Source organism: Lampris incognitus, chromosome 13 (assembly GCF_029633865.1).
Source record: "Lampris incognitus isolate fLamInc1 chromosome 13, fLamInc1.hap2, whole genome shotgun sequence".
Lineage (NCBI taxonomy): Eukaryota > Metazoa > Chordata > Actinopteri > Lampriformes > Lampridae > Lampris > Lampris incognitus.
Genome location: NC_079223.1, coordinates 36,008,107 through 36,080,195, shown reverse-complemented (window position 1 = coordinate 36,080,195; position 72,089 = coordinate 36,008,107). Strand labels below are relative to the sequence as shown.

Below are 72,089 nucleotides of genomic sequence, written 5' to 3'. Positions count from 1 at the left end.
TCATTTATCTGCTGGCCAGGCAATGAGACTTGTTCCTGGGCCAAATACTTGTGTCAGCCATCAATCAAGTGTGTGTGTGTGTGCGCGTGTGTGTGTGTGCGTGTGGTCTGCTGTTTCAGCACAGACTTCGAATGTCGCCCATACATCAGAGTCCTGACAGCAGCGAGGTGACACCGTGTGACATATGAGGCCACTTGATTTCCTCTCCTCACAATGAGAATGAGAGAGGAAAGGGGGGCGGGGGGGTGCAGAGTGGTTCTTAAGAGCCGTCCGTGGGAGGCTCTGGATTGATGGATGGATAGGTGAAAACTGCCTTAAATTGTTAGCGCGCCATCTGTTTATAATTTTTTTTTGCGCTGAAAATCTACTTTCCATCTTGCACAGCTGTGATTTGTTTCATTTAAAAGGTAAACCGCTGTGAGAGGGGTGTTCAAATTTTCATGGCCTATTTTTTATTACTAAGCCTGCTATGCAATCTGTGATTAAGCAACTATGAAGTGTCTAAATCTTTGCCCGAAGGGAAAGATGGCCTCGGGTCAACTGTTGAACAAACACAAGTGTTGAAAGAAAATACCGTCTGACTGACTGTCTGGAGCGGTTGGCGTACTTTATCACTCCAGATACTAATGTGATGATCTGCGCCAGACCTCTGCCCAGGGATGTCCATTATAAGTAGAAGTACTCCACTGCACATTGATTCTGTCTCTTCTTACAGAGTGTAAAGGCTTTTAGAGCACATCGCTGCCCGCCATCTGGGCTATCAGTTTCCGACAGCAATCTGATTGATCCGCATCAAAACACTCTTTGAATCTTCTTCCATTCCGTTCGACAGGATGTTTTACACAGCGAGGCAGTTTGTGAGTTCACGGGTCGGTTTCGGGCTGGGTTTAAGTCAAAGTGTGGTAGTCAGAGGAGGTAATGACAAGGTTAGTTGACAACTTGATAATGACAGGCCACTGGCTGGGCTGGTTGACCCCGATTCCACGTAGCCACGCCAGGCAGCTGAGGGGCTCATGGGGAAGATCTGGTGATAAACTGACCTTTCCTTGGCTCCATACTCCACTCCACTAGTTATCTCTGTAATCATCCACGACAGACCACACGTCTTACGCTCTCAGTCTTAACTGCCAGACTGTAGGGGATGAAATGAACATCATAGCCTCCACCCACCCTTAAAATTTGCTCAAAAAGAAAACTGCTTTCCCCCCTACAGATTTGACCTGACTTGGTAGTTTGACAGACAGGCTTCTCGTGCCTGCACATATCAATGACTTGACCTGAGTGGGCTTCATATTACAATTAAAAATCCCACCTTATGGCTATCAGCAGTTTCAGAATCATCGAAGTAAGCCCTGCTTTCATCACCTTTGTTTGGATCTTAAAAAAGCTCCTCTATGCGCTATAGTTTTTAAAATGTTTTAATTCGTCTTCTCTGTGACAGACATCATTCATTTTGAACTTGACTTTTCTGCAGAGACCTGTTCATCAATATCAGTATGCATATGAAAAATCAACAATACATCACGTAATGTGCATAACACTTTGCCAAAGTGACTGAAATGACAATCTTAGTTGACTTGCTTTCATGTCAAGTGTAGATAGGGAAGGAATGCAAACAGGTGGGAAATTCCACTTAGTCTGCCTCACAGGAAGTAGGCTGTGGGTATAAACCTGCTATTGGCCGACTATGTCAGTCGGAATGCTCCTCCCCTTCCGCCATCTGCACGTTACCATTTTCAAAGTCCCTGTCGTTATATGTGAAACAACAACCTCCGAGCTAGCAAGCTACACACTGAAAAATGGCAAGTTTTGATGAAGATTTGGGTCGTGCGGTAAGGCAGGCCTGCTTGGTGGTGAATGGTTGTAAAAATATACACGTATATATAGAGACACACACACCACACTTTGGGAAAAGCCCAGACTCCGTTTCACAAGACTCTCATGCCTGACGCTGATGTGTTTTCTGACACGGCCATCATAAGTCGGAGTTGATTTCGTACATGTCTTAACTTCAGCAGAAGAGGAAAAGAGGAAGGCCAAAGAGGAGGTTTATGGCTGTGGTGAGGGAGGACATGCAGATGGCTGGCGTGACAGAGGAAGATGCAGAGGACAGGAAGAGATGGAAACGGATGATCTGCTGTGGCGACCCCTAATGGGAACAGCCGGAAGAAGAAGAAGAATGATGCCAGGGCTCGACTCCCCATGCGCAAATGTTCCACCCAAACAAGTTCCCCGTCGTTGCATCCTGGGCTTAGTGCCGCCCAAGATGATTGTGATCGATTTTAAGAAATCGTAACAAGCCAGAGCGTTGTTTTCCCCCTATACCAGAATGATAATGGGTTCAGCCAGACCTTTCTCCAGTGCTAAAATGAAGTATGGAGATAGGTCTGGCAACGCAAGACCAAGCGCCACTGATCAGAGGCTAGCTTGATCCCTGCAGGTTCAGAGAACAGATACAAATTCGAAAACAGATCAATTAGAGTGGATTTGCAAAGGGAAGATTAGTAATGGGATAGGGTTTTCTAATGCAGTTTCCATACACTGTAATTTATAATCCATCAACTATCACATACAGAAACAAAAGTCTCATCTTGAACCATTCTTGGTGTTTTTATCACTGAAGTTGACCTGACTTAGCCCTGATCTGAAAAACAATTGCAATAATTCAACCGTTAACAAAGAAAAAAACTATGATGACATATTTAGAACACATTCTCCTCAGATTCCTTCCTTTTAGGAGGTTGATTTAAACTGCAGTTATATAACTCAAGTTATATGGACTTATATCTGCTGCCCTAGTTAGATCAGCATCGTAACGGGAAGATACTATGGCTCTCTTTATATTTACATGTAGCCATAAAACCTTAATCCCTGGAGGTCATCAAGATGCTCATTATTTGTCATGTTGATCTGTTGCCTTCACGACATTGTTTCATAGCAGACTTCACAGAGCCCGATGAATCAAATTATTACACAAACGGTCATCTCATTTCTATTGGTGCATGAAGTCAAGCAATCAGTGGGCTATCTGTATCAATTTAAATGAGATTGAAACGGTGTTATTGCAAATTCCCTTCGAGTACATTAGCAATCCACTTAAACTAAATTGATGTTCATCTCTCTTTAGAAATCTAGACAAATAAATATCTCCATGCCGCCGTGTAAGGCAGAGTCGACGCCATGATGCAGCTTAGAAGCTGTAAAAGTAAACCAGGCGTAAATCAGGAAAACTGCCCTGATGGGATAACGAAACAAGACAAACCTACTAGACTTGAAAACGGTAAGGCTTTACGGCTGATCCTTTCATAATATGGGAATTCTGTGTTTTGTTGCACCATGCCCATAAAAAAAAAAGAAAAAGAAAAGAAAAGCAAGCCAACTGAACTACACTACTGAGGGGGGTCTTCTTTCTCTTGGGTAACAGACCATTTTGTGCAGAGCATCTGAGGAATATGCCAAGGGAGCCATTTCAAGTGCAGCAGTGGACGGGGCCTACGTCGCTCCCTTTCTATCATCAATAGAAAATCCTGGAGGCATTTATTGTATTCCAAATGCTTAAGGCGTCCACCATTCATCATCGGTGGACATCAGTAGCAGATAAGAGGAGCACCATCTCTATTTTCTCTGTGGCAAATCAGTCCTCCTTTCTGCCATCCCTAGTGACAGGTGCAGTCTTTATCTTTGGCCATGACTACATCTCCAGAATGTAACATCTCTCTCTCTGTCTCTCTCTCTCTGTCTCTCTCTCTCTCATATCAAGTGGGGATATCTTGCCCCTGGTATCCCAATTTGGTGCGTTACAAAATGCTACACATTGTATGCTAGAACAGATTTGATGGCATATGCTTCTCTTTATAGCTAATGTTTAACTTCGAACAAATATATTTTTGCAGCGAATCATATATTTTCAGTATATACCATCATGTCTTTAAACAATAAAGCATGCCAATGTGAATAATCAGTAGAAATTATCCTGTAGCCATTGGAATCAAAATTCTATCTGTCATCAAGAACAATATTCATTACCATTTCACCATTATTATTTTTTTTGGGAGTTAGGTGATTCATGGAGTAATCTCACTGAGTTTCATGACAGATTGCAGAAATCTGGTGCAGTGAGGGAAATGATATATTGTCCACTTGGTTTCTTCATATGACTACAACTATTTGAGTATATCAAGACATATAAAACGTGCACCTTTTTTTTTGTTTAGTGGTGGCACACTGTTAGTTTTTGTATCATGACCCCAGGCAACCATTTTCAGAACGAACAATATCTCCAGTCAAACAGCATTAACATTAACAAAGCAGAAGTGATGTTGGAGCCACACTTCCAGTCCAAAAAGGGACTTTAACAGAAGGAAGGGAAAGGTCACTGCAGACCCAGGCAGCTACTAATTACCCCTTTTCAAATACAGGGTATAAAATGTGTGCACGTGAGAAGTGTGTGCGCACACGTGCATATAGTGCATGTTTGTGTGTGTCTATGTGCACATGCTGAGTCCACTGACAGCTCGTCTCTGTCCTGCTGAGGTCTTTGTCTTGCCTTGTTTTATGGGCCGACAACCGAAAACTCTGATGGGAATCTTAATGTACACATCCACGTTCTCACGTGCAGGACTCCAGCTAACATCACACAGGCTGACTTGTGTGTATTCACACAGTGAACCCAACAGCAACAATAACACCCCAAGGTGTCAGTCACATTAAACAAATCAGAGACTCTGTGAAAGTGACCTGACAGCTTGCGTGTCAATAAAAGCAGAGCAAAGCAACGGTATACTCAGCCCTCACGTCTTATTGGAAATCTGTAATATCAACATGGCGGTTGACATCCCAGTGTGCTCGACCAGAAATATGCAGACGGAGAAACCAGACCGACCTTTCAGCTTGTCATGAAACTCAAGACACGAAATGAATCAGAGAGGGGAGCGAAAGATGAAACCAAGAGAAAATATTTTCAAGCCACACTGATTCTCCCTTTGGTTGTCTTTCGGTGTCCTTTACAGCCTCCTGCACAAAACACCCTCCACATGTATGCACATAGACACACAAGCTGTTTCTCACAAAAGGTCAGTATTGTTTCAGAAAGCAGAACCTATACAATAATATAATTCAACACTGGACAGTGGAAGGCGCTGAGCAGTTTGTGCGTTGAGGTTCAGGGCTATATGGTTATATCACGATGCACAAGAGGGAATCACACAACCCAACCGACAGTCCTCCAAGCTTCTTTGCATTGCAACCACTTCCTGACATCATCATTGAGGTAAAATAAAATGTCTCCCCATCCTTATTTAAAAGCCAGATGCCTGGAAATGCATTTGGCAAAATGAGCACAGGTGGTGGATGGGATTACCCGCTCGATAGCAGTGAAACGTGGGTTATTCGCTTAGCTATATGTAAGCACATGTGATGTTGCATAGACGAGATGCTAATGTGTACCAATAAAGTACACAATTCTTGCTCCCCCCCCTTTTTCCTCCCCAATTGTATCTGACCAATTACTCCACTCTTCCAAAACGTCCCGGTCATTGCTCCACCCCCTCTGCTGATCCGGAGAGGGCTGCAGACTACCACATATCTCCTCTGATACATGTAGAGTCGCCAGCCGCTTCTTTTCACCTGACAGTGAGGAGTTTCGCCAGGGGGACGTAGTGTGTGGGAGGATCATGCTATTCAACCCAGCTCCCCCTCCCCCCCCGAACAGGCCCCCGACTGACCAGAGGAGGCGCTAGTGCAGCGACCAGGACACACACCCACATCCAGCTTCCCACCTGCAGAAACAGCCAGTTGTGTCGGTAGGGATGCCCGACCAAGCCGGAGGTAACATGGGGATTCGAACCGCTGATCCCCATGTTGGTAGGCAACGGAATAGACCGCTATGCTACCTGGATGCCCTTAATGTACACATTTCTAAGTTAAGGTTGAACTAATGTTTACATTTACATTGAGTTGAAAGTTCATGACGTTTCAAAGGTCTATCGTGGAAACGAAGCTTCAAATAAAGCAACTTGGGGCTCTTTTGATGCGTTACCCGTTCTCCATCCTTCAGAGCAGCGCTGCTAGATGCACATCGGCTGTGATGTTGCCATTGGCCATGTTCCAGTTTAGACTCACACATATTTACCATCATGATGCACACACACACAATAGTCCCAGTTGTCCGGGTGGTTTACTCGACCATGGAAGCCTAAGGCAAAAAAGGCTGTGTGCTGATTTCCACCGCCGTGGATTAAAGAAGTATAGTGTGCCTGCCTCATGGCTAAAAAAAAAAAATTGTTGTAGGACACTGCTCTACTACAGTCATTACTACATAATATCAAAAGCATACCGACCATGACTTTGGTCATTTTCTTCTCACTCGGCTGCTTCACACGTCCCTATCTGCGAGACACTTTAGCCTGTCTGCCGCGTGAAGCAGCCATGTGACGTAAGAATGATCTCCCAGCATCGCACCCCCCTCCCCTCCTCTCCCTCCTCCTCTTTAGCTGCTCTAGCCTGACAGCTTGGTTAACGCTACATGCAGCCCCCCCGCTCTGTATTTATTCTGCCACCACCCCACCCCCATCTGCCCCCACCTAGTCCTCACAGCTGCGCCCTCTCTCTCTCTTTCTGCACTCCCCCTCCTCCCCCTCAATGATTCACCTCCCCGGTCCGTGTCGTTGTGACAAGACGGGATGATAGAGGGTCTCCCGGTAAGGTGGTGTGATGGCGGAGTAGTAAGCTAACATTATGGTCTGGTGACGTGATGCCATAGGCCTCCTCATGACATGTTTATGAGAGCAAGTAGACACAGTATGAGAGGGTTGAATCCTGAGAATTAGCATTTATAGTGTGTGTGTGTGTGTGTGTGTGTGTGTGTGTGTGTGTGTGTGTGTGTGTATTACCTCAAACTCCTGTAGTTGTAGAAACACAAAGTCCAACCCCCAAATCTTTTGCACAGATATTGTTTATCATGGAGGACAGAGAGAGAGCGAAGGAGAGGGAGATAGCGGTGCTCTTAGGCACGCCTCTGTCCCCTCAGCGTTCATATCATTTCCTGTTAGGATTATTTATGGTCCAATCAAACCACCTGCGTTTTACAGTTCCAACTCCAAACTAACCCATATATTAAACTAGGCCTTGTAAGCATAAAACAAAGATGTCTCCTTACAGTGCCAGGGACTCTCACTCCACCACCAGCCCCCGCTCCCCATTTTCCATTATTTCCACTTCATTTTCTCTCCTCTCCTTTATCTCACAAACAGCTGGAGATACCAGGAAACTTGCAGTTACAAAGTCCTGTCAAAACATGGAAGGTGTATATCCAAGACTGAATGAGTGAGTGCGTGCGTGTGTGCGTGAGAGAGAGAGTGAGAGAGAGAGAGAGAGAGAGAGCGAGAGAGAGAGAGACTGTATGTGAATGAGTGCTGTGCTCTGTAGCCAGCGGTTTTAGAGTTCGTCCTCCCCCTCCAGCTGAGAGTGACACACACACACACACACACACACACACACACACACACACACACACACACACACACACACAATGTTCCAGACCAGAGAATCGCATCTTAAGGGGAAACAGCTGAATGATGTACAAAAAACTGACAAACTAGTGAAAACACAAGACTTCCACACCAAACCGGATGCATTTCACCAGACACGCTACGCAACCAGTTGATTTAATATAGTCGATGCAAAGTTCAAGTAATTGACCAGTTTGGGGAAGTCAATCAATAGAAAAAAATGAAACAAACGAGATGCACGCTGATGGACACGATGAATCCAGCAGAACGTGTGCAGGTTACAGAGAGCAGCTGTGAGAGAGAGCATACTGCGATAGAAACAGCTTCCAATCCCCCGCATGTTTGAGTGATTTGGCTACAGGATTCATAACGCTAAAAGCTGTGATGTAATTTGTACGATGGGAATTCAAGCCGACATTTGCATACTGTTAAAATTAAGTGTTACAGAAGAAAAAGTTAATCTGCTGCTTAGTAGAACGGACTCACTTTATTTTCCCCCAACTGTAACTTCATAAATACAGGTAAAGAAACAAGATAGATGACAAAACTCCAGAAGCGAACATGCGCCTTTGTTTTCCAGGGCTAGACCAGCGTCCAGTCCGGTCTCGTGCAGCAGCCTGTGTATAGCAGGGCATGCAAAACTACTTTTATTAGCTGCTATGCATCGTCAGACTATTCAGACTCACCTAAACACGATGTTCCTCACAAACGCAACTGCGAAGACCTCCCCGACCACCGAGACCGCGTTTGAATCCGGTCGCGTCTTCCCTCAGTGTCCAACTTTTTTTTCTCCCTTCTTCTTCATCTTCTTCTTCTTCTTCTTCTTCTTCTTCTTTCCTTCTGTCTGTCTTCGATATGCTATCTGGAGATGGACACGGCGGGCTCCCTCCGTCGCTGATGGGGACCGACTGCAGTCTGACAACTAAACCACGTCCGACCTGTCGCGTCCGGTCCTGCGCACGACCGTCACAGACCGCGGATGTGAGCCAGCTCTGTGCTTCCGTCGGGTCTCGATCTGCTGATCCAAGACGACAAGGTCCAGGACCGGGGGGGGGGGGTTCCGGCAGGGGTACCGTGACCCACGACTATGTCTCTCCACCCGCGTTGCTTGATATGAATAGGCTCTCCGCCATGATACTGCTTGCTGGCGATAACAACAGGAACATAATAATGATAATAGTGATGATGATGATGATAATAAAAGACACTTTCGTGGCTGCTCCCGGTCCCGGTAACTCCACTCCTGGTTCCTGTGTCTCCTGTCTGGTCCGGCTCTGACAACACCACCCCAGTCCTGAATCCTATCCAGTTTTTCTCCGTTACCCGTTTGCCCAAAAGCTGTTGTTGATTATTCAATTAAGTTTCTGTGTATTTAGTTTGTTTGCTGTCTGAGCACACCGTGTCATGTCGTGTGGTGTGTGTGTGTGTATAAATATTTTGTTGAAAGAAACACTCAGTGGTGAGAAAAGTGCTCAACAAATAAGGAGCAAAATAATCCAGTGATTCAAATAAATTCTTTATTCAAGAGTCAAGATTCTTTATTTGTTACGTCTCATTATAAAAGTATAAGAGAGTAAAACTCTTGAGTTTCAGCTCCTCGACACTGCAGCAGCAATAGCAATAAAATAACAAAACAGAACAAAAAGGCAGTAATAATAATAAATAGTGTGGGATGTAAGGTGCTGTGTGTGTGTGTGTGTGTGTGAGGCCCAGCCTTAATAAATGTGCATATACGTGTGTGTTTGTGTATGCCAAGCTACTTCTGTGTGTGTGTGTGTGTGTGTGTGTGTGTGTGTGTGTGTGTGTGTGTGTGTGTGTGTGTGTGTGTGTAAACTGATGATCTGTGGAAGATCATGATTATGAGACAGTACAAGCCTGTTTCATGCCATAAGGAATCATCAGCTGATAATTGCTTATGATTGCTGACGATTGCTTATATATATGTGTGTGTGTGTGTGTGTGTGTGTGTGTGTGTGTGTGTGTGTGTGTGTGTGTGTGTGTGTGTGTGTGTGTGTGTGTGTGTGTGTTCCTGTTCCTGTTCCTGATACCCTCGTGTTTCCTGCTATTAAACCGTTTGTTTCACCTGTTCTCTCATCTGAACTTGGGTCCTCAGTTCCTGCACGCCCCCCCCCCCCACCGTTACAGAAACAAAGACGTCTCTTCTTGCAGTAAAAACCATATGAAATTCACATGGAAATGCCATGTGAGCCCCGGATAAAAAAAAGAAAAGATTCACATAAGATAACGTAACTTCATGCAACAAAATGTGCAATGCATAACCATTTTCACGCCAAAGTGTACGGCTCCACGCGTGATACTGACATTAACGTGTGACGTGATGTGATGCACATGCAATCACATGGGCGTTTCACAGACTTCTGCAAGGTTCACCATTTTAGCTGTTTGACTTGATGGTGATTGCTGGCTTATAAATTGCATTGATTATTGAAACTTGAGCAAATCCGCATTCAACAAAAGCCCTTTGCCTAATTGAATAATAATTGGATTTCTTGGGGACCAAATTGTGCATTTTAACATCGAACATGAATCTAAGGAAATTACTTTTTTCTATTACGAAGAGGCCTATATATCATTTTGGAATGAAATCCTTCATGCAAAGCTGTTTCAGAGAAGTAGCTTTAAATGAATAATTTAACCAATTTACCCTCTAACCAAGCCTATTTTTCAAAATTCCTACTATGGAATAACAGGCATGGGGAGAGCCTATGGAGACAATACAGTAGGTGGGCAGCAGTTAGCCTATCTAACTTTGGCATGAAACAGAAAGTGGCATCAGCTAAAATAGCTTAACACACGTGCTGGGGCCAAAGTCCCTCATTGTTTGAACATGACTGCATGATAATAATAATGATAATGCATTTTATTTATGGGCACCTTTCCAAGCACTCAAGGACACCTTACAAAACACAGCTGAAAACAAGCAGCACTGTATGAGACATCTTAAAAACAAACAAAGCAGTGGTATACACTAAATTAAAACAACAGATAGGTATAAAATCATAATTAGTGCAAAATTCAATGTGGGTATAACCATTAAAGTCAGGGTCAGACTAATCTGCCAGTTTGGAAAGCTGCATTTTGAGACGGGATTTGAAGGTGGAAAGAGAGTCAATATTGTGAATGTCTTGTGGGGGAGAGTTCCAGAGGCGGGGAGAAGAACGACTGAAGGCGACAGACCCCATGAAACTCACTACACCATCTGGCCAGCGGGCAGATGGTGTAGTCAGCTGGATGGCAGAAGGGCATCTGACAGTACGGGAGGGTGTGTGGCTCTGAAGGAGTTCAGAAAGATATGAAGGTGCTACATTATGAAGGGCCTTAAAGGTGGGAAGCAGAATCTCAAACTCGATGCGGTATTTAACAGGGGCAGGAGTGATAAGATCCATGGAGGGAGCTCAGGTTATGATGTGGACAGCTGAATTCTGGACCAACTGAAGTTTATGAAGTCACTTGAGAGGAAGACCAAAGAGGATAGAATTGCAATAGTCAACACGGAATGTAACCAGGGTGTGAAGGAGAATGCATATGTCATGTGGGGAGATTCCCGCCCACCATATCCACATCCTGTCTGCTCAAACCTCCTGGAAACACAATCTGGGGTCTGCTCTTCTCATTAAAATGGACCATCACCTGTCTGGCCCATCCATGAAAGAAGAGCTCTATGAATGTCTGAATGACCTAATTTGTCAAAGTCAAGTTGGGATTGATGGCTATGAGAACCTAAAGGGGTAAAATATCTCTCAGTCAGACTGAGCCAAATGACTATAAAATAAATCTCGATGTACATCATGGTAACCTGTGGTTATCAGAACTGTCGACATGTGTCTATAGGAGCTGTGAAACTATAGCCCATTAAACACCAAATATATACGTATCCACCTTGGATTATTTGGACCACAGGGCACCTCCTAGCAAGCCAGACCCAGTCTTCATATCTTCAAACTGTCTTAAAGCAAACGAGAAATTCCCTAACAGGGATGAGATTACTTCATTTTTGCACGTGTGCTTTGATAGAAGTTTGTGTCAAAATCTTGACACAAAGCAGAATAAATATCCAAAGGAATTGAATCAAGTGCAACCGGACTTGGTTATATATCCGTGAAGACGTCTCGCCTCTCATCCAAGAGGCTTCATCAGTTCGTGCCTTTCTGACTAGACCAAGCTAGCCTGAATAAGGCAGAATAAAGTGTCTCACCATCAGATGACTTGTTCAGATTTTCAACTATGAAGTTGATTTGAAGGCAAACAAGTGAAATTGTGCACTCACTGATGGCTGTTTAAGATCATGATAGAGTAAAATGGTAGATTAAGTCACTTGTTAGGACACTTTTTTTTTAGCGTAGCATTACATTTGAAACTTGTACGTGACCAACACTCCTGAATATCAGAATCGGGTTTGCTTTTATTCACTAAGCACATTGGGCACACAAGGAATGCGGTTCAGTTTTAAGAAGCACCAGTCGTGAAGAAGAGAATGCTTTGTAAAGTCCAGTGAAGATTATTTCAGTTTTGTTTTTCTGAAGCAGAGGGAGACCGCCATCTTTTTACAATGTTGGACCTCATTACTGTCCTGCAGAGTCACCTTGTGCAGCAGAGGGGCTGAGGAAAAGATAGCCTTGCAATCAGCAGGCCTCATTCATCAATTATTTGTAAGTACAATTTTGTCCTTAGACATCCATGGGATTTGTTAGCCCTGAAGTTTGTCTCAGAGACCAAGGAGAACCTTGGTAACCACTGAATTTAGACACCAACTGGCTAACATTGATGTCTTTTCAAGCCTGGGTGATGTCTCATTCCAAGAGGTAGACATAGATGTTAGGGGGAAGGAATTACCAATAACCATAATCATCAGGCTTTGTTTCTGCCTGTCAGACAAACCTGAGGGCTAAAAAATATCCATGGAGGTGTAAGAACAAACTTGTACATACAAACAATTGATGAATGAGTCCCATTGAACCTAGACTCTCTCTGCAACAACCAAACACGTTTAAATCCTGCACTATTGTACAATACAGTGTTCTGCTCTTTGTCTCTTTCCCTTGTACCTATTCCTCCTCTCTCTCTTTTTTGTCCCTCTTTATCGCTGTGCACCTGATAAGTGCCTATCGGAGCCTCCCCGTGTTTACCCATCTGTTTCCCAGGTGTGTTTCAGCCCTTTCCTCTCCCATCTCCACCATGCTGAACTTTACTGAACTTCTCTCCCTCCTCCTCCTCCTCCTCCTTCTTCTTCTTCTTCTTCTTCTTCTTCTTCTTCTTCTTCTTCAATATCTTTCTCCTCTAAAGCGGCACCATCGTCCATTACAGTCTCAGGTTACCAGCGGCCTGCAGTGCTAATATGATTTCCAGCTGAAGTGAAACAGCAAATGGGCTGAGGCCCCTTCTCTTTACCAGTGGGCTCCCAGTGGATTCTGCTTCATTAGGTCAGTCAGGAGAGTAGGCGGAGATGGAGAATATATTTGCATTTGACTGTAAAAGATGAAAATCTGAGTATGCTAGAGACCCGGATAATGCTGGACAGAACAGCACTTCTTCCTCCATTTCAAAGCATTGTACCGGAAAGCTTTAGTTTATGTATAGCTATCTATCTTACACCACATATCGTAACTGCTAACACTACTGCAACTACCATTACTACTTAAAAACAAACAAACAAACAAAACATGCATAATAACAATATTAACCCATGATAATGATGATAGGACAGTTTTAATAGCTTTCTTGTCTGGGATTTTGTTTTGCCCTCGGTGGCTTGCAAGTTTTTAGATATATATTTATATATATATACAAAAGTTTGGGATCACCCAAACAATTTTGTGTTTTCCATGAAAAGTCACACTTATTCACCAACATATGTTGTGAAATGAATAGAAAATAGAGTCAAGACATTGACAAGGTTAGAAATAATGATTTGTATTTGAAATAAGATTTTTTTACATCAAACTTTGCTTTCGTCAAAGAATCCTCCATTTGCAGCAATTACAGCATTGCAGACCTTTGGCATTCTAGCTGTTCATTTGTTGAGGTTATCTGGAGAAATTGCACCCCACGCTTCCAGAAGCAGCTCCCACAAGTTGGATTGGTTGGATGGGCACTTCTTGCGTACCATATGGTCAAGCTGCTCCCACAACAGCTCAATGGGGTTCAGATCTGGTGACTGCGCTGGCCACTCCATTACCGATAGAATACCAGCTGCCTGCTTCTGCTCTAAATAGTTCTTGCACAATTTGGAGGTGTGTTTAGGGTCATTGTCCTGTTGTAGGATGAAATTGGCTCCAATCAAGCGCTGTCCACTGGGTATGGCATGGCGTTGCAAAATGGAGTGATAGCCTTCCTTATTCAGAATCCCTTTTACCCTGTACAAATCTCCCACCTTACCAGCACCAAAGCAACCCCAGACCATCACATTACCTCCACCATGCTTAACAGATGGCGTCAGGCATTCTTCCAGCATCTTTTCATTTGTTCTGCGTCTCACAAACGTTCTTCTTTGTGATCCAAACACCTCAAACTTGGATTCATCTGTCCACAACACTTTTTTCCAGTCTTCCTCTGTCCAATGTCTGTGTTCTTTTGCCCATCTTAATCTTTTTCTTTTATTGGTCAGTCTCAGATATGGCTTTTTCTTTGCCACTCTGCCCTGAAGCCCAGAATCCCGCAGCCGCCTCTTCACTGTAGATGTTGACACTGGTGTTTTGCGGGTACTATTTAATGAAGATGCCAGTTGGGGACCTGTGAGGCGTCTGTTTCTCAAACTAGAGACTCTAATGTACTTATCTTCTTGCTCAGTTGTGCAACGCGGCCTCCCACTTCTTTTTCTACTCTGGTTAGAGCCTGTTTGTGCTGTCCTCTGAAGGGAGTAGTACACACCGGTGTAGGAAATCTTCAATTTCTTAGCAATTTCTCGCATGGAATAGCCTTCATTTCTAAGAACAAGAATAGACTGTCGAGTTTCAGATGAAAGTTCTCTTTTTCTGGCCATTTTGAGCGTTTAATTGACCCCACAAATGTGATGCTCCAGAAACTCAATCTGCTCAAAGGAAGGTCAGTTTTGTAGCTTCTGTAACGAGCTAAACTGTTTTCGGATGTGTGAACATGATTGCACAAGGGTTTTCTAATCATCAATTAGCCTTCTGAGCCAATGAGCAAACACATTGTACCATTAGAACACTGGAGTGATAGTTGCTTGAAATGGGCCTCTATACACCTATGTAGATATTGCACCAAAAACCAGACATTTGCAGCTAGAATAGTCATTTACCACATTAGCAATGTATAGAGTGTATTTCTTTAAAGTTAAGACTAGTTTAAAGTTATCTTCATTGAACAGTACAGTGCTTTTCCTTCAAAAATATGGACATTTCAATGTGATCCCAAACTTTTGAACGGTAGTGTATGTATTTTCTAATCACTGGAAAAACAGTCTCCGCTCTTTGCTCTGTGCTTGGCCAACAGACATGAGTGATGTGGACACAGACAGTCAGAGTTATGGCTTGGTTCTGATACATTTAAGACAGATAATGTATCACAGTTTGACACAGAAGCAGGGAAATGTCACTAAATTGACGATGAGATTAGTGACCAAGAGGGGCGTCTGGGTGGTAGCGGTCTGTGCCGTTGCCTACCAACACGGGGATCGCCGGTTCGAATCCCTGTGTTACCTCCGTCTTGGTCGGGCGTCCCTACAGACACAGTTGGCTGTGTCTGCGGGTGGGAAGAAGGATGTGGGTATGTGTCCTGGTCGCTGCACTAGCGCCTCCTTTGGTAGATCGGGGCACCTGTTGAGGAGGAGGAGGAGGGAATAGCGTGATCCTCCCATGCGCTACGTCCCCCTGGCGAAACTCCTCACTGTCAGGTGAAAAGAAGCGGCTGGCGACAGCACATGTATCAGAGGAGGCATGTGGTCGTCTGCAGCCCTCCCCGGATCGGCAAAGAGGGTGGAGCAGCGACTGGGACGGCTCGGAAGAATGGGGTAATTGGTCGGATACAATTGGGGAGAAAAGGGGGGAACCCCCCTTCGGGAACCCCCCCTCCCAAAAAAAAGAGATTGGTGACCATACAGCAGAATTTCACCAACTGTTTAAGCATCATATGCAGGTTGGCGTGTCTTTTTCTCTTTCGTTTGATTTCCATCATATCTGGTTTTATGCTTGCTTCTCCTTGTCGGACTACAATAATACAGTATCTGTCACCCTATCTGGCCAGTGCATGCTGTTTCAGTCAGGTTCAGTCCACATGCGCCCTGGCAGCAGCTCTGGCGCCATGAGAATGTGCCCGGCAAGGGGGACTCTGAAGGACAACCGCATTGAAGCATCTCAGGGTAGTTTCCCTGCCTCATGAAGAAACACTGTTTAAAAAAAGACATGGAAGAGGCTGGTAAAGGATCCCTCATGATTGCGTGTCAGTCGGATTAACACAGTGCAGTCATTGTTTTTAAGATAATTTGGTCTCTTCGTCGCTGGGTTTCTCTGAAAACCAAAAAAGCAGGATCATATGACGCGCACATGGCCTGGCCCCTCCGGGTCTTTGTAGTATGACTGGGATGTGGAGCTAGAGACAGAAACTTGACCAGCATAATACCCTCAGCTTCAGTGGGCTTCTGAGATACCGAAGAGCACCAAAGCTTGGCTCTCCTATCGTTTCAGTCCTCGTGGCATTCATAATAAGAGCCTTCGTCCATGCACATAAAGGCATAAGAATACATATTTATTTTTATGCGTTATTCTCCAAACGGATGGCTGCTCGAAGAAGAAGGGGGGGGGGTGAAGCTCCAAAACGCATCCACAAATGAATTAGCCAAACAAACCAAAATACACGCCGCCCTGAATAATGGCATTATTCTTGCTTTGGCCCTTCATGTTCATCAGGCATTTTGACATCATTGTGATGAATCCAATTAGAGCCGCTCCATCCTGGGGCTGCATGGCCAGTGTAGCGGCCCTATGGGTGGGTGGGTGGGGGGCTTTATTTACATATTCCATAATGGTTAAATCAGAGGGGAGCAGCAAAGCGTGAAGTACACTCTCTCGCTGAGCCCAGTTTGCCAGCTCATACAATATTGAGTTCTTTTGTCCACAAACAGAATCTGTGCGGCTGGGAAACCGAGAAGTGGGGCAGAAAACAGGTCTATCTCGGTGTCCTGCCGTCTGCTCGGGGATGGAGAGCCGCTCGTCCCTTTGTTCTTAAGATCTGTCGTATAAACTAACACGACAGCTCAGTCTGCACTTTGTCATCGTGGAAATCTGGCGGAATAGTTTGGCTATTGTTGAACCCGGAGCATGCAGTTGGATGGACTGTCCTACAGGGAAGGTGATTAACCAACACGGGTGTTTCACAAGGGCTCGGTAGGAATGCGTTTCTGCAGCTAAAAAACTGCTTAGATCCTCAATTTAGTCCCCCACCATCGATGTGATCTTTCTTGATCACTCGTCATAATGGACTCTGGTGCATTTAAATACGTTTTCAAATTGATCAACCCTCTTCCATGCTTTACACCGTATGTAAGCCCACAGCTGAGACACGAGGCCTGCTGGGTGCTGTATCTACAGTACGGACAGCATTAGCAGCCGTGGACAGCGGCGGCCTCTGAGAAGAGTAACGATCCCGGGAAATCTCCGCTGCGCAGCCTACAAATCAGTACAGGCCTTTATTTTCCTCTCTGCACATTTATGTCGCTCCAGATAGGGGTTTTTAAGGTGGGGCGTTATGCAATGTGTGGTTTTTATTAGATGCTGTATATACTGTCTCAGCAAAGAAGACAATGGTCTCAAACCATCGTTCCGTGTTTTGCAGTAAGATGCACTCTCTTGTTTTCTCTCCCCCGTCACTTTCGCCGCACGTGATCTCTCCAAACTTTCTCCTGGCAAATAGAGCAGCCAATGTATGTAGGAACTGCCGCAGCCGGGACGCGAACCCATGTCTCCCGCTCCGCAAGCGACAACGTTAACCAGTCGACTAAAGGGTCCGGCCCAGCTGTGGCGACGGTTCCTGTGGTTGGCCCCCCCGAATTCGCTACAGTATCTATCTATCTATCTATCTATCTATCTATCTATCTATCTATCTATCTATCTATCTATCTATCTATCTATCTATCTATCTATCTAGTCAAGACAGTTTTATTTGTACAGCTCTTTATCACAAATTACAAATGGGTTTTGCGGCAACACAACACCCTGCCCTTAGGAAGAAACCTCAGGGAGAGCCACAGAGGAGGGATCTCTCTCCCAAGACGAACAGACGTGCAATGTGTGTACAGAATAAACCACAATTTACAGAATACAGCACTGAAAGAGGATAACAGAATTATAATGAAATTATACGTTAAATGAAGAATATGAGGAGGGGGATGCCAAGCAGTGTCCAGATACCGCCCAGGACCTGAGCCACGCCACCACCGTCACCATGTACGCCTGGCTGGAGGACAGACTACACAAGCGCACTGGGGAGACTCACATCATACCATTCACATACAAGGGACAAAAAGACGGGAAAAAACATTAGTCACACATTGGAGTGAGAGAACGATATAACATTGAAATAGGATAAAGAAAATTATATGGAGCTATAAGATATGTAAAAAAAATTAGACGAGGAGGATGCCGAGCAGTGTCCAGGTGGCGACCACCGTCACCATGGAGACCTGGGAGGAGGACATCTATCTTTCTATCTATCGATCTATCGATCGATCTATCCATCTGTTGCCATGTGGTTAAAAAGAGAAACTGTCCCCGCATCAAACCCCAACCCAGGCCTTTAAAAAGGCTGAACATTTTAACAAACATCACATTTCTAAAGCAGAATATTAATTTCAAATCAGAGAGAAACACGGGCAAATCCGCAAACACACACACACACAAAATGATTGCTGCGCTCAGGTCAGATCAGGGTTGTTGCGGTTTGGACCCACTTTCTTGTAAAAAGCATCCGGCTTTACGGTCTCCAGCACGAGTGGGAAATACCGTGTTTAACGACGGAGCCCGATTCCTGCTACGCAGGCAACATTTGCCTCCACTCATCTGCTTCCACTCTCACAAGTATTTGTTTGTTAACGTTCGTTTAGCAATCTGTATGAGACAGTATGAGCCCCCAACTGCAGCCAGCCATCCTGTAAACCCCGCCCCCCGCCCGAATCCACGAAAAGCGAGACGAAGACCCGCGTGCGGGGGCGAGAAGAAGAGGAAACTGCAGCAAACTTCCGCAAGTCTAAAATAAGTCACGTGCACCGAATGACTGTTGTGTCTGCTGATCCCTCGGCATGCTGGGACTGGGAGCTGTGCAGAGTTGCATGCCAGCCTCATAAACCACCTACCTCAGCTAGCTAACACCTTCTATATTCAGGATTCATCCTCCCCCCTCCCAATTTACTTTCCTCACCGAGCTGAAAAATGGGATGCCAGGAGCAATCCTCCCCAGATTATTCACGCAGCCGCTTCAAAGGGGAATAATTATAATCCGGCAGAAGCGGAGGGGAAACGTGATCGCAATTAGGAAGGAACCTCCTCAGACTCCCATTAAGTCGCGGTGTGTTGAGGTCGTGTTTTGAAACGGGGCAACGTCTTTTTGAAGTCCCGAGCTGAAGTCTAACAACACGCTGGAGTTTGGTTTGCCCTTCCACCAGCCCAGATGTCACGTCCCCCCCCCCCGCCAATAGAACACGTCCTGTGTGACCGAAGGTTGGTTGTGAGTTGCTTTAAGGTAACACTCAACACGCACAGCACAAATCTCCATACGCCTATGTACGTATACCCCCAGCCACACACACACACACACACACACACACACACATGCAAATGCATGAATAGAAACACAGATGTATACCTTATAAAACCAACAAAGAAATATATGTATGCACACACATACAAATGCGTTCACATAGAAATGCGCGCACACACACACACGCACACATATTACAAGAAAAAAATGCCCCATCAAATATTATAGTAAATAAAACTTGATGAGTATGCAGGAATGCATCCACAAGCTATGCAGATTTGAAGGGAGACACGTGACACGTGAAGCCGCAGGCATACACCAACTCTCTCTGTAGGGTCCTTTTTATTCAGCTACCTTCCCTACGTAATATCACCCACCGTTACTCTGATACGTCACCGGTACAGTGGTACAGGTGGTACAGGTGGTTAGGTACCAAGGTTTCCTCTCATCATCCTGTATCTTCTACATTTTTCACATGACATGTGTAACTATTAACATTATGTAGGCCATGTCCTACCAAGGCACAGTGTACCGGAAGTGTTTGTTTAAGGATCACATACATGCCGGAGACATGCTGAAAACGTTTGACTTGACTTTTCCCAACGGCGTGCTCACAAATGTCACCGGTGTCACAACGATTTACCGCCCAGCGCGCGCGCGCGCACGCACACACATATGCACACACACGACACATCTGCACACATGCACACACAGTCCACACAGATGTGCAACACTGTACATGGCTTTGGTTTAGCTCTTAGATTTTACAGTGTGTGTTCTCATGTGAAATGAAAAATGTTCTGCGCTCTTGTATCTTATATTAAGCTCATTGACCCAGATTAGTGTGTGTGTGTGTGTGTGTGTGTGTGTGTGTGTGTGTGTGTGTGTGTGTGTGTGTGTGTGTGTGTGTGTGTGATAATGAAGAAGTGGCAGTGAATCGCGCTGCACATCTATGGCAGGCAGCACAGCACAGATGGTTATATTAGCTAAGCCTCTGCTAAGGGCCACAGCACTTGTATATCACTTAAAGTAAATACGACTGGGGGACATAGATGCAGGAATGTGGGTTATCACTGAGACTGTGCAGACAAAAACAAAAGGATTGCTGCATTTTTTTATCTTATCTTTTTTTATCACTAGAGATGAAGACTGAATTTCACGTTTGGTTAAGAGGAGATTCTTGGCAATTTTCATCCTGGGTTGTTTGCAGACGTCAGCATGAAGACTTCACTTTTTCTCTCTCTCTCTCTCTCTCTCTCTCTCTCTCTCTCTCTCTCTCTCTCTCTCTCTCTCTCTCTCTCTCTCTCTCTCTCTCTCTCTCTCTCTCTCTCTCTCTTTTTTTTTCTCCCAAATTGTACTTGGCCAATTACCCCACTCTTCCGAGCCGTCCGGTCGCTGCTCCACCCCCTCTGCCGATCCGGGGAGGGCTGCAGACTACCACATGCCTCCTCCGATACACGTGGAGTCGCCAGCCGCTTTTTTTCACCTGACAGTGAGGAGTTTCGCCAGGGGGATGCAGCGCGTGGGAGGATCACGCTATCCCCCCCCCCCCCCCGAACAGCGTGTGTGGGCACGCATCCGTCTCCTTGGCAGTATGACATCTGAATCTGTTGCAAGCACGACATCATCTATGTATTGGGCTGTATGCGAACGACTGACTGTTTGGACCAGTGCAGGAAAAAAAAAGAAAAAAGATGCACCATAGTGCACTTGTAGGTATGTTAGTGATCTGGATAGGGCGAAGGTCGGTGATGGTGTGTGAGTTACTGCTGCATACGAGCAGACGACCAGCAGGTCACCAACATCGGAGGAGAGCAAGGACGCAGCTGCGCGCCAACACACCTCTTAAATCACCTCCATCGTTAAATCACGCCGCGCGGGCGTCAGACGGCCCGAATGTGCTCAACACGCGTCCTGTCTCACTCACCCTGCGCACGTGCAGCCGATTAGTGCGGTAACGCAACTTCCGTTTTCGCCACCTTTTCAATCCGCTGTCATCCCCTGCACCTCCCAGAAATCCCATTCCTGCCCCTTCATCACCCAGGGGTGATTAACAGACGTCTTCACTCCTTCCACACGGGACGTGGTCTGAGATCTCTGTCCAGAGGCGCAGATACAGGAGGAACGGGGAGGGTGTGCTCCCAATTTTGTGAACACCTAATTATTTAATTTAACTTAATTTAATTTTGTTTTATTTGATTTCATTTTAGTGTTGTTTTTTTTGGGGGGGGGGTTCCCTCATTTTTCTCCCCAGTTGGAGTCGCTGCTCCACCCCCTCCGCCGATCCGGGGAGGGCTGCAGACTACCACATGTCTCCAGCCGCTTCTTTTCACCTGACAGTGAGGAGTTTCGCCAGGGGGACGTAGCGCGTGGGAGGATCACGCTATTCTACCCAGTTCCTCCTCCCCCCGAACAGGCGCCCCGAAAGAGCAGAGGAGGCGCTAGTGCAGCGACCAGGACACACACCCACACCCGGCTTCCCACCCGCAGACACGGCCAATTGTGTCTGTAGGGACGCCCGACCAAGCCGGAAGTAACACGGGGACCCCCGTGTTGTTAGGCAACGGAATAGACCACCACGCCACCCGGACGCCCCATTTTAGATTTCTTTTTTATAGCATCCTTTTATAATGACGACAATAATGGTGATAATGATAATGATGACAATAATAACAATTATCTTTTATCTCATTGGCAGTTGACACCGTCTCAGTGAACAGAAAAGTATTTCGGTCATCAGAAAAGACCAAACAAACCCACTTATTAGGCGTCCATAATCCATTACAATATTAGCTTTCTCGCCTCCGGAGCAGCCAGTTTTCTAGAAGTGTGTGCAAACAGCCCGGGACTTGAACAGTCGGGCGATTGTGTGGAAAACAGAATGAGAGGTCTTAGTTTAAAACAGCAGCTGCGGAAATGTTATGGTTGGCTGAGACAATGTGAACAGTGTGACTGTCTGCAGACACTCAGCAGATGTGTGTGGAAACACACGGAGACATTCAGCGAGCTTACATCCAGCTTTACACCACAGCGTGTCTCCCAACTGCCGCCATAAACATGGCTGTTGCAGCCGTCCTCCACCTCTAAACAAGTCAGCATGAGTCATGCACCCTTAGCTCACTCCATGTCCCCGTCAGGACATCCGCACCGTACTATGTGTGTGTGCATCTGCATCATGTGTGTCTCTGTGTATGCATGCATGTATGTGCAGTATCCTTCCATGGCTATGAGCGGCAAGGTGGCATCATAAGTGAGGACACCTCCTGTTATATCACCATGGACCACCACAGTGTGAGCCCCTGGTGCTGGCAAACAGCTGCCTTGCCGAGGCGTCCTTGAGCAGGGTGTTGAATGCCCGCTGGCCCCAGGGGCTCTGCTCTCTATGTGACCCCAGCGCACTGAGGTGGTAAGATGCAATCATTATCACCGGAGAGAAGACTTATCAAGTCAGAATTGATGCTCAGTGTTAACGCACACACACACGCACACACACACACACGCACGCACACACACACACACACACACACACACACACACACACACACACACACACACACACACACACACACACACACACACACAAGGACAAAAGACATAGTGCATACTCAAATTGACATGATCGGAGATGAGAGAGACAGTTAAAGAGAGCGAGAAAGAGAGAGAGATTGAGAGAAAGCTAGAGAGAGAGTGTTCGATAGATAGATAGATAGATAGATAGATAGATAGATAGATAGATAGATAGATAGATAGATAGATAGATAGATAGATAGATAGATAGATAGATAGACAGATAGATAGATAGATAGATAGATAGATAGATAGATAGATAGATAGATAGATAGATAGATAGATAGATAGATAGATAGATAGATAGATAGATAGATAGATAGATAGATAGATAGATAGATAGATAGATAGATAGATAGATAGATAGATAGATAGATAGATAGATAGATAGATAGATAGATAGAGTGGGCGAGAGTATGTGAGAAAGAGTGAGAAAGAGAGAGAGAGAGAGAGAGAGAGATTGAGAGTGATAGATAGATAGATAGATAGATAGATAGATAGATAGATAGATAGATAGATAGATAGATAGATAGATAGATAGATAGATAGATAGATAGATAGATAGATAGATAGATAGATAGATAGATAGATCGATAGAGTGGGCGAGAGTGTGTGAGAAAGAGTGAGAAAGAGAGAGAGAGAGAGAGAGAGAGAGAGATTGAGAGAAAGCTAGAGAGAGTGTTAGATAGATAGATAGATAGAGTGTGTGAGAAAGAGAGAGAGTGAGACTGAGAAAGAAAGAGAGAGAGTGAGCGAGAGAGAGAGAACGAGAAGGCAGGAAGGTGGAGGGTGGATGGGTTTTTCCAGAGGTAGAGAAGGGGCCAGAGGAGAGAGAGATGACGAAGCAATGAAGAACAGAAAAGGGATGCTGCGCTAATGTGAGCAGACAGGGTCATTTGGTGGAGCATGTGTTTTAGAGTTTCTCCACCCTCCTCTTCATCCTACCTCCTCCGCCGACCCCTCCTGCTTTCCAACTCCTCCATCTCATCACTCCATCTGATCTCGCTCCCCCCCCCCCCCACTCTCTTATTTTTGTCTCTAAAGTGCACTCTGAAGACCTAATGCTTTAATGTCAGACAGCTGAGACAGGCGGCTAAGCGGCCGTGAAAGGACAGACAGCAAGACCACAGTTATTTTAGACGCCTTGGCTCGAAGCAGGGTGTCTCTATTTAATAGCCGAGTGCCATAAAATATCAGAGTTATATTAAAAGTGTAAGCCTGAGAAATAATTCAAAGGGTTTGTCCACGCATGCTGGTCTATGTGCACAAGCGTGAGCCTGTGCAGACCCTTATTACGTAAGAGATGAGCCTTCGCAGTAGACAGGGATGGGAACTACATGCAGAAAACAAGGGATGGAAAGAAATGTTGGAGGGCTTCGCTTTCCTGCCTGTTTCGCTTCAGCCCTCGCCGAGTGCTGTTCTGAGAGACACTTCTCCCGGCAGACCCCTCGGTCATTCCAGGGAGGAAGTCTGGAGATGATTTGAGGTCAATGAAACGCAGTCACAGAGAAGCCCCACCAACTGTTTATGGATCATGTTGAGACCACTTCAGTTATGGCTTGTGGCATCCTGCCACTTCAACTCTGCTCTCTTTTCAAGTTCAATTTTTCAAATTCCTCCGCGGTTCGTTTTTTACTAAGAACCTCTTCTGGCCAAGTTCCCCGTAGTTTCTCTCATGGTTCCTGGTTAGGGGGAGAAGTTTTTTGTGGCTCCGAGTGGTCTCTAAGGAGGACTACATCATTTCATTATTTGGTATTACCGCACACACATATATATGCACGCACGCACACACACACACACACACACACACACACACACACACACACACACACACACACACACACACACAAGCAGAAAAGCACATACTCATACTGCTAGCAGGGCCCTGTAGCTCTCCTGCAGCCTGTAGCTCAGCACCAAGCCACAGAACCATTTAAACTCACTTGAGACATGATTGAGAACTCAGAGAGGCTAAAGGACACGTTGTCCTTTAGGCTTTTGGGGGGGGGGAAACAGGAGGAAAGAAAACAAACTTTCCCTTCTGCTGCGTACAAGCCAGGGCTGTACAAATGTCAGTGGCAAAACCGTTTTGGGGGGCACACACTGTAAGGCCTTCTCATGCTGTCAGTCAAACTTCAGTCAGGACGGCGTCCGGGTAGTGCAGCGGTCTACTCCGTTGCCTACCAACACGGGGATCGCCGGTTCGAATCCCCGTGTTACCTCCGGCTTGGTGGGGCGTCAGACACAGTTGGCCGTGCCTGCGGTTGAGAAGCCGGCTGTGGGTGTGTGTCCTCGTCGCTGCACTAGCGCCTCCTCTGGTCGGTCGGGGCGCCAGTTCGGGGGAGGGGGAGCTGGGTTGAATAGCGTGATCCTCCGACGCGCTAGGTCCCCCTGGGGAAACTCCTCACTGTCAGGTGAAGAGAAGCAGCTGGCGACTCCACATGTATCGGAGAAGACATGTGGTAGACTGCAGCCCTCCCCGGATCGGCAGAGGGGGTGGAGCAGCGACCGGGACGGCTCGAAAGAGTGGGGTGATTGGCCGGATACAATTGGGGAGGGGAAAAAGGGGGGGTAGCTTTTAGAAAATAAAATAGAAAAGAAAGACAGACTGAGCAAACTGGAGCAGTGCTGATAAAATGCGGTTCGATGTCCTCCCTGTGCAGCAGTGTGCAATTCCAGTAGTAGCTTCGCTGTCTTGTAAATCAGATGGATCACTCGCGAAGTACGTCACGTCATGGCTTACTTGACCATGTATTGACTGGCAAACAGAGGATCATCCAACAGGAGTGCCACTGGTGCAATGCAGGTCTCTCCGGACCACGCATGACTGATTCCACACCCAACGTAACAACTGAATGCGCACACGCGCGCGCGCGCACAGACACACGCACGCACACATATATACACACAGACACACGCACGCACACACATTATCTCTGTCACTCTCGTTCACGTGCAGTCTCCAACACACGCGCGCACACACACACGCACACCCACACACGCATAAATGCGTCCACAAAGTGTCTCATGCACAGAGGCACGGGAATGCACAGAACACACATGCACATGGCTTCCCTCATTCCATTTCCTCTGTCTCTGTTCATCTCTCTCTCTCAGTCGCTCTCTCTATCGCTCTCTCTCTTTCTCTTTCTCGCGCGCACGCGCGCACTCGCGCACACAAAGCCATTAAAGGTTCCCCACTGGTTAGACACCTGGTTACTGCACATTAATCACTACAGAGTACAGAGTGCACAACTAACAGAAACACATTTCCTGAGGAAAATACACACACCCCGCAAAAGTTATGCTGCAGTACTGTCCGTTTTTTGTTTTTTGTAAGAGGTGCTAAGTCATGCATTTGCTTGGGTGGGCATATGCGTGCACATGTGTGTGTGTGAGCATGTGTATGTGTATGTATGTGGTATGTGCAATCTATGTGTGTGTGTGTGCACGTGTGTCTAACTAGGTCAAACCCCTGTGGTTCCTCTCCACTGAGAGATAAACGGGGCGAGATGAGCACTAATCCGGGATTGAAGCTGGATCCTCTAACTCAATTAAACATCTCTTTCTTACAGGACACACACACACACACACACACACACACACACACACACACACACACACACACACACACACACACACACAGACACACACACACACACACACACACACACACACAGACTCACACAGAAACCCATACATATGCATGCACACACAGACACACTTACCCACATGTCGGCATGCATGCAAAAATATGCATGTTATCTCTCACAAAAAGCACTTAGCTCTCTCTCTCTCTCTCTTTCTCTCTCTCTGTCTCTCACTCACACACGCTCGCACGCTCGCACGCACGCACGCACGCACACACACAGGCAGAGACCACCATGGCCACTTAGTATGAAACCTCATTTCCATGTCATCTGTGTCCCTCTGGCCCATATTAAGATGCATATCTCTGTGTGATGTAACACCAGTGTTTTTTTTTCTTTTTTGAAATAGTGGTTTTTGCCGTCTGGTGCATTCATTCTTGTTCTGCAGAGTAAATCACTGCCAGACTCATATATTATGGATAGAATATCTTTATGGTTGGGCCCATACAAGAATCAGCACAGCGTTATAACCTGATGGCAGTATGGGAACGTCCCTTGTGCTTGCCCTGCAGGAAGGTCAGAGTGCAAAGCACAACTCTACCGCTGCATTTTCCAGGAGTGCGATGCCCTGCTCAGTGACACTTTTGTATGGCAGACGTGTACAGACATGAGGGGGGTGATGCAGGTCCTCCGTTCGAAGGACAGGCTCAACAACTGCCTCTCCGAGACATCCAACAGAACAGAAGCAACAGGTGCCACTTGGCTAGGCGGTGCCGGTGATGGCTGGCACGACGGAACGATGAGAGGGGCAGAAAACAGTTTAAATCAGCAGAACTGAATCGCACATGTGTGCATCCGGCGCATGTACACACACATGCAAGCGCACAAACATGCAAAAACACACACAGACACGCAAGCACACGCACTCACACACGCACACATGCATGCATACGTAGACACACACAAACACCACGTCAGACTTCTCCATCCACCCTAAACATGAATGACACCGAAAAACAGACAAGTGTTTTCACTGCTGAAGCCTGAAATTGCCTTTCCTTCCTGCTGCTGATTGTGTTTCACACTCAGTGAAACAAGGAGCAGGACCCCGTGACAGATTGAATACCTGCGTGTGTGTGTGTGTGTGTGTGTGTGTGTGTGTGTGTGTGTGTTTCCTTCCTCCTCTTCCTTTGCAGTCCCTGCAGCAGTGTGAAATACATCTGACATTCCATTTGCAAGGCTGGATTTATGCAGGGCAGTCATACACCATTCAACAAGAGCACTTCCTGTCAGTTTAAACAACTACCAAAGTACCATGAAGGTGGGTGTCGAGAACAATACTCGCCCTTACTTGAACCTCAGCGAAAATAAATTCCTCAACTTCCTTTTATCCCAAGTCAGTCCGGCCAGCGGTCTTCTCTATCACATCTCTTCTTGCGGTTCATTTTCTCCAGGGCCGCATATTTGCACCGCTCGGCCCCGTGTGGCTTCTGCAGGCCTGAATCAATCAATGATTATAAATAATGCGTTTCCTCATAATTCAGCTGTGAAACTTCAATAATCTCAATGGGGGGAGGGGAGGAGGGGGATCCATTTTTTATCAATTTAATGGGAACGCATGAAGAGCTGCGAAAGAGAGAGCGGGTGAACAATACAATGAACGACACATATGGTTGAGATGGTCAGAAAACGAGTATTTGGGGATCATTCCACTTGTCTGCAATCAAGAACCTTTTTACACCACCTATGCCTGCCCATGTGCAGCGAGTGTAGGCCGTGCAGCGAGTCTAGGCCGTGCAACAGTCGAGTCAAGTTAAAACAAATGCAAAGTGATATTTACGCATACGTTTGTCCAGCGATTGAGTTACAGCCTCCTCTCAGCCCTGCATTCATAAATAAAGAGAGACAATACTCAGACAGCATCTCAGCACCGCTGCTCTGGCCCAGATGTTGAGCCAGCCTTCTCAGCGGGCTGGGGAAGGCTTTACCCATTGGCAGTCACACTATTGGATGCTGGAGACCGGGGGAGGGGGGAGGAGGGGGGATTGTCTCTGTTCGTAATATAGGTTTGACAGGCGACCTGAAACGCAATTTGATCGCTTACAATTGCACTGCTTCATCCCTGGGTATATTGCCTGCCTCCTTCAGATTATCTCCCCCAGCTGCCTGATTTCAAATTCAGTCTAAGCCTGTTGCTCGTTGGTACTGCCAACAGGGATAATGAGATACGGCCTGCAAACACGGAGGCAGGGGGAAAAATGCGTCGAATGAAATGGAGATCTGCTGTTTATATAATGGTGATAAAGCACATGATAATTTTCATTTGCCCTTTTTTTCTGGCTCGTTACGGGAGAATTTCCTATTCCTATTACATTACGGGTTTTCCCATATGTAGGCTGTCTCCGACCTCCAGTGGTGACATGACGAAACTGCAGCTCATATGAAAAGGGAATGCGACCGTGCCAGTTCAGTCCTGCAGGTGGCGCTATAAAAGTGAGACTCGACGGATAAGCGGGTATAGGTAATGGATGGATGGATGGAAACGGAGTGGAGCAGTGATCGCGCCAAAACACGAAGACCCCCACATGCTAATAGAACGTATACATGACAAACACACACACACACACACACACACACACACACACACACACACACACACACACACACACACACACACACACACCAAGCCATTAGGGAAATGACACCCGGGGGCCCAGTTGACGCTGCCGGGTTGTCTGACAGATCCACATCAGCACAGTTTCAGACATCAGGGTGACAGTGGGACCAGGCCGAGGCTGTTTACACGCTGTCAATATCTTGGGTCCAAAGGTCACTCACTGATCAGCCATTCTCCCGAAGCAGCACACATCTACACTGGAAAGCCACACCTGACGTGCGGCCCGTGGTCGTCTGAATCTTGAGAAGTTGCTGAAATGTAATAAGAGGGACCGACAAAAAAAAACAAAAAACAAAATAACACGTGGGTGTAAATCACAGATACTCTGCGTTATCACATTGTTCACTCCCACTGAAACTGTAGTAGGCTGCTGGAAACAAAAGCATCTATATCTCAGGTGTGACTCAGACAGCATGACGCACTTGTGCGTGCGAGAGGCTTTGATACCGCTTGTGCTTGGGAGGCCGATGGTCCAAGATGAGGCAGTGCTAAGGGATGATTCCCAGATGAGCGTCCTGACAATCACGCTTAAACACCAGTCTACTTCCCTCTGCTGTGTTTATTTGCCTCTCCGCTACACTGGGCAGAAAACAAGAGGACGCCTTACACCCCTTTTTATTCTTCTTGCCTCCGGTATATTGATTTTGTGGGCTCCTGTGAGGGCACATCTGACAACATAGGTACTGGGCTCTCAGCTGATATAAAAGAAGTAGACAGTGTTTTATTCAGTCTAGCGAGCATTTACTTACTAGGGGTGGCTTTTCCATTGCATATAACTGGTAAGTTTTAGATGCCAATGGCAATAATATATAACCGGACGATTAGAGAATGTGGGTTTTGACTAGTATCTCATGTAACAAGGCAACAAGTATCATTTTCATTTAAGAGAGCTTGGAATGAAGACTTGAGACATATAACAAAAGATCTTAGGTATCTATCATCGCTCTCTCCGTTGACTTGTAATGCTCCCCGGCAGGATTTCTGGTTCGTCTTGGGTGGTTTCCTACCTGCCTGCCTGCCTGCCTGTCTGTCTGCATGACAGGCATGTGTCTCGTCTGGGAAGGAAGTTGTGACAGTCCGCCAGTCAAGGCGGGGAGGAAGAGGAGATAAAGAGCGGAGTGATTGAGGAGGTGCGGTGTGTGTGATGGCGGGAAACGCGTGGCTCTCCGTGCGCCAAACCGGTCGGGGAGGAGAGAGGGAGCAAGCCGCCTGTTGGCATCAAACAGCAACAGTATCGGTTTGTTTTGACACACTTGCCCCTGTCAAGGCCGCAGAGGTATACGTTTATACGCCCCCCCGCCCCCCCCCCTGCTGCAGTAATACCCGGCGTCCACAACACCGTCTCTGGCTCCAGATGACATTATAATGGGCTTGATTGTACGGGCTGTTGTTAACGACAGAATGCCCTGAGGAAGACGCAGACGCCGCCTACGTATGAAGAGCAGCGCAACACGACCAAGTGAAGGAGGCGCGGTGGGGTTTCTCTATGGAGGGCTGGAGGACTGTGACGCAGCCCGCCGCTGAATGGCTTGTCAAGGAGGGCTAATGGATGCGGAATGGAGTTATGTGTTAATGAGAGAGAGAGCGAGAGAGAGAGAGAGAGAGAGAGAGAGAGAGAGAGAGAGAGAGAGAGAGAGAGAGAGAGAGAGAGGTGGAGAAAATACAGGTTTCACAGAGAAGAAGCCCTGCTTGTTGTGTACGTTTATTACCTGGCAGAACTCTCTAGACTGTGATCTCTTTCTTTATATGTCGTCACATCCCCTTTTAATCACACCAACTAACTCAGATTCTCTTTCTCTCTCTCTCGCTCTCTCTCTCTCCCTCTCTCTCTCTCTCTCTCTCTCCCTCTCTCCCTCTCTCTCTCTCTCTCTCTCTCTCTCTCTCTCTCTCTCTCTCTCTCTCTCTCTCTCTCTCTCTCTCTCTCTCTCTCGCTTTCTCTCTCTCTCGCTCTGGCTCTCGCTCTCTCTCTCTCTCTCTCTCTCTCTCTCTCTCTCTCTCTCTCTCTCTCTCTCTCTCTCTCTCTCTCTCGCGCTCTGGTGCACGCGCGCGCACACACGTCTCACAGTGAATCACAAGCCGGATTACACAACAAACCTTGGACGAGAGCCGCCTTTGTACTGTCTGAGAGATATCACACCGTATTCACAAGACAATGCAGGCTGTTGGAGTTGGGTTGAATATAACGGTGTGCGGTGTTTGTCTTTCTCCATATTTCTAACGTCCAACACTGTTACTCCGATCTACTGAACCCCTTCCTGTAAAAAGCTGCAAGGATGAAAAAGGGTTTTGGTGTCTGTGTGACTACCCATTAATAGCGTGTATTTGTGTGCACGCTTTGATAGATGTGTATTGTGTTGTTGTTTATCCAGACCTCTCTTAGGGAATACGGAGTTGACACATTTCCAGCCTGGAGTTTAGAATGCAGAACAATGCATACAGAGGGAGGAGAGATGAAAGATGAGAGGGAGAGAGAGAGAGAGAGAGAGAGATGAAAAGGTGACAAGAGGAGTGAGAGCAAGAAACCCCACAGGTCTGATTCCTACACATATCCATCATCATCCTCCATCTCAGGGAAGGTTACCTTGATATGCGATTGATCTGTACTTGCTATCTCCCTAGAGGCACGCTCATCTATCTGTCTGATATTCATCGAATGCCTATAGTTGGATTTACAAAGAGCGAAGGAAAAAAAAAGGTGATCAATCAGAGTCAGACATCCTCCTCAGTTCAACTCATATCTAGGACAAGCAGTAGCGTAGGAAAGCTAAACTGACATCGGTCACACCTGACAAGTCCTTACAAATGAGCACAGATGGGAGATGAGACATGGTAAATAAAGCATAACCGGATGAGGATGGGTTCTCTTGTTTATAGGTCTGGACCTAAAATTCACCCTGGCAAACTGATGAGGACGCTCGACATGGATTGCAGGCTCAATGTCAGCCCCATCACGAGGGGCTGACGCGAGGACCTTTCGTGGACATTAAACACCCAGGCCCTTGTGAAAAAGGCCCAACAACACCTGCATTTCCTGAGGAGGCCGAGGAGCGCCCGTCTACCCCCCAAAATTCTCCCCAACTTCTACCACTGCACCGTAGAGAGCATCCTGACCATCTGCATCTCAGTGTGGTACGGCAACTGCACCTCAGTAGACCAGAAAGCTCTTCAGCGGGTCGTCAAGGTGGCCCAGCATACCACCGGTACCCAGCTCCCAGCCATAAAAGACATTTATCACAAACACTGCCTTTGAAGGGGTCTCAGCATCAGCAGAGAGCCCACCCACCCCAACCATGGACTGTTCTCCCCCCTGCGCTCTGGGAGGCGCTACAGGAGCCTCCGAGCCCACACTACCAGTCTCAAAAACAGCTTCTTTCCCCAAGCTGTCGCCCACCTGAACCTGCTACCCTCTGAATGTCTGTAGATATTTTTAAATATTTTGTACTCCAGCTGTCTTTTATCTTATTTTTAGCTTTTGGTCTTCATGTGTATATACACTCACCGGCCTCTTTATTAGGCACACCTGTCCAACTGCTCGTTAACGCAAATTTCTAATCAGCCAATCACATGGCAGCAACTCAATGCATTTAGGCATGTAGACATGGTCAAGACGATCTGCTGCAGTTCAAACCGAGCATCAGAATGGGGAAGAAAGGTGATTTAAGTGACTTTGAACGTGGCATGGTTGTTGGTGCCAGACGGGCTGGTCTGAGTATTTCAGAAACTGCTGATCTACTGGGATTTTCACGCACAACCATCTCTAGGGTTTACAGAGAATGGTCCGAAAAAGAGAAAATATCCAGTGAGCGGCAGTTCTGTGGGCGAAAATGCCTTGTTGATGCCAGAGGTCAGAGGAGAATGGCCAGACTGGTTCGAGCTGATAGAAAGGCAACAGTAACTTAAATAACCACTCATTACAACCGAGGTATGCAGAAGAGCATCTCTGAACGCACAACACGTCGAACCTTGAGGCAGATGGGCTACAGCAGCAGAAGACCACACCGGGTGCCACTCCTGTCAGCTAAGAACAGGAAACTGAGGCTACAATTCGCACAGGCTCACCAAAATTGGACAATAGAAGATTGGAAAAATGTTGCCTGGTCTGATGAGTCTCGATTTCTGCTGAGACATTCGGATGGTAGGGTCAGATTTGGCGTCAACAACATGAAAGCATGGATCCATCCTGCCTTGTATCAACGGTTCAGGCTGGTGGTGGTGGTGTAATGGTGTGGGGGATATTTTCTTGGCACACTTTGGGCCCCTTAGTACCAATTGAGCATCGTGTCAACGCCACAGCCTACCTGAGTATTGTTGCTGACGATGTCCATCCTTTTATGACCACAGTGTTCCCATCTTCTGATGGCTACTTCCAGCAGGATAACGCGCCATGTCATAAAGCTCGAATCATCTCAGACTGGTTTCTTGAACATGACAATGAGTTCACTGTACTCAAATGGCCTCCACAGTCACCAGATCTCAATCCAATAGAGCGCCTTTGGGATGTGGTGGACCGGGAGATTCGCATCATGGATGTGCAGCCGACAAATCTGCAGCAACTGCGTGATGCTATCATGTCAATATGGACCAAACTCTCTGAGGAATGTTTCCAGTACCTTGTTGAATCTATGCCACGAAGGATTAAGGCAGTTCTGAAGGCAAAAGGGGGTCCAACCCGGTACTAGCAAGGTGTACCTAATAAAGTGGCCAGTGAGTGTATCTTATACTGTGTTCGCTGTGTTTGCTGTGTCTGTCTTGCACTGTTTGGTCAAGCCACAGCCCTCGTTTAATTTTTAACGTGTGCCTGCACATCGTTTTTAATGACAATAAAATTGAATTGAATTGAATCACGAGATCACTACATTTACTTTGAGTACACACACACACACACACACACACACACACACACACACACACACACATGCACGTGATGGGTTCTGACGAGCATTGTTATATTATTTCAATATAAACACTTGCATTGAAAGTGCATGAATTGAAACGGAAACCCCAAACCTCAATACATTTCCATCTGTTGCTCAAGAATTGGAACAAGCTCTTCCAGTTGGCCTTAATTAGTCAATGGCACCATTGTGTCAGTGGTGCAACATCGTGACAGCGCTTCATTCGTGAATCACTTGTCATACTATAAACACTATGGACACCCAATACATGTATTTGTCGCTGTGAACGACACGGCAGCCTTCTTTATAGGCTCGTCGTGGTGATCCTTGTAACCTATTAAGATAACCGAATTATTGTCCGAGGGCTGGGTGCCGCCTTCTAACCAAGAAACCCGTGAAAAGGTCATAGGGATCATGGAGAATCTGTAGGTATAGCAAATCAATGCCCGTGGCATTTCTAAAGATCAGGTAACGACACTGCTTGTGTATCTTGAAACCGCTGCTGTCTTTAATGAAAGCTGCTGCGATGTGTTTTCCCCTTACCAAGTCCCTCCTTATCCAATAAGCAGAACGGAGGAGATATGTGTTTAGCCTTTGCTGACAGCCCTGCCCCGAGACACCTCCCTCTGCACCTGCTGGACCCAAAGCAAGGCACTCTCTTGGACAACAGCTTGCCAGCAGTGTTTTCTGCACCACTCTGTGCTGCACTAGATTACAGACCCAGGCTCTAGAAACCATGTCAGTCTTCTCCGAGTGTCTGTAAATATTCACCGTCTGATCCTCCGGTCCAGCTGACTCTTTACAACATCCATCCATTATCCAAATCGCTTATCCTTACCCAGAGTGGCGGGGATGCTGGAGCCTATCCCAGCAGCCATTGGGCAGCAGGCGGACAGACACCCTGGACAGGCTGCCAGGCCATCACAGGGCCGACACACTCACACGCACGCGCACGCACACGCACACACACACACCTAGGGACAATTTAGTACGGCCGATTCATCTGACCTACGTGTCTTTGGACTGTGGGAGGAAACCAGAGCACTCGGAGGAAACCCACGCAGACACGGGAGAACATGCAAACTCCACACAGAGGACGACCTGGGACAACCCCCAAGGTTGCCTAGGTTGGACTACCCTGAGACTCGAACCCAGGACCTTCTTGTTGTGAGGTGACTGTGCTAACCACTGCACCACTGTGTCCCCCCCCCCCGTCTTTACAACAGACCTGCCTAAATACGATCCTGTGCACACAAGCAATAATGAACAAAGGGAAGGTTCGAAGTAAAATGTTTATTTTTTTTTCAGACACCTTGAAATTGAAATGCAAAAAGAACCCAGTTTACTGATATTCCTTGTGTTAGTTTGATAAAACTTGGTTTATTTTGCCACACACAAACAGCCATGATGTGACATGCATATAAAGAACTGAACTGAAATGACAGGAGCTGTGGATGTGGTGAATCGAGCCATGACGGCAAAGCTCAGCCAGGAAATCCTTAATTAGCAGGCTATGGTGGCTAGGTGAACTGTTTTTGCAAATCTCCTCTGTTCTCCCATGAGTATTCAGTGTAAATATTATATTCTGTGGCGCTGGTAAAATCCCTGCATGCTTTTTTTTGGCTACCATGCTTCTACGGTGTATTTTTGTGCAACACAGGCAACTTGTGATCCTCACAACTGGGTGCCTCACAAGTGACGTTTCAACAACAACACTGATAATATAGCGAACACCTCCAAAACACAAGTGTACACATTACAAAATAGATTTTTTTTTTGTTATTCCCTCTCTATGTCCTCAGAGAATTGGTTTACATTAAAACAGCACTTTTGCATTAAAACTTGGCAAACATTTGGCATTTTCCAATAACATTAAGCTTAGTCATCACAATTAGTTTAGTGTAATTAGTGGTAGATTTCTTAAAACAAAAACAGCAGTGTTGCAACATATTTCACCAAGAATGTGTGAGCAAATAAGAATAATTTTCTATTGAGTTTAGTCTTCCAATTTGTCTGTCTCCAAATATAACAGTGGTCTGAGCACCAGTTTCTGCACAGAGGAGGCTACTGTCTAAACAAATGGCAGCAAACAGTTTCCATTCCAGTTCTGGAGAGGCATTATTTTATTATATTGTCCCCCTTGTTACTCCTCTCTCTCTCTCTCTCTTTCCGCTCTTGATGCTGAACTCCATTTCACTCTTCATTAGGAGAACGTCTCCATAGTGTCTCTCCTGCCATTCTGTGCTGGCTGGTGAGATTGCATTGGAGAGGATGGAAGTGTCCAACTGACCTGTGCTCATCAGACCTGCAACGGAAAGACTGAATGTATAAATAAATAAACGAAGTCGGCAGCGGGTCTCCATCGCACCTTGCCTTTTGGGTAACGTTGTGAAGGGCAACCCAGCGACGAGATGAAAGCGCTCTCAGTGCTCAGCTTGGCACTGGATCCCGGCGCTATGGTAATGTACAGATTAGGCACTGTGATTTAAAGAGTCCTCATGGGAGGACATACAGTGAAAACCTCATAAATAATAACTGCTCTTGACTAATCACAGGCTTTGAGATGGGGTGAAAGGGCTTTAATGAAGGCTTCTGATGTTTTGTGCTATGTATGGCTACCTCCCTCTCCTTTCATGCCTTTGATCAGTGCCACTGCCAAGAAGACTTGTGGGTCTCTCTTGGCATTTTGCCTTTCTGAACCACGGCAGAAATTCTTCTATAGCCTTACATCACAGATCCGCCTCGCCCTCTCAAGAGTCAATCAATTATATTCACGTTTCTTACAGGGTGCCTCTATGTGGCCATCTTCACTGCTCACCTGTGTTTATGGATGCTGTGCATTTGCACGGGCATTGGTTTCTGTTGGTATCTCTGTACGAAAAGCAAGTTAACTCTTGAGTCCAATAGGATGAGAAAAAAAAATAATTGGCCTTTTTAGAAAGTGTGACCTCTTTAAGAGATGTAAGGGGATCTCTCTTTCCCTGTTTCCCCTTTCTTTGAAGGAATAAGATCAGACCTATCAGCGGACCAGTGTCTAATTATTACTCTGACAGAAGAAGACACAGGAAAACAACAGAGAAGCAGCAGAAGAAGACTGATTGGAGAGCTAGTTAGATAACAAGCATACTCCTGTAAAAAAAAAAAGGAACGTGCAGGGGAAGACTGAGAGAATGAAAGACATAATAGATGAAATTTAAAAAAAAAAGACAACAGACAGCAGAAGGTGCTGGAGAGATGGAATGAGAATTGGAATGAATCTGAGAATAAGTAGGTGTCATGTATCAGCAAATCATATTGGTCTTATGTCGATAAGGCATTAACACTTTTAATGCCTCCTCCACGGATGTCTTTCAATGACAAATTGCATCTCTTTCAGAAAAACAATTTGTCTGAGCTGTCTTCCCTGTGAAAGAGGAGACATAGTTCTTTTGAAATCATCTTTCTGAAACGCTGGCAAAAATCAAAACAATCTACGAGGCTTGGTCTTAAATAGGCAACGCTTGACCAAGAGCTGAATCATGAAAACACTAGTGAGCCATAAAAATAACACTGTGCTCTCATTTTCCCTCACACTGATCTGGTGGTACGTATAGCTGTTCCCTCTAATACCGGTGCAGAAATGCTGCACGCTGACTTCTTGGTCCATTCCCTTAAGTGCTTACTTGGCAATATGCCTGCCTGGGCAACCTATTGGTATGACATGAACTCTACTTACCACGGATGCTTGCGGATTATAGTTGGGCCCCAGACATTGATAATCCGTGTCAGGGTTTAGTGTAGGGTGACAATCAAAGGCAAATTTTAGCCCAGCTGGACCACAGTAAAAGCACTGTTTTCCTTTTCTTCTGTTACTGCCAACTAGTTCCTGCAGGGTCAGCTGTGCTCTCACTGTAGCTGGTTCAAGTTTCTGAATACAGAAGCATCCATTCAAAAAAAAGTGTCCCTCCATCATGTATTCTTGCAATGGCGCGGTGTTAAAAAATAAAGATTCCTTGTGTGCCTTGTTTCTTGCAGTGTTCCATAACCCATCTCTTTCTTTTAAAGTGCATTAAAATCATTAATACTGTTATATTTACTCTAAATTGTCTTGGGTTTATATTAATTTGCATTTGGTTATTGCAGTTACATGGGCAATATCAAAAATTTAAAACTTTGCAACGTAATTCACTGCCTTACCATGTCCAGTCCCCTTAATATCTGTGATGCGTAAATGGAGCCTGTTAAATATGCATAAACCATCTGTGCATTTGCAAATGCAAACCAACATTGGCTAGCTGCCCTCCGTTTTGACACAAGCCAAGTATTACTGACTCACAGCAGCTGTCTTCACATGTACTCATATTCCCATAAGCCCCCTTCGTTCTTATCCCGGTCCCGATTTCCTGGTCTGTAACAGGTCTGTAAGACTTACTGCTGGATCAAAATCTGATGAGGGGTGTTACATTGCTCCAGACTTGGTAATTTGGCTGCAGGTGGCCTACTGACCTCTGCTGAGTTGAGGTAGATAACACATTCTCTTCACATCATGCTTGTTCCTTCATTGAGTTTTCTTTTTTTTTTTTTTTTGTTTGTTTTGGTCTCACTATCATTCTTCTTTCTAATAAGTTGGGACCTAGGGTGGGACAAACTTCTCAAAGGCAAAAAAACCCCCCCAAAAAACAAGAATGTCTAAATGGGGAATTGAAACATCTTTTTTTTCTTCTTCAAGTCAAGCATTTTAGATCTGCCATTGCTTAAGTCCAAGTTATCAGCAATGACAAATAGTGTGACAAGTGCTTCAGCACTGGGGAGGACACACTTCAGTCATCCCACCACAGGGGGCGCTAGCTACCGTACAACTCTGTCTACACAGAGCTCTCATCGGGCCTAGGCAGCAGCTGCGTGTGTTTTCTCTTCTCCAGGATCTTGTTGAGCTCCTCCGTGAAGGAGTAGCAGAGAGGAGATGTACTCTCCGAGTCGCTTTGCCTCAGCAGCACGTAGCTGTTGCCGTTCATTCTCCTCAGGACGTTGGGCAGCGTAGCCGACAGCCCACTGGGGAAGTCACACTCTGGGGAGGGAAGCTGTGGGGGAGGGGGGAGAGGCGGGGCCGGAGGAGGAGGCTCTTTGTCCTGGGATGAGATTCCTTCCCCAGGGACGATCTGGAGGAAGCCTCCGTCCTGCGCATCGGCCTCGTGGCGTTTGGAGACACCATTACAGACGCCGATCCCATTGTAGTGACCTGAGATAGTCTTGAGCTCCAGGTGAGAAGAGTTTTTCTGCTGTTTCCTGTTTTTGCTGTGCCTCTTCCTTTCTGGGTATGCTGCGGCAGCGGCGCGTAGGGAGTACTTTCCCCTGCGGCCCGCCTGTAGGCAGAAACCCACATAGAGGAGGACCACAGTGAGGACCACACACAGCCCCCCCAGAATGGTGATGAGGGACAGATATATAGCCTCCATGTTGCGGGGGGATAGGAGCTCTGAGTGAGGCAGGAAAGGGGCCAGTGGTGGAAGCGGGGGCATCTCAGAGGAGGTGGGCTCACTAAATGTGGGCTGAAGGGTGGAGGAACTATAGGGTTGTTCAGTCAGCCTGACAGGTGGAAGGTTCAGGCGCACCGTGACGTTGTACGAGACGATGGCGATGCGAACGTTGTTCTCCAGGGCGTGGCAGATATACAGCCCGCTCTGGTCGAGTCGGGCCTCGATGATTAGCAAGCCATCTGTACCGGTTCGAAAGCCAGAGTTTAGGCCATACCCATGTAGCTCATTGCCATCCAAGGTCCACACAGGGGTGGCCAGGTTGGAGCTGAGTTCACACTGTAGCAGCACATCATCCCCCACCATCACAAAGCGGCTCCGCTGCGTAATGAGGTCTGAAAAAAGAGCAGCCCAGATGTATATTTATTCACAATGAAAGAGTGCTAATAAGAACATTAAGTGCACGGTAGAATTTAAAATCTGGGCCTTTGATTTGTCTCTTTGCATGCTTGAAAGAAATCAATCTTTTTAAAAGACTGACAAAAAAAAACTAGAGCAAAAAAATTCAAATGATAATTAATTTCAGTCAGCGTAGTACATTATGCAGAGGGGGCAGTGTAGTGACAGAAAATGCTGAATTTCACCAGATGAAAACTCTGAAGTCTGTGAAAGAGATCGCCTGCCTTGAATTTCAAGCAGATTTCACTCAAGAGACACCGAAAAAATGTGATTAAAGAGGCAAGAGCCGAAAGGTGTTTGCCAATAGAGTACGCATAAACAACCCTCAAAGATGGGATGACAACTATACGTCTTCCGAGTCGTGCCAAACATTTTCTATTTTTAATCTCCCTTTCATCAATTGTTGGATCAAAAGGAAACAAAAGTGTGGTGTTTTTGGAGCGGATGAGCTTCCTGCGTACCGTCTCCTGCACTGTTCTCACATCCCCTGTTGCCACTCTGGATGTCCTGGAATAAACTGGATCTGTGGAGAGAGAAAATATCCCTATGTGTAATATACAACGTATTGCTGGTACACTGACAGATCTAATTCATTTAACTGTACGATCATTCTGTGTCATTCCGCTTTGCTCTCATTTTATTCTCACTAACTTAGCCATACAGATCATGTTTAATCGTGTGAAACCCATTTCTACTGACTAAGTGAGTTCAGTGAGATGAATCAGCACATTAAAAGCACACAATTGTATGACGTGTTTACTGTCACTGTCGAAAACTGGTGTTCTGCCAGATTTGCGATTATGCAACAGTTCAGAGCTGATGCCGTGACAGGGTGCGGTGATATATGGGGTACTTGAAGTTAGGCAAATCAAACAGATACTATGAGGGCGCCAGCCGAGATGTAATCAGCTGATCCAAATCACACATGCATGGATGCACGCACGCAGTCACACAAACTCAGCCACACACACACACACACAAATACACACACACATGCAAGCACCCACCTGTCAGCGTGCGACATTATCTCCACACACTGGGCTCCGTTCCAGGCACAGTAGGGGTCCCTGGCAAAGACACAGTCGTAGCAGGAGGTGTATCTTTGGCAGGTGGAGAGAGGCAGCTGAACCACTCCTGATGGAGAGCCGACATATATACTCATCTAGAGGGAGGAGAGAGGACAGGTTAATACCGAAAGATGACTCACTCCCATTTTGGGAGCGTGTGTGCGTGCCTCCATGTCGCACACACACATAGTCATACATACATTACCTTGGTGGCAGAGATGACCAGGCTGTTGACAGGCTGGGGTTCTTCAAACAGCTGCAGCTCCTCTATGATGTGAATCTGACCCTCAACCTCCACAGCCTTGTGTATCCAGCCATCATCTGAGTATCACATGCCAAGTCAATACAGCTGTTAAAGCAGTAATAACACTTACAAAGCCTACGTCTACAGGTGTAAAGCCAGTTCTTCTGTACTTTATCTCAGAGGAGGTGAACTGTTGTCATGAATGAGGAGGCATAGGAGCGGATGTTACTTCTTACCTCCTGTATTAATTCTGCACTAAAATAATAGCTGATACATACCCAGCAAAGTTAATACTGGGTGTCCATACCTGTTCCCATGAATAACACATGATACAATTTTCCATCCAGGCCCTGGACCATGTGTACAGCCATCTGGGTGTAGTCTGTGGTCCTCCTGAACAACAGGGGGCGTCCGTCTGAGGGCCAGACAGGCTGGGACATCAGAGGGTGTCTCCTGACAAAGTTCAGCACATCATCTGGCAGGGAGGTGGAGAAGTTTATGCCCCTGGCCCGCAGAGCATCTGTTATACACTGCAGGAAAGAAGAAAGGAGAGAGGAGTGAGGGGGTGGAGGGAGACATGTTGGTGAGTAGAGGGGTTGCAGATTTCTCAGCCATTGGGTCATTTGTTATGCTGTATTTTGTGGAGATGTATGGAGAAAGGGATAGGAGTGAGATGAGGGGAAAGAATATGGGGAGGACTTAACCAAACATTCTGCTGGACACAGCAGGAAAATTAAGGGATAGAGGGGAAAATGCAATCGTGGTGAGGAATGAGTAAGGAGGAAATGTGATATTTCACTTAGACTACACTGAGCCTTTGTGAGTTCAGCAGCCAATGTGTGCTGACATCCGAGGGACTTAGCTCCCTCTTCACCTGACTAAGAGAAGAAGTTTCCCACCTCTCTTTGTCCTTTTCAAATGACTTTTCCCAACTCCTATAAGAGGCTTTCACACTCCCAAGCTAAAACGCCTGACCATTTTTCTGCTCCATTTCAAAGTGAACTGCAAAGCTGAAATCAAGCCATATATAGTGCTGAAGTGAAGCCACAGCACACCATGTCTATTCCTGCTAATGATGATATGGCCCTGGCTGCCACACTAAGCCATTGTTGCCAAGCTACAGCCTGGCGTTAATTACCATGATATATGCAGGGTTGAGGGGGTTACTTTATTATTGTATTCCCTTACAATTACAAATTACCTGTTGAAAAATGTATTCAGTAATTCACTCTAAGTATCACAATATTATAGTAATGTAATCTGGTTACTTTTGGATTACCTCAATGCCAAATATGAACATGACTTTTGCTTAAGTGTAAGACAACAAAACAATGGGGACATCAAGTTTCAGGCATCAAAACATGTTGCAAAAAGGCAAACAGGCAATGCAATAGTTTGAGGCTAATGCTAAAGCTAACATTGACCTGGCTGTCAGCGTGGTCAGTGCCGGGATTTCACTGGGAGCAGAGAACCCACTCATCTTATCAGAGCACGAGGTCAGGAGGACACTGAAGTGGATCAACACCAGGGAAGCAGGCAGTCCAGATGGCATCTCCGGGAGGGTCCTCAAGTCCTGCACTATATGTCCTGGCTCCTGTATTCACAACCATCTTCAACCTCTCTTTGGCCCAGTCTGTGGTCCCCATATGCTTCAAATGGTCAATTTTTGTCCCTGTGCCAAATATTACCTCCCCTGCCTGCTTGAATGACTACTGCCCAGTTACCCTCACCTCAGTAGCCATGAAGTGCTTTGAGAGGTTAGTAAACATTACATCTGCTCCTCTCTACCAAGCATCTTAGATCCCCTGCAATTTGCTCAACATCAAGGGAGGGGACTTTGTTAGATTGCTATTTATAGACTTTACCTCAGCATTTAACACTATTGCCCCTTCCAGGCTGGCCAGTAAACTGACTAACCTGGGTCTAAACATCTCTGTGTATACCTGGATCCTGGATGTTCTTACCACCAGGCCTCAGTTGGTCAGGGTAGGTAGACACACCTCCAACCCTCTCATCCTCAGCACTGGGGCCTCCCGTGTGTTGAGCCCTCTGCTGTACTCTTTCCACACACACAACTGCGTGGCCAAACACAGCTCCAGTACCATCATAAAGTTTGCTGACAGCATAGTCGTGGTGGGCCGGATATCTTGAACAATGAGGAGGAGGTGGCAGGCCTGTTGCAGTGGTGCCAGGCCAACCACCTCTCCCTGAATGTCGGATAAACTAAAGAGCTGATCATGAACTATGCCAGGAAGCATCAGAGGTCTTACACCCCACTGGAAATCGGCAGGATTCAAGTGGAGAGGGTGATCAGCTGAAAATACCTTGGTGTGCACATTACTGAGGACTAAACATGGACTACTATTATTGACACTATGGCAGCAAAGATAAGACAGCATCTGTATCACCTCAGACAGCTGAGAAAATGCAGGGTCTCACAGAAAGTCCTACTATCCTTCTACTCTGCTGTAGTGCAGAGCACCCTGACGAGGAGCTTAACCGCCTGGTATGGGAACAGCTTCTCTCAGGGCAGGTTGGCCCTGCAGAGGATTGCGCAACCAGCTGAGCACACTATAGGTACTGCGCTCCCTTCCTGCAGAGCCTATACAACAGGAGGAGCATAAGCAGAGCTAGGAGGATAGTAAAGGGCAACCATCATCCCAGCAATGGATTGTTTGTGCGGCTATCAGAGCCTTGAACAATGAACAATAAACTCTGAAGGAAAATATACCTATAAGTATGCAAATACCTGCTGTCACTTTATTCTCACTGTTCTTTTAACCATGTTTACTTTTTTGCATATTCTGTATATTGCTTTTGTATCTCGGGTTATCAGTGAATATTTTTATCTGGTATATTTTGCTTATAGCTTCGCTTTTTTAAAATTTAATTATTTGTACTTACATTGTGCATTGCCTGGGAGTTTGATGCAATAGCATTTCACTATACATACTTGTATGTATATTTGACAAACAAAACGCTCTTAAATTTCTTGAGGATTAACGACACCCATGCCCACCCTTTATTTTAGGCCTGTCACATGAATTAAATCAACAAATCAGGTGTCCACCTACTGAACTGTCAAAAAGAACATCATAAAAGAAATTCAGGCAGCAGGCCTATGGAGTCCAAATCAAAGTATGGGCTATGTCTATACAATGTCCCACAATGTACCACACAAACACACTATTTGTCCCACAAATGGTTTGTTGGCATCTGGTCACCCTACATGCAAGCCAGAGTAAAAGAAGGTGCCACAGAGACAAATCTGGGCAGCCCGTCAGTAATGTTAAGTGACACTTAACCCTATCCCATTTTGGCTCCCACGACCGCCTACACAGACCCACCTCAATGGAAAAAATTTGCTTTTTTTAAATAAACAATTTCCCTGATTCTCTGGATGCACGCACACAGTGTGGTATTAGTTCAGAATGTACCAGATTTGAAAGGTTCGTGTAAAGGGAAATATACAGTAGGCTAGACAGCTGCCTACATAAAGTACATAGACCTGTTAGAGTAATAGGTCTCTAGAAAACAGACGTGCAAGCAGATATAATGTTTCAGCTAAGTGCTTTACTGGCAAACAAAAGCAACACACAAAACAAATTCACTGAACACAACAATATACTATTGTACAAATCTACAGTGTAGCTTTTTATATTTCTTAACAAAATTATATTATTTGATTTAATGATAAATGTACAATTTTAGGACATAGGCCATGTGCCCCTGGTACCCCGGAGAAACCGTTGCAATGTTCAGGTGATGGAGAAGGGCGAAATACGGAGGCACATTCTGTATCAGTTCAGCAAGGAACACATAATTTCCTTCTAAAATACAGGATGAGCCTGTATTTTAAGGGACGGGTGGCAATATAAACAAGCATGAAACTGTCCAGACCCATGGCACATCCGCTAAGTGTGAAATCGATCGGTTGAACAGTTGCCAAGAAAATAGAAGGACAAACAGACAGATGGAGAGAGACTCCTTCCATTTTAGTTATATTATTATTATTATGAGGAAATTTGAAATGTATATAGTTAATTTATATTTCATTACTTTATTGATCCCCGTGGGGAAAGTCTTCCTCTGCATTTAACCCATCCTAGCTGTGTAGCTAGGAGCAGTGGGCAGCCACCGCGCAGCACCCGAGGACCAACTCCAGTTCGTCTTGCCATGCCTCCGTCAGGGGCACAGACAGGAGTACTAACCCTAACATGTATGCCTTTTTGATGGTGGGGGACACCGGAGCACCCGGAGAAAACCCACGCAGACACGGGAAGAACATGCAAACTCCACACAGAAATGACCTGGGATGACACCCCTCCCCCCGACCCCCCAAGGTTGGACAACCCCAGGGTTCGAACCTAGGACCTTCTTGCTGTGAGGCGACAGCGCTAAACACTGCGCCACCGTGCCGCCCATATTAATATATCAAAGACTAATGAGCGCACGTAAACATCCCTCTTAGGTCGTCCATGAGTGAGTGACCACAATTTGAGACATACGTATAGTCAATGCCACGCCATGGGAAAAACATTCATTTTATATTATTTTTAAAATGTAATCTTGAAAAATAATCTCCATTTTAAAAAAAATGTATTGTTAATCAGATTCTGCCTTTTTTTCTGTAACTGTATTGTAACCCATAACTATATTGGAATACAGGTACAGTTTTTTTGTATCCTGATTACGTAACACCTGTTACTGTATTCCATTACTCCCCAAGCCTGGACATAAACTGGTTGTGTTTTGAGCCTCCGCCATGAAGCTGCCACTCATCCTCCTTAATTGTCTCCCTCCATCTTTCCCCTTCCTCCCTCCCTCCCTCCCTCCCTCAAAGAATCTCTCCATATCTGGTGAGTTTCATTTGCATTTCATTGTAGTATTTTGTGGCGAAAGGTGATGGAGAGGAGAGAAAAGAGAAGTTTAAAGGTTGTTCTTTTGTGCCTCATCTCAAAAGGAACTGACACAGAGTCATATGAGAATTTGAACAGTTACTGCTTTGTGTGTATGTGTGTATGTGTGTGTGTGCGTGTGCGTGTGCGTGTTTATGTCTGTCTCTCACCATTCCCGGCCGGGGGTTGGGGATCTTCCCGGTGTATTCGTTCCATCTGGAGCCAGAGTCCTGACTTTCCATGTAGGAACCCTTGAAGGCCTCCTGGATGTCAGACAGAGCAAATCTACACACTGCAGATGCCTTCACACTCTTCCTAATAACACACACACACACACACACACACACACACACACACACACACACACACACACACACATGCACACACACACACACGCACATGCACACACACACAGTGAGATAGGCCAGAGCACCAGTTACAAACAGCGGTAAACCCATGAGGTTGCCATAGAGACAGCAGCAGAGGTGCAGTAGATCAATCAATGGTTCACCTAGTCGGAAAAAAAGGAGAAGGAACTAAAAGAAAAGAAAAGTGGGAGGAGGGGCGGGGGGTCGGATGAACACAGACATAGACAGAGGTGCGATGCTAATCAGAAGCCATACATCTCTAAGAAGTGTAGGAGTGTGGCAGAGAGAAGTACAGAGGGAATGACAAAATGGTGTAGGCAGAAAAAGAGAAAGTATGGTTGGGAGGGAGAAGCAGGAGAGGTATACACGTGAGAGAAAGAGAGCCGCGCCACAAGGGAACAGACCGCCTTGAAGATCATCTTAATTGTCTGTCATTCCTGGGGGAGTTGGAGCTAATGAAGCGCTCTCCCCACCAAGCAATTTCTCTTTCAAACAACATTATAATTTCTTATGTAATTTATGGTTTGAGATCTTTTATTCTCATATAAGTTTCTGAGCTGTCAGCCACTGACATTGCCTGTCCTGGTGCTCGACACTGATGCCATTAATTTTCCTTTTCCTTCTAGAGGTTGTGCTAATTGCAATTCTGAAATGAATGCAAAAATGAAGTTTGTTTATTATATTACCCAATTAGAGCAATCAAAATATTATTCATATTTGTGCAATGGGATCCTATTACACAGTTATTTGTTATGAGAATTCTTAATGAGGATTGCTCGTAATTGATGGCACCACAAAACGGCATCGTATACAAATTTGAAAAAGAAAAATGCCTTTGAAAGTAGCAACTGTCCCTCACGTAAGCTTTGCACTTTTTCATTTTGTACCTGTCTAAATCTTAATGTTCAATTCAAACCCACCTCCTGCTCAAGGATGAAAAAAACCTATGAAGGTATTTCAGTGGCGAAGCACCCGAGAGCTTGCACAGTGTGATTTACATTCACAGAAGACATTCACACACCTGCATCAATAAATCTGAATTCCCAGACGTTTGCAAATATGCAAGAGCCTGAATGAATGACATGCAAACTTGCAATATATTTTCTCACATTCATTTCCTTAAGCAGTTTTTTTTTCTAAAACACAACTCAGTGATTACTCTCAAATCCTTCAAATAGAGAAATGCATTCACTCCACCTTTTGCCACTATTGTGGCAGCAGAGGAGGTGCAAAAGTTATTTAGCACTTGTCCAAACAGGAAATTACATGAAACATGCATGGGGAAGAAGAGATGGGATCCTTATTTTTGTTTATTTGGCCAGTCAGAGGAGCGCGAATCTTCTCTGTGTCTAACATTTATTGACATGGTTGTGTGAATATTTTCTAAGTTTAACCCCTCATTGTACAAAGTGCCAGGTGCTTGGCACCACAGTCACTGCAGCGATGAGAGAAAAAATGAGAGCATGTGGAGTTCATGATTTTCATCCATCCATCCATCCATTATCCAAGCTGCTTATCCTGCTTTCAGGGTCGCGGGGATGCTGGAGCCTATCCCAGCAGTCATTGGGCAGCAGGCGAGGAGACACCCTGTACAGGCCGCCAATCCATCACAGGGCCGACACATTCACACGTAGGGACAATTTATTATGGCTGATTCACCTGACCTATGTGTCTTTGGACTGTGGGAGGAAACCCACGCAGACACGGGGAAAACATGCAAACTCCACACAGAGGATGACCCGGGATGATCCCAAAGGTTGGACTACCCCGGGGCTCGAACCCAGAACCTTCTTGCTGTGAGGCAACCGCCCTAACTACTGCTCCGCCGTGCCACCCGATTTCATGATTTGTAATGAATCGCAGTTACTGTGTTGGGTTTGAGGTAGATGCAATAATATTTAAGAACAAATTAAATGTGGCAAGCATTTTTTTTCAAAACAAAATAAGGTATATGAATATTTTCTGTGAATGTAAATTCTATTGAGCAGTGTTTTGCTACTAAAATACTTCCATGAAAATCATCCAATTACCATTTTTCGAAACTAGTTGACAAAAAGTGTCTGTCTCTATCTCAGATCCCTTCTCTTTCATCTCATCCCGCCACATTCTCTTTGACTATCTCTGCGTATCGATCGCTGCCTTTCATCTTTGTCTTACTCATCGAAATTTGCATCCCCGAAAAGCCCTTCTGCCAGAGATTCGACATTGCAACCTCCCACTCACCACTCAAGGCCGAAAATGCCGTAGAAGACTGTGTCATGCGGGGTGCGTCCATCAAGGACAAACACGCTGCGCAGCATGTTGAAGCGAAAGTCGTATTCGGGCAGCGAACACATCAGTCTGGCTTTGAGGAAGGACGTCCATCTCTTTTGGAGAGTCAAACGTCCCCCCCTGTCCCCCTGAGGAGGAGAAAGCAGAAACAGGGGAGGAAGGATATCAGCGACTGGAGGTAAGCAAAGTTGCTAACATGGACGATGAAGGTATATAAAATGAACTATGAGCTCAAAGTCACATGTAAGAAGCCTCTCTGACAGTGCAACAGATGGCAAGGGGAGCAATAACGCCGAGTTCAGTAGGGTTATGCTTCCTCTTGGGTAAGAGGTTCTGTTGCAATTTACAAGCTTTTGTGTGTACACACCTGTCTGTGTGTGTGTGTGTGTGTGTGTGTGTGTGTGTGTGTGTGTGTGTGTGTGTGTGTGTGTGTGTGTGTGTGTGTGCGTGCATGCGTCAGTAAGTGACTGTCAAATGTTGTTAGGGAATTTCTTTCCATGCTGAGTGCTTTCCACCATGAAGTATGGAGTATGGTGAAGCCTGCTGGGAGCCCATAAAGACAAACACACACACACATGCACACACACAACCACTGCAGAAACGTTGTGGCAAAAAACAAAAAAAAAACTCAGAAGGACAGACGTATACCAGAGGTCTCACAATGGAAATGCTTGACTCAAGGTAACGATTCATTTGAAAACCTGATGAAAACGTCGCAGCAGAGTTGATACGGTGAGCTTTTCTGTTCAAGCCCAATTCGTTGACATCAGCTTCTCCTCCGGATGTCCTTTTGATACTAGGGTTCTGTTCACCCTTCATGGCAAATACCATTTTTCATGCCATCACAAGATTGTTTTACAAAACCAGAGCAGAAAATGGGTGGCTAGTGGTGAGAAGCGGAGAATACATCTGCAATGTCTGACTGCTGTATATGTCTGCAATACAATATGATGAGGTTGTTGAACAGTAAAACCCTGCTGGACTTGATATTGTCCTTCCTAGGGCAATATTTATTTAGCTGTCATACTGCTTGGCGGAGGATGTGCTGTATCTCTTTATGAAAGTCATTTCTTCCAACTCACTCCGACCTACCCTTATTCCTGCAGCCATACATTAACTGCAGTTACCTTAACCTTTGACCCCTAGCAGGACCGTAGCCAGGACTTTAGAAATACTGAGGTCATGAGCCCCGCTAGGAACATTTTGAAGGCTACAGTATAAATCTATGCATTTTAATGCATTTCGAGAGTAACAATAATCCCTTAGCAAATAATGCCAGTGCCAACACATAACAGATGAAAACTAGACTAGAATCGAACACAAGATAAGTCACAAATATGGCCAATTTTGAAATTATTCTTTTTCTGTTCAGTTTCGTAGGGCATTGAAATCACTTTCGCTGTCAAACAAATTGAGCAGAGGAGCACAACTGCAGCATCTTTCAGGTTTTGCCCTAAATTACCTTCCAAATGTTGCAACACTCATTACTCAAGTTCATCCAAAAAGTAAGCCATAATCTAAAAGTTACACACGGCATGACAGTAAAAAATTAGTGTATAAAATACAGCAGAACAAAGGGAGGAGCTTTAGCTTAATAAAGATATATGACTGTTACAGCCAGGACCCCTGAACCCAAACACAATGTCATCACCCCTGAACCCAACCACAACATAAATATGCAAGATTAAAAAAAAAACTTTAAAAAAATGTAGAATTTATTTAGATAATAAAATGAGTGTAAGTACAGTGTGTGTGTGTGTGTGTGTGTGTGTGTGTGTGTGTGTGCGTGCGTGCGTGCGTGCGTGCGTGCATGTGTATGTGAGTGAAGGTAGGCTAATTGTTTATTCAAAGCCGCTGCCATGCAGTGTAACTTTATTATAATGTATCAGCCTATTTCTTCTCCTGGATCACCACCTTGTCATGGTGGAGAAGCTTGCATGTGCCAATGATCCAAGAGCTATGCCATCCGGAGCTTGGCTCCTGGTAGGGTCGCCCAAGGTGGATAGGTCATGGGGGAGGTTCCACATGAAGAATGATCCCACAAAGACCTCAATGGTGGAACTGGCAGAAGATGTCTCCAGGTCACAACAGCAGTGAAGGCGGATGAAGGCTGCAACAGAGGGTGGTCCCCAATCGTCTTGGTTCTCCATGTCATTGGACTCTGGCCCCCCCCTGCCAAGGACCATGTGGTGGCTGCAGGCACATCAGCCTCTCCACATATAAAACTGTCACGCACAGGCATCCTCCCATTACGTGGCTCCAGAATTGGCCTCTGTGCCCACCTGAGGACCCAGAGGGTCCCAGAGGGAGGACGGCCATATTCGACCCCGAGTGACCACCGATGGTGATGATTAGCCTATTTATTTATTTTTGCCACTGAAAATGTCAGAGCCAAAACTCCTAATTGGTTCTGAGTGCAAAAGTTTGGACGTGTCACATTTTGAAAGCATATAGGTTAATAATTTGTGAGCTCAGATCTTGAACACAGTTGCTGCTTCTGTTCCTGTGGTGCAACTCTTCACGATTTGTTTTGGGTGTGTAGGTCAAATGGAAAACAGTCTATGGAAGGCTGTAGCCAGGCCTATCATTCATAGCATTGACCAATCTTGCTTCAAGAGGTAGGCTATATAACCGGAGGGCCCCTCCTTATTATTGCCATTCTATATTGTTCTTGAATTATCCAAGAGGATTTGTATCATCTATACTACCAATACCATCTTGTAGTAAGTGTTGCATGTATGTAGGTTACAGCCCCCTCGCCCACGGAGTGAATAGAATAACAGGACCGTACTGTACGTGCACAACTCATTACATGTATGTCACATAATGTGACGAGTTCTGCAGCAACATGATGCCAACCTTTGTTCACAACACACCATACAACTAAGTAGTTTTAGTAAATCGTCACTTTAATTCAACATTTTAAGGAATATGTATATTAAGACATTAAAAAAGGAAAAAACACTGAGGACACAACCTCGGTGTCCTCATTTGTAGCTATGGGGCTGACCACTACATCCCTGTTTGCTCTCTGTATCTGTTACCGTAACCTTTCCCTACCGCTTCAGGTTTCACTCAGCCTAAACAAAAGCCACAACACTGGCTGCTCTTTACACAACAAGCATCTCTCCCTGTCTGTCTTTGCTTTCCCCTTACCTTGCAGACCCGTGCCACCCGTGCCACCCTGCTATGGCTGTAGGTTGTTGTCTGCTCTTGGCTCCTCTCTGTGAAGAAGTAGTAGATTTTGTCATCTTCTCCAGTGTTGCTTCCTTTGCTCTCCCTCACCAGGGCTGAGCCAACAAAGTCTGCCTCTGTGTTGGGGGAGGGAAGAAGTGGGGGAGGGGGTACAATCTCATTTACTCTCACATGACTTGAATGAGAGATTGTGTTGCTTTGGCATTAAAAAAATCATGTAATGACAAACATGATGCGAGATAATGTATGGGTATTCATAGGGGAACCCTCTTTTGCATGCTCTGCTCCAGGGAGGACATTGTACAAGTATGGTAATATATGTACATAATATGAATTATATATATATATATATCAACACAGATACAGGAAAAAAAATGTGTTGATATTCCGCTCCGCATTAGTTGAGCACTTATAACACCATTGACGGTTTCGGGGGGGGGGAACGCTATATGTGTATATATATATATATATATATATCAACACAGATACAGGAAAAAAAATGTGTTGATATTCCGCTCCGCATTAGTTGAGCACTTATAACACCATTGACGGTTTCGGGGGGGGGGGACGCTATATGTGTATATATATATATATATATATATATATATATATATATATATAAAATCAGCTGTCAAGATTGACAGCTGATGATTGCTTATGGCATGAAACAGGCTTTTACTGTCTGATAAAGAATTTACTTGAATCACTAGATTATTTTGCTCCTTATTTGTTGAGCACTTTCCCTACCATTGAGTGTTTCTTTTAACAGTTTTATATATATATATATATATATACATAAACCGATTTTCTTCAATCCACAAAAAAAAACAACCCCCGGAGATGGAAGGGATCCAGTGTGTGGCTCTTGGGCAAATGTTTGTCTACATGGGGTCTTGAACCCAATTTCCTTACCACGTGGCCAACCAGCAGACCAAATGGGCCTCTGGGCCACTGTCATCCCTGCAGATCCACAGACAGCCAATAAACTCACCATTCAACCAGCGGGTGGGGGCATCTTCTGTCTTCAGCATGGGAGACGGAGAGTTACGACGGATATCAGGAAAACTCCGAAACTCGTACTGAGAGGCTGTATACATCTGCTGGTCTAAGGGAAAAACGGTCTATCAATGTGTGATGGGTTATTGAGTCAAAAGAAGTGATTACTAACCCTCTGGGGGTCTTACCCACGATGAGGCCAGTATAGCCAGTTGTTGGCCCATAGGGACATTTGTCTTTGCCCTCTTCAGTTTGAGAAGACATTACGAACCTCTCCTCATCCTAGAGAAAATATATCATCAAGTCTGTGCCTGGCCCTTAGTTTGAAAATCACTGGGCAGAAGACTCAAGGAGCGAAAGTATAAGGAAGCCAGAACATGTGCTATTTTCATTGCTAGTCTTAAATGTATGAAGCTGAAACTCTTTTCAATACATGTGCAGTATTAACATATAGTCCACTTCAGTATTCTCCATGAAATCAAGCATAGTGAACTGTATTGAATGGAATGTGATCCATTATACACGGCCTTACTACATATGCGCAGAGCGGTCTGAAGGCATGAGTCCCACACATGTAGAGATGAGATGAATTGAACCTCTGGAGGAAGCGGATGTGATTAAAACACTCCGTCTGGAGGACAGAGAGAGAATATAAAATTACTGTGAGGCGCTGAATATCAATTAACGAGAGTATAAAAAGATAAAAAGAGGACACCGGGGGAACAACAACTTATCCTCTACCTTATTGTCTTTTCCCTTGTTCAGGCATTGCTGTTTTTGCTCTGGGGAGGCCTCCCACTCAATCTAATGCACACCGCACAACAGTGGGAGAAACACAAAGACAGACCGAGAGAATTATTGACTCCTGTACATTTTTTTTTGTTTTTTGGGGAAAAAAAAATCAGTAAGGAGAGCATAACAGTTTTCCTCTGTCACCATACAGTTATCAAAGCTGTGATAATGTGTAACTGTCTTTGAGTTTCATAATTATTTTTTTTTTCCGCCCTTTTTCTCCCAATTGTACTTGGCCAATTACCCCACTCTTCCGAGCCGTCCCAGTCGCCGCTCCACCCCCTCTGCCGAGCCGGAGGGGGGCTGCAGACTACCACATGCCTCCTCCGATCATACATGTGGAGTCGCAGGCCGCTTCTTTTCACCTGACAGTGAGGAGTTTCGCCGGGGGGGGGGGGGGCGTAGTGCGTGGGAGGACCACGCTATTCCCCCCAGTTCTCCCTCACCCCCCCCCAAAAAAAAGAATAAATAGACAGTTGATACTGAGATGAAGTTATTAATATTGCAGTATCTGCTATATCTGCAAGTTAGTAGCACCAAGTTTGCTTCTTCACACTTGCGACCACCTACATTTTTAGCCCACACTTGGCCACTTGGTGAAGGTGTAAAATGCTACGTATGCGTGGTATAATTTTCTTGCACAAAAGTCTGCCCAACAGTAACAATTAAAATGTGCAACTCTCATGATGTAGTCAAAATGTGGTTTTTAAATGATCCTGCCTTCAGATTTTGCCGTTGCTATGCTCAGCTTAGTGTAGCTGAAAATCAACATGTTTTTGACCGTTACATAAGCCGGGGTGTTGACGTAGAGCGCCTTCTTATTTACAGTGGCAGCTAAGTGAACGGTTGTGGGGAAGGGTGGGTCACGCACACGGCATCCGTCACCCCTTGGAGCTACAGCAGCTCTCCAGATACCTTTGTCAGGTTATCATCTGGTGACAAACACGGTGGCATATCAGGTGAAAGAGGGTGTTAAGTTTCAATGGTTATATGGTTATATAAAAGGAGAGTTTGGTTTTCTAGAGAGCAGTCTCCTGAGGTTAAACAGCAATTCATGAATTGAGTCAACAGCATTGAAGACATTTGAAGGAATGCAAACAAGCAACATTGCATCATTTAGTGTGGGAATAGGCTAATAGGGGAAAAAAATCGATGATAATAAAATCCTGCCAGAAAAAAAAAATCAGCTGTCAAATATAATTAATCAACTTTGCCTGAATATGCTGCCTGTGTCTCATCAGCCTAAGACACCGTAACATCATTGCAGAATTGAACTGTGGTGGAAACACAATCATGCAAAAAGCAAACACATCGGGGGCATCCGGGTGGTGTGGCGGTCTATTCTGTTGCCTACCAACACAGGGATCGCCAGTTCGAATCCCCGTGTTACCTCTGGCTTGGGCGGGCATCCCTACAGACACAATTGACCGTGTCTGTGGGTGCAAAGCCAGATGCCAGTATGTGTCCTGGTCGCTGCACTAGGCACCTCCTCTGGTCGGTCGGGGCGCCTGTTTGGGGGGGACTGGGGGGAATAGCGTGATCCTCCCATGCGCTATGCCCCCCTGGCAAAATGGCTCACTGTCAGGTGAAAAGAAGCGGCTGGCGACTCCACATGTATCGGAGGAAACATGTGGTAGTCTGCAGCCCTCCCCGGATCGGCAGAGGGGGGTGGAGCAATGACCGGGATGATGGCTTGGAAGAGTGAGGTAATTGGATGGGTACAATTGGGGAGAAAAAGGGGGGGGACATCAACACACTCACAGTCTGAGCAGCACCAGCTGAGATGTCAGAAGCGTTGAGGGAGAATGCGGCCCCACGGGCCCCGACGTAAAGACGCTCACTGTCAGCCTCTAGCCACAGAGTGCTGTAGTTGACTGCAAAGGATTGGAAATGCTTGCAGCCTTGAAGACCTGTGGGAGAGGAGAGGAAAGAAGAGGAGGAGAAAGTGGGGGCAGAGGGCAAGGAGAGAGGTGTAGGATAGGTTACTAATGAATGTGCCCTTTCATAACCCCCTGACACAGCTTGTGATGCTGTAATGTATTTGTGCAAAATGACTCATACTTTACAAAAACACATCTTCAATAAAACACTCACACACTCCTGCTCCTTAATGTATGCATCAGCAGTGTGGTACCCACTCTAATTAGCACTCTAGTTGAGAAGCTGGCAAATAGTAGAGACGACAACAAGCACACAGCGGGAGCTACAATAACGATGGCAATTCAGTCTAACCTTCTCCACACACAAAACAAAACAAAACAAACAAAGGCTTGGTGTGATACCGGGAGATGACATAGACACATAGACGAAGTGAAGAATTACAATATTACCGCTATACAATATCATCTCATTTAAACAGCGAAACGTGTGTGACACTCTGGATTATGGCTCGACAATGTATGTGGTTGCTCATGTTTTGTTTTTGTTTTGTTTTTGTGAACCTGAGAAAGATTTTCTGGCATGCAAATTGTTTTCCGGCAATGCCCTGCTTCTCATTCATAAACTGTGCCGATTCACACACGGGCATTTAGTGAATTAGGACAAACACACCCTTCTACCAGTGGCATATAAGCATTTCAATCACAGCAGGCAGAGGAGCAAAGCACCTTACTTAGGGTATCTTAAACCTGCCTCTTTCATCCTCTGGCTGTTGCACGCCCAGTGTGTTAATGTTTGAAAACACAATTCTTTCAATTTCGATAGATACAAATTTTATTTCATTCTATAAATGATGAACTGTTTATGTCACTGTGTCTTAAGATTGTTTATCTGCTGACTTTCTCCTGACTCAGCCAAATGCTTGGACCAGTAATGAAATAACACCAACACAATGGACAAAATAGGCAAAAAAGAGTTATGCTTATCCTGCCTGGCCCTGCTGTGTCAGAACAGGATAATGAAAAGGCACAGCTCTACATCAGATTTCAGAAGCACAATTCTCGAAAGTCGGAGGGGATTTCTTTCCTTGGAGGCCATAACATCACAGTGTGTATACAGTATGTCCCTGTCCACTTTTCCAGGCTATATTGGGATGCAGTTGTTTGACAGTGCTATGTACAAATGAGGTTCACTAACACAAACACTGAGCAAACCAACTGTGCAGTGTGTGCATACACATGTACTCATAAAACACCTCTCGACTTTATGTCTGTAAGTGCACAGTTATAATATGCAAAATGGTCATGCAAGTTTTAATACATCTTATGTATTCATATTCCAGTTAGCTTTTATAGATCTTATAGATACAGCACTAACCCAGCCACTGAGGATGCACAAGCCAGTGTATTCTTAGTGCCAGTCCCAAGCCCAGATAAATGGGGAGGGTTGTGTCAGGAAGGGCATCTGGTGTAAAACCTTGGCCAAATCAAATATGTGGATCATAAATCAGATTTCCATACCAGATCAGTTAAGGCCCGGGTTACTAATGACCACAACCAGTACTGTTAGCCAGCAGGGTGCCGGTGGAAAATATGCTACTGTTGGGCAAAAGAGAAGTTGAGAGGGAAGGCATGTCCAGAGGCAGCGGGAGAGGAGGAAGAGTAGGAGTGTGGAGGTGAGAGTTGGAACTTTGAATGTTGGCAATATGACTGGTAAAAAGGAGAGAGCTGGCTGATATGATGGAGAGAAGGAAGGTAAGATATACTGTTAGTGCAAGCGACCAGGTGGAAGGGGAGTAAGGCCAGGAGCATCGGCGATGGGTTCAAACTCTTCTACCATGGTGCAGATGAAAAGAGAAATGGGGTAGGGTAATTCTGAAGGAGGACTATGTCAAGAGTATGCTGGAGGTGAAGAAAGTGTCATACAGAGTGATGAGTATGAAGCTGGAAATTGCAGGCGTGATGATGAATGTTATCAGCACATATGTCCCCTGCAAGTTGGGTGTGAGATGGAAGACAAAGTAATATTCTGGAGTGAGTTGGATGAAGTGGTGGAAAGTGTACACAAGATTGGTAAATGGAGTGGACTTCAATGGGCATGTTGGTGAAGGGCACAGAGGTGAAAAGGAAGTGATGGGCAGGTATGGAATGAACAAGAGGATTTTGTAAGGACAGATGGTGATGGATTTCGTGAAAAGGATAGAAATGGCTGTGGTGAATACATATCTCATGAAGCGGGAGGAACACAGGGTGACATATAAGAGTGGAGGAAAGTACACACAGGTAGAATATATCTTATGCAGGAGGCATGATCTGAAAGCGACTGGAGACTGCAAGGTGGTGACAGGGGAGAAAGTAGCTAGGCAGCATCAGATGGTGGTCTGTAGGATGACTTTGGAGAGCAAGAAGAGGAAGCGAGTGAAGGCAAAGCCAATGACTGATTGGTGGAAGCTGAAGAAGGAAGACTGTTGTGTGGAGTTCAGGGAGGTGTTAAGACAGTGAAGAGTTGCTGGATGGCTGGGCAACCACTGCAGAAATAGTGAGGGGGACAGCTAGGAAGGTACTTGGTGTGTCATCTGGACAGAGGAAGGAAGACAAAGAGACTTGATAGTGGGATGAGGAAGTATAGCAAAGTATACAGAGGAATAGGATGGCAAAGCAGAAGTGGGACAGTCAGAGAGATGAAGAAAGTAGATAGGAATTCAAGGAGATGTGGCGTAAAGTGAAGAGAGAGGTGATGAAGGCAAAGGAAAAGGCATATGGTGAGTTGTATGAGAGGTTGGACACTAAGGAAGGAGAAAAAGACTTGTACCGATTCACTAGACAGGGGGAGTGAGCTGGGAAGGATGTGCAGCAGTTTAGGGCGATGAAGGATAGAGATGGAAATGATGGTCTGGCTGACCTCTTTCATCACTGCCAGCTGTTTCTGGCTTTCCACCTTTGTGAGATTAAGCTTCGTGAGATCGATAACTGCTGTTTATTCTCTTACTCTCTCTTCTCTATATTTTGCCCTAACCTCTTCGTTTGTCCTACTGATTTCGCTATGTTCACTTATCACTAGATTCTCAAGTTTTCTTTCTCAAACAACTCTTGTGTTAGTGGGCAGCCTTTCATTCCTAGTCTTTTTATGAGCTTCGAGCTTAGCCTAGCTTAGCAGTTAGCTTTATTACATTTGCAGTCAAAGTAGCCTCGTTAAAATGATGGTGTGGTGACTGTTCCGCAATCAAAGATAGGTTGTCTCTACTAGAAAGACGTGTCCGTGAGTTAGAGCAGTTTCTTTCGGCTAGGATTATGTTAGACGTGACGGGCAGTCCAGATAGCCTTAGCCTGACAGCAGACCTGGTATTGTTAGCACTAGCTCAGCCTTGTCAGCAGATGTGGCAGAGTTTGTCTCTGTTTGCTGGCATATGGAAAGGCTCACAAGAGCAAGCCATCGGTCGTGTGGCCTGGTCTGCAGTCACCACTCCCGACTGCAAACCAGTTTTTGCCCCTCACCAGCCCTGTTGGTAGTCCTACCAGCCAGCGTACCTGTTCATTCCTGTCAACAGAGTAAAGCAACGCACGCTAGTGACAAAAGACTCCATTACCCGCAATATCAGATTAGCTGTGCCAACCATGGTTCACTGTTTACCCGAGGCCAGAGTCCCCGACATAGAGGGCAATCTTAGGGTGCTGGCATCACAAAGGGAGAATCAGGGAACCCAGACACACTGCACCACTACTTTCAGCAACATTGTTATTCATGTCAGCACCAATAATGCTAGGCTGAAGCAATCAGAGATCACAAAAGCCAACCTTGTCAGGACGCTTGAGTTGGCCAGAAAGATGTTAATAAACATAACCCCAGATTTCTCTTTGACACTATATCTAAACTTACTAAAAAGCAGCCATTTATTAGCTGCTCACCATTCATGGCCCATGAGTTTCTAGACTTTATCTGCAATAAAGTTGATGAGCTCATAAACAAAATTAGTTCTTCAACTCCAGCTACTCCTGCAGATCCTGTCTTACCAAATTCATATCCACACAATGATTCATTGATAGCCTGTTATTACAGCTTTTGTGACTATCTCTCTTGATCCTTTGATTAAGCTTGTGTCAGCTTCTAAACCAACTACTTGCCTACTTGACCCTTTATCAGCAAAACTTTTTAGTCTGGCCTTTCCTGGAACCTACAATGCTAGACATTGTTAATTTATCACTTACTACTGGCACTGTTCCCAGCAGTTTTAAGACAGCTGTGGTCAAACCACTACTTAAGAAACACACCTCGATCCAAGGTCTCTTGATAACTATCGACCAATCTCTAATCTTTCATTCTTTTCTGAAGTACTAGAGAGAGTTGTGTATCAACAACTTTCAACCCATATAGAGGAAAACTATCTATATGAACCTTTTCAATCAGCTTTCAGGGCCTGTCACTCCACTGAAATGGCTCTGACCAGACTGGTGAATGATCTTCGACAAGCCTTTGACACCATTGATCATTGTATACTATTAGACAGAATAAATTGTAATTTTGGCGTCTCTGGCTTAGCTCTCTCTTGGCTTAAGTCCTACTACAGTCCTTAAGTCCTACTACAATATCACATCAAAGTTCGCTCATGTTAAATATGGTGTACCTCAGGGCTCGGTTCTTGGCCCTCTACTTTTTTCTCTTTATATTTCACCTCTTGGCCAAATTATATGCAGTCATCAAATAAATTTCCATTGCTATGCACATGATACTCAGCTGTGTGTACCTATAACGGCTGATGATCGTATTCAAATTACTAATTTAGAGGCTTGCTTGGGTGCTGTGAAAAAATTGGACGCCACTAAATTTACTGCTTTTAAATTCAGATAAAACTGAGATGCTGGTCATTAGCTCTGCTAGACACAGACACTAATTTGATCAAGTAACAACAATCGACAATTCTGTGATTTCACAAAGTGTGGCTGCCAAAAATTTTGGTGTTATGTTTGAGTCCAGCCTTTCCTTTGATAAGCACATTAAAGAAATCATCGAGAATGCCTTTTTTTCACTTACATAACATAGCTAAAATTCAGGCAAATGCAGAGACTCTAATACATGCATTTGTTTCATCCAGACTTGATTACTGTAATGTTCTGTTTTCAGGTCTGCCACATGCTGGTACTAAAGTATCCAGATGGCTCAAAATGCTGCAGCTAGAATACTAACTATAACTAGAAAATTTGACCATATTACACCAACACTTGCTTCACTTCATTGGCTTCCTATCAATGTTAGATCAGACTTCAAGGTGTTTCTGCTAACTTATAAAATCTTAAATGGGCTTGCCCCATCATACCTGTCTGATCCCCTTAAACCATACATTTCATCTCAAGCTCTCCACTCTCAAAATACAGGGCTCCTGTGTGTATCCAAAGTTAAAAAGAAGTTGTGACAAGGCCTTTTCCTATCGGGCCCCATTCTTGTGGAATAACCTGCCTGCTGCAGTCAGACAATCAGAATCTGTTGAGTTCTTTAAATCTAAACTTAAAATTCATCTTTTTGCCTTAGCCTACAATTAGTTGCCTTTAAATCGAGTATTTCACAACCTGTACTGCATGGCGGGTCAGTTTCTGCCTCAGTGAATTTACTAAGCATTGTTCTGCTGATGAGATTATATAGAGTGTAGATTATTGGCTATTGCAAACTGTTCTCTTCTCTCACGTGTCTTTTCTCTCTCTCTGAATGATGTCTTCTCCTTTCTTTTCCCCAGTATATGTGAATAGTGTGATGTGAGTCTCCCCTATGTGCACGTGTAGTTTGCCTTCCTCCCAGGTCTTCATGGTGACAGTGGTCACCACTGGGACAGTCCTTGGCATCCTCCTTATCTAATTTTTTTTAATATATCTTATGAATCCATATCCTGTTTCAATGTTATATCCTTCTCTCAATCTGATGTGTGACTAATGTGTTTTCTTGTCTCTTCTCCCGTGTATGTGAATGGTGTGATGTGAGTCTCCCCTGTGTGTGTGTGTAGTCTGTCCTTCTGTCATGGGTCTACATGGTGATGGTGGTCGCATGGCTCAGGTCCTAGACTGTTCCGGTGGCATCTGGACACTGCTTGACATGCTCCTCATCGTAATTCTTCATATATCTTATAATTCCATTATAATTCTGTTATCCTCTTTCAATGTTGTATTCTGTAAATTCTGTACACACAACATTCATTGCACATCTGTCCATCTTGGGAGAGAGATCCCTTCTCTGTTGCTATCCCTGAGCTTTCCTCCTATTTTTTCTCCCTGTTAAAGGTTTTTTTTAGGGAGCTGTACCTTATCCGATGCAAGGACAGGATGTTGTGTGTGCTGTAAAGCCCACTGAGGCAAATTTGTAATTTGTGATAAAGGGCTATACAAATAAATTTAACTTGACTTAAAATGTGCTGACAAGCGAGGAGAGTGTGTTGAGAAGGTGGAAGGAGTACTTTAGGAGAGAAGGAGAGAGAGGGTGGGATGATGTGGGGATAGTGAATCAGGAAGTGCAGTAGATTCGCAAGGAGGAAGTGAGGGCAGCTATGAAGAGGATGAAGAGTGCAAAGACGGTTGATCCAGATGACATATTTGTACTGATTTTCAAGAATAAGGGTGATGTCCAGAGCTGTAGTAACTGTAGAGGTATAAAGTTAATCAGCCACAGCATGAAGATTTGGAAAAGAGTAATAGAAGCTAGGTTAAGATGATAAGCAATGATTAGCAAGCAGCAGTATGGTGTCATGCCATGAAAGAGCACTGCAGATGTGATGTTTGCTTTGAGAATCTTGATGGAGAAGTAAAGAGGTCAGAAAGAGTTACATTGTGTCTTTGTGGATGTAGAGAAAGCATATGACAGGCTGCCTAGAGAGGAGGTGTGGTATTGTATGAGGAAGTTGGGAGTGGCAGAGAAGTATGTAAGAGTGGTGAAGGATATGTATGAGAGCAGTGTGACAATGGTGAGGTGTGTGGTAGGAATGACAGATGGGTTCATGTTGGAGGTGGGATTACATCAAGGATCGGCTCTGAGCCCTTTCTTGTTTGCAATGGCGACGGACGTTGATGGACAAGATCAGGCAGGAGTCTCTGTGAACTATGATGTTCGTGGATGACATTGGGATCTGCAGTGAGAGTAGGGGGCAGGTTGAGGAGAGCCTGGAGAGGTGGAGGTATGCACTGGAGAGAAGAGGAATAAAAGTCAGTAGGAGCAAGATGGAATACATATGCGAGAGGGAGGACAGCGGAATGGTGAGGATGCAAGGAGTAGAGGTGGTGAAGGTGGATGAGTTTAAATACTTGGGATCAACTATTCAAAGTAATGGGGAGTGCAGTAGAGAGGTGAAGAAGAGAGTGCAGGCAGGGTGGAGTGGGTGGAGAAACGTGTCAGGAGTGATTTGCGACAGAACAGTACTAGCAAGAGTTAAAGCGAAGGTTTACAAGATAGTTGTGAGACCAGCTATGTTATATGGTTTGGAGACAGTGGCACTGACGAAAAGACAAGAGGGGGAGCTGGAGGTGGCAGAGATGAAGATGCTAAGATTTTCATTGGGACTGATGACGAAGGACAAGATTAGGAACGAGTATATGAGAGGGACAGCTCAGGTTGAACGGTTTGGAGACAAAACAAGAGAGGCAAGACTGAGATGGTTTGGACATGTGTAGAGGAGAGATGCTGGGTATATTGGGGGAAGGATGCTGAATATGGAGCTGCCAGGGAAGAGGAAAAGAGGAAGGCGAAAAAGGAGGTTTATGGATGTGGTGAGGCAGGACATGCAGGTGGCAGGCATGACAGAAGAAGATGCAGAGGACAGTAAGAGATGCAAATGGATGATCCGCTGTGGTGACCCCTAAAGGGAGCAGCCAAAAGTAGAAGTTGTAGTCGTAGTAATAGCTATAGATACAGCACTGCAACAGCACTGTAGTCAATACAAGCAAACACAAACATGCGCGCACACACACACACACACACACACACACACACACACACACACACACACACACACACACACACACACACACACACACACACAGCATGTGGTATGGGGAAAGGATACTCTGCCTCAAGGCATAGGGAAAAGCAACTCTTTTAACAGATAAAACAGTCTTACCATAGTCATAACAATGGCAACACAAGAAAAATGATGATGTGAACAATACTGTTAACAGTTGAAACTCCAGTATTACTACAAGGCTGTTACTTTGATGCTGGCTAAGAATAACTGGCCAGCCTAGTACTGATCAGAGCTTTGACAGCAATTAGCCAGTGAAAGAGAAGACCTAAAATTGAACTACATACTTTTGATGCCTATGGACGAGTGCAGAAGCTCATCATGCCAGCAACAGCGCTGAGCTTTCTTTTCCCTCAGACAATCCACTCCTTTAGCAAGTTTGAATCTTCCCGACTACGGCAATGATTATCAAGTGAGCTGTCATTAAAATTCCTATCTGCTACTGTGAAATCCCATCCGCTTCACTTATTTCATCAGCATTTGCCAATTCCTGTCCCATACTCCCCCTAAGCAGGAGGTAGTGTGGTCTTAGCTGACCTCCATATGGGTTTTTCTGAGGACACCGGAATAACTATCCTCTCTGAGCACTCCGGCCCAGTCAAACCCTCAGTATGGCTGAAAAAAGAAAAAAAAGAACACGAGTGGAGACAATACCTGCAGTTTCCAGATGGTGACCACACGGTGTAATCCTACCATTAAATCAGACAATAACCCACACTGCAGGTGAGAAATCGACAAGTGGAGCCCAGTACTGCCCAACAATACTTGACAACCACCTTCAGGCACAGACTAGAAACGAGGAAAGTCGATAGGGGAGGATCGAGTGACACAGCAGTAAAGATTTAACCGGAGGCTCGAGTTCCTTCGGGGCCGTGATCTTGGTAGGATGATGAAATAACATTGGAGCTCATGAATCTGAAAGCACATTGAAGCCCTCACCTACTAAATTATACTGTAGGTTCCACCGCCTGGAAGGAAAGGCACATTCTCGAAATTCATTATGGAGAAAGACACAGAAAAAGAAAGGAAGGAAGACAGACAGAAAGACTAACAGACAGAGAGATACATATTTGAAAGAGAAAGAGAAAGAGAGAGAAAGAGAAACCTTGGGGATTTTATTGACTGAGCATTAGGATCTCTTGTGACCAGGACAGTAAATAGTGTTCAAGTACACACACACATGCACACATGGCACCTAAAACCTCAGGGCCACGAGACTTAGCTCTACACACAAGCACTTCAACACCAAGGCTGTTTGCAGTTCGCAGCAGTCTGATGTAAATGCGGTCTACCAGATGGACCTGAATCAATAAGAAAGTTGTGGAAAAAAGAAGTGACGCATTAGAACGAGTTCGGTAACTGCAGGTAGCTTTGCAATGACGTTTTTTCACCTTACAGATGTGTGTGAATGCTAAAGCCTTTTAAATCGTTCACTTTCCTATTGGTCTCTGCCTATTTTATAACCTCTTCCCCCTCATTCTGTCAGTTTTTACCTTCTTCTTCTTGACTCCTCAGAACTGAGATCTGGAACTCTTCAAATTTTTACCCTAAACAAACCCCGCTGTTTTTTTCCCCCCACCATGTGTACGGTGTCAGTTTGAGGCACTGCACATTATTCACAAGGAATGAAAACTGGTGTGTGTGTGTGTTTGTGTGTGCATGTGTATATTTAAGTGTATGAGCATACAGTAGGTGCACCTATGCCTCTGTGTGTGTGTGTGTGTGCGTGCCCGCGTGCATCCTTGCATGTGCCCTCATGCATGTATGTGTTATGCAACCACCCCATGCGGGTATGAAGGCTCTGCCTCAGATCGCTAAAGAACGCAGAGTTTAAAGGGATTAGCAAGAAGGCTGAATATTGTTCTCCTTAGGAAAAGAAACAAAGCAGAAAGGTAAAACAAAGTTTAGGAAATTTTGATGAAGATAATGAAAAAAAAAAAAAACAATAACTGTCAAAAACTAATGAGTGAAAAACATCTGAGCAGAGGAGAGAGAGCAGGACTATTCAGGGTGAAAAATTGGAGGTTTGAGCAGGTGGGGAGGAAAAAGATGCATCAGCGGTGAGTGATGGTGATGTGGGAGGACCTGTGGGTAGATATTTGGACCGAGTTTTGATTTAGAGAACTTCAGATACGGACAGAGAGGGGGGTGATAAGAGTGAGAGAAGAGACAGAAAAGATGATGTATACGATGGACCAGAGGAGGCATGGTAGTGATTTACTGGTAAGGAGACGGCTCTGCTTAGAGGCGGAGATGGGAAGAGGAAGACTATTGGATTTCACCTATGACCTCATGAGGGAGTGGAGAACCATTGCTAGATGTGAGCAGAAGTCATGGACCGCAGAAGTGGTTACACATCTATTCACACAGCAGTAACAACGGCAACCAATGGCAGACTAATCAGTGAGCGGGAGAAAAGAGCCACCGCACAAAAATTACAGCCACAGATTTGCCACATATGCAAATACACACAGATACACACATACACACACACACATTCACTACTCCATATACACATATTTAAATTTACTACCTGTACTTATACAAATTGGTAGACACACTCACATGTGCAAACATGTTCAAAGGTAAAAACACATTACACCACAACCATCCACCGTGCTTAATAGTTGTCATGGTTACAGTGTATCATTACTACTTGCAACGTAGGGTTTGCCTCAGCAGTCACTTTGCCTCTTTCTTTACCACCGCACTTGTCAGACTAGATGCCAGGCTTCGGTCAAGGGGCCAAATGGACAATAATCCACCATTCAATAAAAACATCAACATGGACAAGGAGCAGGCAGGGGTAGGAGACCACAGAAACAGGTGTGGTTGTGTGCACGCGTGTGTGTCCGTGTGTGTTGCTTGTGCACGCCCACGTGCACAAATTTGTTTTGTTCCAAAAATATGAGTCTCAAAGTACCAATCAAGTAGCAGATCGAGAGAAAAGAGGGAGATGTTGAAAGAGTGTGACACAGAAAAAAAAGACGACAGACCAAAATAAAGGGAAATATTGACAATGAAGGAGAGCAGGGGTGAGAGAGAGAGAGACAGAGAGAGAGAGAGAGAGAGAGAGAGAGAGAGAGAGAGAGAGAGAGAGAGAGAGAGAGAGAGAGAGAGAGAGAGAGAGAGAGAGAGAGACAGAGACAGAGACAGAGAGACAGAGAGAGACAGAGAGAGACAGAGAAAGAATAATACAAAGGCGACAGATCAAAATGAAAGAAAGGTGAATAGGGAGAGAAAGAGAGCGAGGGAGAGAGAGAGAGAGAGAGAGAGAGAGAGAGAGAGAGAGAGAGAGAGAGAGAGAGAGAGAGAGAGAGAGAGAGAGATGGAGAGAGTGAGCCAGAAAAACAAAGACAGACAGACCAAAGTGAAACAGAAGGGTTAACAATGACAGAGAGTAAGAGATAGTAAAACAAAGACAACAGACCAAAATGAAAGAGAAGGGGGGGGAGAGAGAGAGCGAGAGAGAGAGAGACAAACAGAAAGAGAGACAGACAGAGAGACAGACAGACAGAGAGCGAGAGAGAGAGAGAGAGAGAGAGAGAGAGAGAGAGAGAGAGAGAGAGAGAGAGAGAGAGAGAGAGAGAGAGAAAAGGGGTCTTGCAATATCAAAAGAGAAAGAATATAATAATAATTTCAAGCCAAAATGGTATATACACCAAAACCCTTTTAAAATTAAACCCTTTCCTGTGCATGCACATTTCCTCCTTACCACTAGAGGCTACAGTGATGCGGGGGGTGACGTCTGGCTCCAGGGCCGGTCTGAAAGGGTACCCGGTCACCACATACCCACAGCAGCTCAGCAGCAGGAGCCGCAGCATGGCCGTCACAACGGAGGATCGAGCCTCCTGCATAGCTGTAGAGCGTCTCATGGGTCACACCCGACTGTTGTACGAACGCATCTAAATATTCACACAAACATATTCACCCACACACCCACACACACACACACACACACACACACACACAAGCATCCACACACACCCACCCACTCAATCCGACAAATACACAGTGGCAGACAGGCAGCCTTGTCTCTTCCAGTGTAGCACAAGTGTCTGAAGGTCGCTGCTGTCTGCGGAGAAAACAGAAACACACACACACACACACACACACACACACACACACACACGCACGCACGCATGCACACACAAACAAAAAACCAATAATGTTAGCGCTGGCTATGCAAGAACCACACATGCTCTCCATACACATAAGATGATGGAGCAGTATGCAAGACAGTGCGGGCATTATTATTCAAGATGCAACATTTTCACAGAACTTACGTCCCACCCGACGGGGTCAGAGGGGATACGAGGAGAGAGAGAATATAAAATACGCAAGTTGAGTGGCGTGGCTCGAACACAAGGGATTAGCTGATCTGCAGGATACCGCAAGGATGATGACATACACATGAAAGATATACAAACTGTATGTCTTTTACAAAAGATGGAAGGTTTTTCGGAAATCACAGAGTGACACCCCACCCCCACCCCGCCGCCGCCCCCCAAACTGGCAAACTAACCCCGTATCCCTCTCACTGTTTGAGCAGCGGCTGCAAAGCATAAATTACATCAACAAACATATCAGTAACCAAACAATAGCCGTCGAGCAGAGCTATGTGTCAATATCATAAGCAAACACCTAAGGTTCGGATAAGGCCAGTCCACAATACACATCCACAAGGTGTGAAACTAGTCCCCACAGCGGAGAGGGGAGTCCATGTACCTGAGAGGAATTAAATCCATGGGGGGGGGGGGGCTGTAAAATACGATATTTCTAAGATGTATGTTGGTGTGAATGCTAATGTTCTTCCAGGAAGAGAAGCTTCATTTGAGGGAGTGAATAGACAGCAAGAGAGCTGGAGAGAAATTTGGGAGACAGTAAGGGAGACTTGACATGGAGTCAGAGAGAGAGAGAGAGAGAGAGAGAGAGACAGGGAAAGACAAGAGAAAACATAGCTGGTGAAAGAGATGATGGAGGGGTCACCATCACATGCACCAGTGCACACAATCCCACTGTGAATACCATGACAGATACATTCTGGGGAGCATCGTTGACCTTACGCCATTTTATTTAAAGAGTGTGACGTCTCTCCCCCTTTCCCCCCCCCCCTCTCTCTCCGCTCTTCTTATCACACACACACACACACACACGCACACACGCACACACGCACACACACACACACACACACACACACACACACACACACACACACACACACACACAGTCACTCTAAATACTCTTCCTCTGACTTTAAAATACCATCCTCCCACTTCCCAACATAAACACTTGCACCCTTTGGTGCTTTCAATTAAATAAACCCAGGAATGCCTCTTGTAACCGAAAAAGGAGTGAATCCAGAGTTTCTTGTTTCTTTCTCTCTAAAAAACCCAATCCTATGGAAAACATGCTCACACATGCAGGGGTACATTTTCACAAAGACATAAAAACATCAGCACAACAGAGAGCTGGTGTGAATCTATTCAGCAGGCGTGAGAAGCTTCACTATCATATAGGGACGAGGGAGTCCCCTTATATGCCACGGATGACACTGAGGGGACTGCACAGTGTTGTGCAGGTACCGGGCAAGAAGGAAGGGAATCACACACACAAACATACTGTGGAAGAAATAAACAGCCGCCATAAATACAGACGCACACATTATCCACAGTTCTTATGTCATGACACATCAGCTGCATTTATGGGACATTGTCACTCCTGAATAAGTGTAAAAATGCTTTCAGTCGGATAAGTATATTATAGGCACGGTACTCATTCAAGTTGGACAACAATGAAGTATTCTGAGTCATAGAGGACTACATCTCCAGAGGCCTGTCAAATGCGATAAAGGCCCGTCAACTTGGCCTCTAAGGCTTGTCAAAGCCCGTCTTAAAAGGTGTCAGAGGAGGTGAGCTGGCGAGCTCTTTCATGAGTCATTATTGGACTCCTCCATATCAGGTTGAGTTGAAATATTGGGCTGCCGGGCTCTAGATGACACCAGACAGACAGACAGGTGACAACAAAATACCGTAGTGGTCCAGACAGGGTCTCTTACATCTAGAAAGAGCAGTCCATTTGGATGCAAATGTTTCCCAGGCTCCTGGCAAACTATGCTGATAACTTATTTAGAAAAAAAAAAAGAGAGACAGAGACAACTGCGCAAAGAGCAAAGACAGCCAGTCAGAATAAAGCACAGTGGTGCCGAAAGAACCGCTAATTACTGTCCATTTCCCATTCTCTGTCATCCAAAACTCAACACCCCTGCACCATGTTCTGTATCAAGCAAGCCCTACATGCAGATGTTTTCTATTCCTAATTGGCCACAGTGCAAACCAGTCAAGGTGCACACTGAGACAGCTGGAGAGAGAGTGAGAGAGAGCTGCAGGAAACACAAATAAAACCACCCAGAGGAAATTACATTGACAATACCACTTAGGTACCGGACTTACCTTTTTAATCCTTCTTCTTCCTGTTCTCTCTGCCAGCTGTGTCTCCTGATGTTTATCCACTAAAGGGGATTTTAAGCAATTATAAACTGACTAAGACCTTCCCAGAGTAGGGCAAACGACAGCACTGCCATGCAGACTCCATCAACAGATAATATATCGTCCCTAAAAACTCAAATATTCCTCTGTGTGTGTGTGTGTGTGTGTGTGTGTGTGTGTGTGTGTGTGTGTGTGTGCCTGCCTGCCTGACAAATGGCTTAACAAATGGTTGAAAAGATGTCAGTCAAAGCCATTGAACAGTGCTTCAATTGAGATACAGACTGCTTTATGGAGCTCTTTTTTTCCTTGCAGACAAAAAGAACGCAAACTGGAGGCTGAATTGCATTTGTCCCATACAAGTCTACTGTGTTAATACTTTCTTTTCCCTGTGCACTTTTTACTGTGTCAGGGGCCGAATATGGCTGTTAGTGTTAACACTGGACTGTCTTTCAAATGGGCGAGCTTTCACATCGCCAACAACGACACAGTGTAAACAGCAGAATCAAAATCTGATGAATACCCTGCGGTGGGAGACGTATAGATGAGACTGGGGGCAAGAAAGCAAAGAAATGTGAAGGGACTCGAGTATAAAGGTCATTCTTCACATGGCACTAGGGCGTTTTTGTCCAAAATTGTGCCTGATGAAACGGGAGTGAGATGTGATGATTACATCTCATCTACAAAACCCATCACGTTGTATCAGAACCAGAAACATATTTATTGACCATGTAGGTTTGCACTACATGGACTTTGACTCCGGTTTGTGGCTCTCTCAGTGTATTTAACAGAATAACAACGCCGCAACACAACAATCTGCAGATATATACACAATGATTTACTATATACAGGCGAAATATGAGGTGATACGGTGCAGTGGTGCAGAGACTATATCAGAGAGGAATTAGAATCGGAACGAGTTGAATTGGAACGAGCTGATTGCCAATTTGAAAACAATCAATGAATGAGTAAACCTGTGCAAAGGCATTGTCAAACATCCTCACAGGGAGGAGGGGGTTTCAGCTGATTTAGGTGCCCACTGCGCATCCTATACAGCATACTACCGTGTGCTATATGTGGTGAGTTAAGACAGCTTTACTAAGAAAACTATCCGATCCATTCTGGTTCTGGTTCTGCATGATTGGCCTCGGCTCTTCTTCCTAACCAGTCATTGTAGGACGGCTAAAATATGCAGCAGGAGTCCACTACAGATGGTTGAGAATTTCACTCTGTCCTGCCTTAACAACGTAATACAGCACTGCTTTATGCTCCACATTCTTCCCTCAGCTACCCTACGCCCGAGACCGAGCCAACCTGTAACACCGTCTCTTCCTTATTGGGGTGAAACATTGACAGCCCTGTGGGCAAGTTGCAGCAATATATACGCCATTTGTCCAACAACCTGTCTTTGCTGTCAGTGTTATTTAACACCGAGTTACTTACAGGGCAGCGTAACGACGCCGAAAATACTAACAAAATGACGAGCAGATGAAACAAGTAACGTAACGTTCAACGTCTCCTACCTGGAGTCACGTGGAGATTAATTGTTGGGGATTTCAACTGGTGTTTAAAGTCCTCGACGCTCAACGTGATCGCGGCGGACTTCGCCTTAGTTAGTTAATAGTTAGTTAATAGTTAGTTAGTGAGTTAGCAAGTTAGCAGGCTACCGACATAGGCTACTAGACAAACCTGTCCGACACATTCGCTCCATATTATTTTCCGTCACAGGTGGCACGCCTCCACGGTCTATTCACCCTCCACCCCCCCCCCCCCCACACACACACACACACTTACATACACCACACACACACACACACACATACACGCATACACACAGCCAGCCAATACCTATTTGGTCGACAAGATCGTTTTAATCCTCTGCGTCTGGTCCCCGGGTCCGCTGACAAACCTGTCTTGGCAGTATCTTGAAGAAGAGCCTTCACAGTTGTATAGCGTGCGCGGTGTAGTGAGGAGGGTGTACGCGCTGGGTCCCGCTCAGCGCGACGCCTCACTGACACCTACCGCA

The 72,089-nt window shown here is 45.4% G+C and overlaps 2 protein-coding genes across 4 annotated transcripts in view; both read right to left on the bottom strand.

The window, feature by feature from the left end:
• Nucleotides 1-8,453, bottom strand: part of lzts2a (leucine zipper, putative tumor suppressor 2a) — a 60,210-nt gene extending 51,757 nt beyond the window's left edge. For all 3 annotated transcript variants that reach the window (XM_056291355.1, XM_056291358.1, XM_056291356.1), the window contains exon 1: nucleotides 8,195-8,453. The gene's annotated coding sequence lies outside the window, so the exon portion shown is untranslated. The remainder of the gene's footprint in view (nucleotides 1-8,194) is intronic.
• A 30,358-nt stretch (nucleotides 8,454-38,811) lies between these two features.
• LOC130122999 (semaphorin-4G-like) lies at nucleotides 38,812-67,577 on the bottom strand. Its single transcript, XM_056292102.1, has 14 exons — nucleotides 67,294-67,577; nucleotides 55,472-55,620; nucleotides 53,660-53,722; nucleotides 53,451-53,549; nucleotides 53,107-53,200; nucleotides 52,914-53,027; nucleotides 51,884-52,038; nucleotides 48,680-48,855; nucleotides 46,259-46,403; nucleotides 41,498-41,720; nucleotides 41,152-41,267; nucleotides 40,887-41,041; nucleotides 40,341-40,402; nucleotides 38,812-39,815 (listed from the first exon to the last, which is right to left on the bottom strand). Exons 1-14 carry the CDS (start codon nucleotides 67,451-67,453, stop codon nucleotides 38,812-38,814), a joined length of 2,715 nt encoding a protein of 904 aa, XP_056148077.1. The 5' UTR covers nucleotides 67,454-67,577.
• Between the last annotated feature and the right edge of the window lie 4,512 nt (nucleotides 67,578-72,089).

Bases quoted from the DNA above. Each gene is read 5' to 3' on its own strand.
- LOC130122999 (XM_056292102.1), bottom strand. From the start codon at position 67,453: ATGAGACGCTCTACAGCTATGCAGGAGGCTCGATCCTCCGTTGTGACG. The intron at 53,028-53,106 runs GTAAGACCCCCA...TTTTTCCCTTAG, and splicing joins CTATACTGGCCTCATCGTGG to ACCAGCAGATGTATACAGCC. The intron at 41,721-46,258 runs GTGAGAGACAGA...TCTTTCCTGCAG, and splicing joins CCAACCCCCGGCCGGGAATG to TGTATAACAGATGCTCTGCG.